The sequence below is a fragment of the Oncorhynchus gorbuscha genome, linkage group LG26 (genome assembly GCF_021184085.1).
Source record: "Oncorhynchus gorbuscha isolate QuinsamMale2020 ecotype Even-year linkage group LG26, OgorEven_v1.0, whole genome shotgun sequence".
Classification (NCBI taxonomy): Eukaryota; Metazoa; Chordata; class Actinopteri; order Salmoniformes; family Salmonidae; genus Oncorhynchus; species Oncorhynchus gorbuscha.
Window position 1 is genome coordinate 4,375,096 of NC_060198.1, and position 72,089 is coordinate 4,447,184.

Sequence of the window (72,089 nt, forward strand, 5' to 3'; positions counted from 1 at the left end):
TGATGGCCACTCCAATACCTTGACTTTGTTGTCTTTAAGCCATTTTGCCACAACTTTGGAAGTATGCTTGGGATCAATGTCTATTTGGAAGACCCATTTCCGACCGAGCTTTAACTTCCTGACTGATGTCTTCAGATGTTTCTTCAATATAGCCACATCATTTTCCATCCTCATGATGCCATCTATTTTGTGAAGTGCAACAGTCCCTCCTGCAGCAAAGCACCCCTACAACATGATGCTGCCACTCCCGTGCTTCACGGTTGGGATGGTGTTCTTCGGCTTGCAAGCATCCCTCTTTTCCTCCAAACATAACGACGGTCATTTTGGCCAAACAGTTCTATTTTTGTTTCATCAGACCAGAGGACATTTCTCCAAAAAGTACGATATTTGTCCCCATGTGCAGTTGCAAACCGTAGTCTGGCTTTTTTATGGCGGTTTTGGAGCAGTGGCTTCTTCCTTGCTGAGCGACCTTTCAGGTTATGTCGATTATAGGACTCGTTTTACTGTGGATATAGATACTGTTGTACCTGTTTCCTCCAGCATCTTCACAAGGTCCTTTGCTGTTGTTCTGGGATTGATTTGCACTTTTCGCACCAAAGTATGTTCATCTCTAGGAGACAGAACGCGTCTGCTTCCTGTGTGGTATGACGGCTGCGTGGTCCCATGGTGTTTATACTTGCGTACTATTGTTTGTACAGATGAACGTGGTACCTTCAGGAGTTTGGAAATTGCGCCAAAGGATGATCCAGACTTGTGGAGCTCTTTTTTTCTGAATTCTTGGCTGACTTCTTTTGATTTTCCCATGATGTCAAGCAAAGAGGCACTGAGTTTGAATGTCGACCTTGAAATACATCCACAGAAACACCTCAAATTGACTCAAATGATGTCAGAAGCTTCTAGAGCCATGACATAATTTTCTGGAATTTTCCAAGCTGTTTAAAGGCACAGTTAACTTAGTGTATATAAACTTCTGACTCACTGGACTTGTGATATAGTGAATTATAAGTGAAATAATCTGTAAACAATTGTTGGAAAAATGACTTGTGTCATGCACAAAGTAGATGTCCTAACCGACATGCCAAACTGCTGTTTGTTAATAACAAGAAATTTGTGGAGTGGTTGAAAGATGATTTTTAATGACTCCAACCTAAGTGTATGTAAACTTCTGACTTCAATTCTAGATTCAACCAGTTGGTGCCTAGTGGGATATACATCCTCTCCTCCCCCCCATCTTTCTCTCCCTTTCAGCTCTTAAGGTGTCTGTCCATCTCATGGGTGTCTTCCTCTTGCTCTTTACCCCAAATCTTTTCTGCTCCTCAGGGTGATTTCAGTGTGTATGTTGTGTCGCTACTGGTTTAAACATCTTGTTGACGTCTGTGTCGGCCATTGTTGGCTCTGGAGTCTGAGGGGCCTGTTGCCAAATCCTTTCTGCACTGTAGGACATGACAAAATGAATACTGCATTTCAGAAGGGTTTTGCATTCTGCCATCAAATGAAGATGTTTGCACAGTGTAACACACACAATCTGCCACATGTCGACACACATACTGTCACACTGCTAAATCATTCAGTATGTAATAAGTATGCAGGGGGTGACCACTGACAGACAGGCTCAGGTGGAGACATTAGGATGCACACGTATCTTCCTCTCACTGATCAGGGCTGAGCAAAATAATAACCAGCAGCTAGGTAGAGAAGTTGAATGGAGTTTCTGGCTGTTGTCATGTGAACCATAATCTGTTATCCATAAAAAGTGTTAATGGTTATATTTTGTGGAGTGTTAAGAAAAATTAAATGTTGGGAAGCTGCTTGAGACCTGGTCCTGGTTAGAAAATATTGGGGACACAGGTTTGGGATCCACTGTGTTAATGCTGATTAAAGAAGTCTAAGGTATCCTGTTTCCTCACTGATAGATGACATTGGACACCATGAGAGGGGGGGGGGGACCATATATTGGAAGGACAAGGGAGCCTGGACACCTATGCTGGTGGTCAGTCATGTGCACTGTTTGAAAAATACAATTCTATTTTGACTAGGCAAGTCGGTTAAGAACAAATTCTTATTCACAATGACAGCCTAGGAACAGTGGGTTAACTGCCTTGTTCAGAACGACAGATTTTTACCTTGTCAGCTCGTGATTCGATCCACCAACCTTTTTGTTACTGGCCAAACACTCTAACCCCTAGGCTACCTCCATTAGGGCACATCAGTTTGCAGGTGCATATTGAATTCAGGGAAATGTCCTAAAGAAACAGGGTGGTGGGGATTAATATGTGTGCGTGCCTGCTCGTGTGTATGTTGCACTTAGGTGTATTGAGAGTGCAAGAGAGATCATGCACGTGTTTTAGTCTAAGGTGGAGGGGGTGGGGATAGATCGCTGACTAACCACTTGCTAACCTACACAACAGAAACCTCAGTACACATTGAATTCACCATAAATCTGAAGTGGCTAAGATGGGGGAGCACCTGAGCCCAATGGATGCTTTACTTCGTGATAGTTACAGAATGAGTAACCTATAAAATGACTTTCACACGTCTCCTGTGTTTTTATATGGCTGACTCTTGACTAATGCCCCTGGCCTGGGGTCAGCTGGTCTAGTCTGTGGAGACCGGCTGTCCTTGGCGACGGGTCAGCAGAAAGAGAGACATAAGAGATAAAGGCAGGCGGGTCACACAAGATGAGAGGGTGTCACCGTGTCTGTTGTCAGTGTCTGTAGTGCAGTGAGTAACACAGCCAGCCTAATTAATAGTCGTTCCTTCAGCAGGTCAATTAACCACAGCTTTGGCAATCAGCTCAATGCCAGCCAGACTAATGCCAAAACACCACTTATTTGACTGGAGAAAATGTAAATATTTTCAAGGAAGTTTGACCATTAATGCCTCTAGGCAAATGTTAATTTATTACAAATCATGTGGACTTATACTTTAGATTCAAGCAGCACCAAAAAAATTGCTGAATCCAGAATTAAGCATAGTATGTTTGAATACAACTGATTTCTTGCACTAGTACGTGCATTGTAGTCATTCAAGATATTTGCATTGAGCTTATGGAAGCAATTATTTCATTCACTAGTGCGGCTTAACCAACCAGGGGCATTCTAGACATGCACTTCCTGAGAGGAATGCCCTGGGCAATCTCCATAGCGCCCAAGCTAATGGGCACAGCCTGGTCTGAGGGGGTGATCTGAACTCAGAGCCCCGCCTGAGATGGTGCTCTGTGGAGAGAGAGTCACACTGACCGATAAGACTGCAGGAATGGGAAAGGACAGAGCCAGGGAAATGTCCAAAGAAACCAGGTTGGTGGGGATTAGTGTGTGTAGCAGTTAGGTGTGTTGAGTGCACGAGAGATCATGTACATGTTTCAGTCAAGGAGGGAGGGGATAGACTGCTGACTGACCGCTTGCTGACCTGCAATGGTACAGAAACCAGACAAGTCATCCAAGATAGAGGGCTGTAGAGGTGACTACCAGAATTGACCCCCCCACTACCAAATGTGCAAGAGAATTTAGCCAGTCTAGAGGCAATAAACAGGTTTGTCACAGAGCAGAGTAACTAACCCTTATGCCCTAATCAGACCTAACCACAGTTTATATTTTGTCCTTAAACCACAATTCAGCTTTTAACTGTTAATGTGTACAATATCAAATCAACCTTACTATATAGAACAGGTATGAGAAGAAATATCTCATCACCCTTATAACTCATATCCTCCCCCTCAGAAAATACATCTGTCCATGTCACTGGGTGAATGTTTGAAATTAGGCAAAAAGATAAAGGCAGAATAAACACTAAACACTCATTTTCAGCTGATGGAACGTTTATTGGTTTAGTGCAAAGAGGAACAGTTTACATTCAGTAAGCAAACTACATTGAAAGGGCAGATTAAGGCAATATACTGTATAAAGAAATGTAGAATTTGCACAAATGCTTTGCCTCATACACCTCATGTACTTTTCCAATAAGTTTTTATGTAAGTCATAAGCAAATCAGCACTTAGAATGTACTATATAAACACTAGAAGCAACTCTGCTTCAAATGTAAGTTTCCAGTTGTCCTATCCCCGTGACCTCTCGAGAACTGTGAAGGGGGGGGGGTGTAGGTCATTGAGATAAACCCTTTAGCCAGCAAAGCCCAGCTCCTTGTAGGTGACGTCGATGTCAGCTATGATCACACCCATCACCTGCCTCAGAGCTTCCTGTCCAGCCCCGCCTCCTCACCCATCACTTTGCAGATCCCACCCTCACGTGTCTGAAGGAAGCACTGTGGTCCTCCCGTAACCTGCTGGTAGCAAAAAGCGTAGAGACCACCCCCCAGGCAGTGGCCATGGTAGCCACGGAAGCCCTGGGGTGGTACGAAAGGAAGGGGGCCTCAACCCCAGGCGAAGGGTCCCCCACAACACCCTAGGTCCCGGCGGCCACGGTCTGACAGCGCTGCGGCGCCTAGGGGAGGGATCTCCTCTGGGCCCCGAAGGACGGGACGATAGTCTATTCGGGAGAGCAGGATGAGGCGAGCTTGATAAGGACTCACCCCGCTCCTGTACAAGCGATTGAAGACAGCCTTTTAACAAAGTGACTTTTTAACATGTTTCTAACTTCTTAAAAATGTTTTATCTTTGTTAAATCATTCGTACACATTTTAAATGGCTTTTACAGATTTGATGTTTTTACAAAGAAAGTACTTTTATTCATAGTTGTCATTGGTCTTAACAACATGTACTTTTAACAAATTTAAATGTAAATTTCAAATGCTGTGTTTTATGCTTTGTTGCCGTTTTTATGTGTATAAATGATTAAATAAAATGAGCTGTTTTTAAAGGAATTGTGCAAATAAAACTTTTCCAAAAGAAAAAAAAAATCACTTTGCAGATGATCTCAGTGATGTTGATGTTTAACTTCATACTGAATAAAATCACTATAAAGGAAATTTCTCACTCAGTATTTTAGTAAACTAAGCATGACAGTGTCATGGTAAAACTGGAGTGAATGCAACAAATGTATGAATAAGGGGAAAAACAGTTTCAGATAAAGAGAGAAGGGAGGGAGACTGGAATCATTCATCCTCACCATGAAGTTGTTGAGGGCAATCCTATGCTTGGTGGCGTGGGTGGTTGCCAGGGGCTGGATGGCAGCGTGGTCACCTTTAGCTTTCAGCAGCTCACCCAACTTCATAAGCAGTGGCCCCGTGGGCAGCTACTGCTGCGTTCCCTGACAGGTCGCCCGATGCCTGCGAACTTAGGGAACAACGTCTGGGTGCTCTGCAAACAGACTAGAGGAAAGGCGAGAGAGGAAGAGAGATTTGTAAGGAGAGGAACAACGAACTCATTCTGATTGCTATATCTACACATTGGTGCATTCATTAGTCTGATATCAGTCAAAGCCAAAAAACGTATCGCATCTTGCTGATGTGTCGGGCCAGAACAAAGTACAGACCAATATTGTCCACTGACCGGCTCAGAACCAGTCCTCCGTGTTTGTTGTAGTCCGCCTCAACTGGCCCCCAGCACTTCAGAACCATGTCAAAGTTAGCCATGATCTGAGAGAGACTAAGGCGTGACATGACATACAGTACAAATCAGGGCTTGGGTCTTAACTAATAAAACGGCATCCATTTTCATACGTGTCACTCAAGTTTACTCGCGCTCGTTGTTGCCAGTTTATTCGTTATTACGCACACCTGCTGCTACCATCGTTACGTTCACCTGCGCCTCATGACTCACCTGGACTCCATCGCCTTCCTGATTACCTCCCCTATATCTGTCACTCCCGTCGGTTCTTTCCCCAGGTGTTTCGGTTTCATGTCTGTACGCTACTCATGTTTCGTTCATTTGTTAAATTCTCTGCCTGATTATTAACGTACACGTTACAAGCAGCTATTTAATCACAACGAGTTTCTTTTTTTTTTAAATTCACCTTCAAATTTGAGTTGACCCCCAGCCATGTTACAAACGCGTACAGTAGGAAAGCTAATGTTTTCTGTGCGGAGCAGTCAGTGGGTTAGGAATAGACAGACGGAAGCCGAGTGGAGGAATAAATGAATAATATCAGATTGAACAGGACCAATGAAGCAGCCAAAAAGACGGAATTATAGTTTAAATTTACATTATAACACTAATTCAGCAATGCATTAATCTAATCTAACATGGCAGGCCTACTCAGCAAAACGCTATAGAAACAGTCAGCCATAAATCATAGTGGAGGGGACAGGGTAGCTACGGATTGCATGCATTGTTAAGAGGTGGTAAGTGTTAGGTGGCTAATTAGTAGGGGAGAGTTGAAGTAACTGACTGAAGTCAGTGAGTCAGCAGCACCACCTCAGTGGATCCAAAGCACTCTAGAAACGAGGATGTTACATTAGTTTGGTTTGTTTACTGCGTTCTAACACATTGCATGCAAAGTTGATAGTTTAACTTGCCAATACTAATAAAATATTAAATCCAGATGTTCATCTATTAAATGTTCTCTTTTCAAAGGCAACAGTGTAGGGACTGTAGTAATTAAGCCAAAGGTAATTTCCCAATAGCTTTTCATTGGCCTTGTCCTCATAGGATTCTATACCCATAGGTCAAACATAGGCAGTCCACACAGACATCAGCCATAAAATACAGCCCCATCAGCTCCTCCACATGGTCTTTATAGCTAATTGTTAGATATTAATGCGCTGTTGGAGCTAGGAACACAAGCACTTCGCTACACCTGCAATAACATCTGCTAAATATGTGTATCTGACCAACAAAGTTGTATTTTATGCTCTGAACAATATAGCTGGATGTAGAGGCAGCAGACTTGTTCTGTCAGGACATATGTTCCAGCATCAGTGCACCATAAGTCCACCTGTTGCGTTGGCTTTGCATAGCCTCTAGACCAGGGGTATTCAACTCTTACCCTACAAGGTCCGGAGCCTGCTGGTTCCGTTCTACCGTATAATCAATTGCACCAACCTGGTGTTCCAGGTCTACATCAGTCCCTGATTAGAAGGGGAACAATGAACAAACACAGTTGAACTGGCGGTCGAGGTCCAGAGTGTAGGTTGAATGTTGTATGTTGGTTTCTCTTCGAAGACCATGACAGTCAAGCTGATGACAGGATTAGATGTCATACAGTTCAAATAGTTTACTGAAATTAATTTTGGGTTACAATATCAGCTCACCCAAACTATCACTCATGATTAATACTGCAATGTGCTTTTGCAGCCTCAACACTAATGCTAGGTAAAAACTAAACCTTCTGTTTATTAAAGTGAATAAATATTTGATCCAAAAACATATTTCTAAACTTTCTTCCTGGAGATCTACCATCCGTTGGGTTCAGTCCAACCCTAATTATACTAATTAGCTGCTCAACAAGACCTCAACTAGCTGTATCAGATATGCTAAATTAGGGTAGGACTGAAAACCTACAGGAAGAGGGTTGGGCAGCCCTGGTTTAAAGCGTGACATAGAAGCATTGATACTGTACCAGTAAAGCAGGTAAATGTCCCGTGTCAATATTTCAAACTCCAAAATACTTTATAGTCAAACCCATCCCCAAACCATACCTTTTATACCTCCCTCTCACGCACTCATCCCAGACCAACCATCAATCTCTCTCTCCAAGTTAACTCCACCTCTAAACCTTCTAGCCCACCCTCCCGTTAGGTTACCAAATGATGATACCACATCAGTTAGATTCCTTTCTGTCCCTCACTGCATTGTGAATTCTATTGTCTCATAGTTCATAAGAAAAGAAGGTTCCAAAATCATGATTTCCAAGTCTATCAAATTCTGATTAGAAATGATTTCCAAAGTTGGTATGGTAATGCTCTATTGCTACAGTTCTTCAGAACTCTAAACCGTTTGCAGGCTCGGCCTAGTATGCTAATTTAATAACATACATAAATCTCTCAATTGTTCATAATGTGTAAGAAATGCCATTTGACGCAATCCTATTAGCATACGACAATAGCAGTGGTGTGATGCCGACAGCATTGCTTTTTTTTACGACACACTCATTGTTTTGAACAGGGCGAAAGAACATCTGTCCTTTACAAACACATTATTGGCATGGTCAAAGGCAAATGCTGCCAAAAGTCAGCAAATGAGAAAAACAGTTGTTACACTGCAATGACAGAAACTTTTGAACCTAAGGCCAAACAGGACTGTGACTCTAATATATGTCCATGAATAGGCTATACATTGTCACAATCTATCTTCCTTCCTTCCTTCCTTCCTCTCTCTCTCTCTCTCCTTTATCTCACACCTCTCTGTCTCTTTTTGGCATTATCCCCATCTCTTTCTCCTCTCCTATCTTTCTCTCTCTTCAGTCACCATGTAGCTTTCTCCTCTCCTATCTTTCTCTCTCTTCAGTCACCACTCTCTTCAGGCACCATGTAGCTTTATAAATAACTGCTGGCAGCAGTCAGGACCACTAGACAGTTTTGCCAGAGCATTTAAGTATGGATATGTTTAGTCCCTAGCCCTTTTCCCTCCTTTACTGGGGTTCAATTTCAGGTCAAGTTTAAACCCAACCGACTGATGGTATACTCTATTTTGTTCTACTGAGCTATATGGAATTGTTTTAAGAAGGTCACACCAAGGAACATTTAGCTATTTGATTTGAAATTTTAAGACGCCTTGAATTATCCCAAAAATATATTTTTAAAATAATTTAATAAAACAATATTTTGAGCCTTACTGCTATTAGACTATACAAGCGCATTGAATAATAGATTCACTACATGGAACAACAGATAGTCCCTAAAAAATATCAAAAAGGAGGTTTGTTCTGAAGTGTCTCTCCTATATCTATTCTCAAACTATTGTAGGTTTAGGATTTTACCATTTCTGCCACCTGGTGACCTATTGCAGATACAACAGCGTCCACTCTGTTTGTTTAAAAGGCCTTGTCGTCCACCTCTAGAATGTTTCCAAGGCTGGAATTTCCTCACTAGTTTTTAAAATGACTTTTGTTTTTCATGCCGATAGGCTAAATGTCAGGAAATGTTTCAAAATTATTTTTGTTTTTCATGCCAATAAGGCTACATGTCACGAAATTGTTGAAACAGACAAATTCTGCAACAAACTCTAGGACAATGCCTTGAGCTATACTCAGATGGAAAAAATATATATTGGGGACAAAGACACGTTGTTCGTAGTCTTGACCACATGTTTGGTTTATTGCTAGAACGATATAATTCTGGATACTTTGTGACCGCACCTTCTCTTGTTAACGCCTCGTGTTAACCCGCCCTGTTCTACTGACAAATAATGTGATTGGATAATGTCTGAAATATAATTGGCGCGTGCACTTGTCAATCATTTAACCAGCCGCTAGCTGTCCAATGTTATTCGCTAAGGGGGAGACGCATTCACGTTTCATTGGTCAAAATAACAGGTATCACTTCACCCGGAAGTAATGGAGAAGCATTTCGTAGGTTACATAAGCATGAATAGTTGTTTCTATTTCATAGCTAACGTTTTATTATATATATTTAATATATCGATGTTGTGGACGTATAGTGCCTATGTTTAGTTAACAACCCTACTTTGACGTTGGTCTTTCAGAATAATGCAAACTTTGAAAGGTGTCAGACACCTGATGACATCAGCTACCATGAAACAAGCAGGTAAGAATGAATCCTTTTTTGATCGTCAGAACTTATGGGAGCTGTCTTGACATGAACTTAGTGAAGTCATTAGTGTGTTGTTTGTTTGTTGAGCTTCTTATAACACTTCCTCAAGCACTATTACTGAATGTTTTGTCATGTTAAATGCTTAGTAATGCGTTTTAACAGTAATTGCCCTTCAGTGTCAGAGTTCAATATGCCAGTGCCGTGGGGAGAGATAAGGGGCAAGGTCTGGGGTCCTGACCATGGTCGACCAATACTCTGCCTGCACGGCTGGGCAGACAACTGTGGCACTTTCAACACTCTCATTCCACTGCTGCCAAAAGGTGTGTAGGCTGCCTGCCCGCTAGATCAGCACAGAGAATTATACAATAGATTCATGAGAACTTGTCATTGGAATTGGAAGGACATTCAGTTGCATAGTTGTTCAGTACGAATTGAGTCAGGCTCTTACAGTCTCTCTCTCTCTGTCTCTGTCTCTCTCATATATATTTATTTACATACATACACAGAGTGGAAGTGTGTAGCTGTGGATATGGCTGGCCATGGCCTCTCCTCCCATAGACCTCCCGGAGTCTTCTACAGCTTTCCTGCTTATGTGGCTGACATACGGCGAGTCATTGGAGGTATTAATAATTATTGAAATTAATTTAGTGGATGCATATGTTTGTCCTATTTCACACAGGCACAAGTGTGTATTAATACAAATGTGTGTTTTGCATATCCCACTCTCTCTGAGACACCCTCTGAGAATGGGGTCACGGCCAGTGTCTGCCTGGAGGCGACCCTGGAGCAATTAGGGTTAAGCGCCGACCTTTCGGCTACTGGCCCAATGCTCAAACCACTCGGCTACTTGCTGGTTTGAGCTTATTCAGACCACTGTGACCTTTGCTCCAGTAAAAGCTAAAAAGCAATGTTTGAAAGTGAAGTTAGACACCGCTATATGAGCTTTCCTCATTCTTTCTCTCCTAGGTAGGTGTAATGTTAAAGTATGAAGCTACATTTAGCAGATCTATCTCTATCTATCTAATCCATTGAAATGTTTGCAGCTCTCCAGTGGAAGAGATTCTCTATTATCGGACACAGTATGGGTGAGTGACTGTTCAACTTCATGTTAATCTCTCTTCCACTCATTGTGTTCTGATCAGACATTGTTGTTTTCCTTTCTGTACATACATCTGATCATGTGCTCTCCATTGTACAGGTGGCAATGTAGCTGGAATAGTAAGCATCTTAAAAAAAGAAGCATGTTAATGCTGTTTCATATCTGTGTGTCTCTTCGCAATTAACAATATCCAGAGACTGTACCTGTGTATGGTGTGTGTGTGTAACCATGTCCTGTTGTCTTTGTCCAGTTCAGTGCATTGTATCCAGAGATGGTGGATTCAGTGGTTCTCCTGGACTCCTATGGATTCTTACCCACAGACGTGGTACTGAAATACTCAACTCTTATCATTTGCTCCTTGGAACTGTTCAGGACATCCGCATTTTATAATGTCTCTCTACCATTGTGTCTCTTACCCTAGAAGGAATTGCATACGGTGATAAGACAGGGATTTGAAGGAATGCTTGAGTTTGAGAAGAAGCAAGATGAGAAGAAAGAGAAGGTTTACACCTATGAGAACGCATTGATGAGGTAAGACCACACTTCCTTGTTTTACAATGACACTTCTGTTATGTTGGGCTGTCTGGCCATAGTTTCTCTGCTCTGATAATCATAGTCATTGCGTCACTCCGATGATGTGTTAATCACTTCCAGGCTTTTGGCAGCAAACCCCTCTCTCTCGGAGCAGTCAGCCCACATTCTTCTAGAACGAGGACTCGCTCAGGTTGAAGGAGGTAAAATGATCACCCCCCCCTCTCGCTCGCTCTATTTCACATTGTCTTTTTTTTTCTCTTTTCACTTTGTTTCTCCTTCTTGTCAACTTTCGTACTCATATCATTGATATATAGTAGTAATACTAACACTTTCTATTTTTATCTCATAGGGGTGGTGTTCACCCGAGACATTAGAATCAATCTGGTAAGAGTTGTGTTAATAGTCCTCATAAAAAAATACATACTTTAGTCGATTTGTATATTTGTAGCAATGCTAATGTGTTCTGTTTCAGAAAAACGTTGTGCGTGTCAGTCTGGAGCAGAGTCTGGAGTTGCAGTCCAGGATACAGGCCAGAGTTCTAGTAGTGCTGTAGGACACTCTCCCATCATTACACTATTTCACAATTATTACACAGTTTCTTTTGTAAACTACACTTTACCACACCGTCAAGCACAATTTTTTATTTTTTGTACTGCTAATATGTTTTACTTGAAGATCTCTCATTCTCCTGATAGGGCGGAGGAGGGGTTTGAGAAGATGTTTTCTGAACCACAACAGAAGACCTTTACCTCAACGCTACTTCAAGGGTATAAAGACCAAAGCGTGAGTATACTTATGTATACACCTTGTTTCTTTGTAAATATGTCCTACTCACATTCTAATGTCCCTTTTATGGTTGCGACTGAAACATTTTAGCTAATATTTGTATGTTGTTACTACAGTCATATTGTGCTCTGCTTCTTGCAGCTACAGTACTGTATAGATAACTAAGCAGAGAAGTTTTAGCTGCAAACACTGACCTAAATACTGGCACTCAGATTGGTCAAATGCAGGGTTTTTGGGAAAGAATTGTTTATATGTATTTGTTTTCAATCCCCCCCCCCCTCTTTGTGTCTCTGTCTGGTCTTGTATGTCTCTCAGGGCATGGTGGTTAACGTACCTGGTGATCATCATGTCCACCTGAACACCCCTGAGACTGTGGCTCAACTCATCACTGACTTCCTCCAGAAAGAAGCTCCTTCACACAGCACTGCAGAGAATACACAGGCAGCCAAGTTATAATCCCCCGCCCCTCCCCCACTGTGTTAGTTAGTGTTTACAACTCTCAGATACATGCAGTGTGCCTGTAGCCTTCCGGGTGCCATCCATCCATTCATAACACGAGCAGTATTAAAGGTAGAATCAGCGACATGGCGTAGATGCAGAAAGTAAATAGCATAGTGGGTACATTTCCGCAACAATTTCTGGTGAACCCGTGAGCTGGACTGTGTCAGAGCAAAGTCTTGTATCTCACTCATCTCAATATCTGCGTTGCTGCCCGTGGCAATGTCATTCTGCTGAATCTACGCATAATATGAGACTGGATCAGTTTACAAATCTGTAGACACAGAATAAATTGCTACTTGTGCAAATAGACAACTGTTGCATAAACAGACTTTAAAGACTTTGAGACCATAATATTTATTATATTATTATATTGTGCTGTATCTAAATCACACCAATACTTTTTTAACGGCAGTCTGTCGAGCTAGAATACTTGATGTTTATCAGTTTCTGTATGTCATGTATTTTTAGAACTGGGCTGTTTTCTCCCAACTGATGACCCGGTGGTGCCTTACGGTGCCTTGCTACTGGTCAGAACCTATTGAAATGCATTCATATTTTAATAAATCACACCATTTTTTATAAAAAATTGTATACGGTTCGGCTTCACACCAATCAGATGCAGACCTACATGTCCACTTCCTGGATGTGGCCCAATGAGAAGTGGATTAGAGGTTGATCTATCAAGCTTATCTTTCCTACATATATGGTCTTAGCTGAGTAACAATCATTCAACTAATTGGACAAAGGCTTCTTCCTGGTACAGTTTGACAATAAATAGGTCATCCTTCCTGCTCTTCAGTCTTATTTTAGTCATTGTCTCAGATAAAAGTAATTGTCTCGGACGTCAAGAGAAAAAAACATGACATGTTGTGCTTTGTAGATGAGCAGTCTCCTTATAAGGAAATCCTATTGCTTCTGCCTGAGTGACGGATATGAAGGAGAACATTATCCTCTTACTCTGTGATGGTTTGTGCGTTTAAATGAACTGGAATCGATTTCATGCAGATGATGGAGGCGACCGGAGACATCTGAAGGGTCCTGGCCCCCAAAAACACCACAATAACCGTTGCATAACATCCGCCTCCACCCATCACTAGGGCTGTTGTCATAGCAATGCCCCCCTCCTCCCCTCCCTTTGAATGTGACGTCAGAACCCAGAGCAGTATGATGAACCTCTCTGTCATCTGTACAGAGAGATCACCTTGGATTATATTATACCATCCAGCTGACGGTTGTGCTGCATTAGACCAATACATCATCTGATTAGTGACTCCATTGCTCCTCCATTTTACACTAACACCATATTCAGAGGAAGGCGGGCACAGCAGAGACCACAGGTATGTGCCGAAACCTGCTAGCTACCTTGGGGTGATATTTTTTTGTCATGATCATATACAGTTACTCTAGCAGCTAATGTGTGCAATCAGTTACAGTGGACATCATCTACTGACACAGTAAAAGGATGGCAAAGCATGTTAAGAGGAGTATTTGAATGGCAATAGCCTGCCACAAAACACAGAGGACCATTTTGTAGTACATTTTGATAGGGCAGTTACTTGCACATAATCGTTGAATTGAGATTGTGAATAAGGAGTACGTTTCCAGGTAAAGCTGCACCATTTGTACAATAGGTAGATTGTGTTTGGTATTTGATCATCAGCTCACAATCTAATATCCCCCGTCCTCCTCCTGTACCGCTCCGTAACAGTACCATGTCCTGGATGTTCCTGGACTGGTTCGTCCCCATCTACCTTCTGGTGTCGGTCCTGGTGCTGGCCGGCTTCGGCGCCTGTCTCTACTTCCTCGAGCCAGGGCTTCAGGACGCACACAAGTGGAGCAACAAGACTGTGAAGCACCATCCGCTGGTGGTCAGCTTGAACAGCAAAGACGAAGATGGCAATGCCCTCATATGATATGACCACACACACTACGGGAAGGACAGAAGCTGGTCAGCTTGGAGTGGAGCTGCGACTGGAGGACCACAGGATGGTAGATAGAGACAGACACCTCCTGAGAGGTTTGGGACGTGAGAGGCCTGACTGGGAAGAAACAGCATTGAGAGGAAGGCACTGTGGTCAGGTGGTGCCACCCTTTGAAATGTGAAATAACGTTTTCATCGAGAGGGGAAACAAAAAATGAGGTTATTTGAACAAAGTGTTAGTTACTGTTTTCATGTTCATATTTGTGCCATTTCATGATTGTGCCAATTTTTACATATCTTTTGTAACCAGACATTCACTGCATTTATCATGATGTTTATGTATCTTAGTGCATTTGAAGCTGACTAATAAAGTGCAATACATTTCTAAATGTTGAAACCACAAAATCAGTTTTCTGAAAATGTCTATCAAGTCTCTTGTTTGGAAGTATTTGTGAAGGTGTTTGAATGAAACTGTAAATTGCTTTCAGTAATGATATCAGTTATGTGCCAAATAGATTGATGATTAAATTGGTTCAAGATGCCAAAATAGTCCATTCCGAGGTCGATCCTATGAAAACATTTGTATTTTTATTCTCATCACACTGTCCTTTTTTCTTACTGAAGGATGGTGGGAAAAAAGTATGTATGTATGTATCATTTTGCACTTTGACCATGTTGCCATAACTATATATTCATAAGAAATAACAAAATAAATTGATTTATCACCACTTGAATACCCAGTGTTATGCACTAATTCTCAGCCCTGGAAAAAGTAAAACACAAAAAGAGGAACACTTTTCAAAGATGTGTTTCAAGATTCTCCACTGGGAAGCATTGTAGTCGTTTATCCACAGACACATTTATGTTTCCCATAGACAAACAAAATGAGGGGGGTGGGAGTGGGTGAGTGAAACAGTGCAGCTTTAGATGAGAGGAATGGGGAGAATGTAACTTTGGTACACACGACTTCCAGCTGTTCTCCCTGTCTCTCCCTCTCTCTCTCTCTCTCTCTCTCTCTCTCTCTCTCTCTCTCTCTCTCTCTCTCTCGCTCTCTCTGTCTCTCACTCATTTTCTCTCTCACTCCATGTCAACGACCCAGATAGAGCCTATCGCATACACTCAGGTCAGTGCTTGTTTAACTGTATACTCATCTTTATGTTTATTTTTAGTTGATCAGGCTTGCAGTCTTCTGTACTGCAATGTAATGCAGATGACTATTTGAGAATGCAAGTTTTCTGCTATGCCTTTTACATTAAAGTTATGTTTCTTACAGACCTACTGCCAAACGTACAATAAAATATATAAACATAACATTTTTTAAATTAACATAAAATGTCATTCTCTCCCATTAACCTTCTCTCACTCCCTACTCATCAAAACTGCCTGGCTTTGCAGGTATTCATAATTTCTCTTTGCAATGAGTTTTGATAACCAACTTGCAACTTGCACCTCCAAACAACCCCAGAAACACCTACTAGTGCCACCGCCCCCTCCTCTCCAGCTCTCACCTATTGTCACAAAGAAACCCATCCAGATCTCCTCCTTTAACAGCCAGGGACTCCATCTTCATACAGAGAGGACTCTTGGCAACAGGACAACACATCCTATTCTAAAGCTCAAACCTGGTGTGTCTCCGACACTTCCTACTCCTAAGGTCAGGCTAGGTCCATCCCCAACACTTCCTACTCCTAAGGTCAGGCTAGGCCCATCCCCATCACTTCCTACCCCAAAGCCTATTCGGAAAGTTCCTATTCCAAATCCTAGCATCTCTCCAAAAGTTCCTATTCCAAATCATAGTGTTTCGCCACCTCTTATCATTACAAACCCAGACCTCTGTCCAAGCCTTTCCATCCCAAAGATCCGGCTTGGCCAATCTCCAAAACTGTACTGTCAAACAATGCCATTGGAGAGCCAAGGCACAAAACAGACCTCCACAGTGGCCAAAGAAAGATGGGCCCGTTCAATCCCTATCTCTAGTACTAAAGGTCAGGCTGAGCATCGTAACCAGTGTTCCCCTAAACCAGCAACCCATGACATACTTGACGAAGAGGTTCTAATGGACTTTGTAACACGTTCTGGGTTGATGAAACCTGTACCAACATCTTATTCTAGAGGTGTAGGCACACCGCCTGATACGTACACCCATTCCTCTCCACAATCTCAACAGCCAGGGCCCTACAGGACAAGAGGCATGAAGTCTCAGGACCCTAACTTGTTGCAGGCCAGGCTCGGACTAAGGAAAACAGGAAGGATAACAAACTACAGTCCTGGATTCTTTCTAGGTAAGGATGGCATTGCCAAGCAAAAAGTTACTGACACAATATCTGAACCAAGACCAAATGACCTGCTAACCCCATCAGGTACTGCTCTGTCAGGAGGTGTGTCAGCCAGACAAAATGTTGTCTCAAGGAGGAAAGTTCCAATTATTGTTGAGAATGATTCTCAATCAATTCATTTTCAGTTTAAGTCAAAGAGGGGTGGACAGGGGTCCCAATGTGGCCTTGCTTCACCAAAAACATTAAAACACATTGGACATCTTCAGAAGGGACTTCAGTCTCAGGCTGCCAGCGTATATGCTGGTCGACTACCTTTCAGTCAAAAGGAATACTGTCAAAGTGTTTCTCCTCCTATGCCTCCCAAGACGCCATCTTGGAAAGAACACCTAAGTCGATCAACATCTGCAGCAGTTACAGAAGTCAAAAGAAGCAGCTATGACCTCAACCCTCGGGCAAAGAAGGGAGCAACATTCATAAAGGACTTTACCACCAAAGAGTCTCATCTGGAAGAGTCTACAAAGACAATCTTAGATGCTGCATTTCAACCTTTAGCACAAGCCAGCCCTAGTAGAAAATACAAGAACCTCCAAAGACCCAAATTCTGGACTAGACCTCAGTGTCAAAGTCTACCGACCGATACACAAACCATTGAGAGGAAACTGAATCAATCTAACCAGTCAAATAGCAGCATTTTGATGGATAGGTGTCTTTTAGAAGTCAGTCAGAAACAGGAAGCCCTTCAGGCTGGGGTTAAAAGGTCAAACAGCGACAACTCCCAGACATGTCTGGTGGTACCTCTGACACAGGGGGCCTCCCTCACACCCTCTACCCTGTCAGAGGCCCCTGAGAGATCAACTATTAAACATGGACAGGGCTTGGATTTGGACCATTGCCAAAATATCAATAGTGGTCAAGTTACAGAATCCACCAAACCCAATCTAGATGAATGTGTGCTGCACAGTGGAAACGTTCCCAAAATGTTCAGCCAATCACAGAAACCTATTTTACATCCTGTCCAATCGGCTTTACGAATGGTGAAGAACAACGATGGCAATCACAAAGGAGTCCAAGGACTAAGGCCAGTTCATCTAGAACCCACCCAAACAGGTCCACCTCCACCACCTGACCATGAGAGGCCCAACATAAACCCATCAGAATATTCCTCAGAAGAATGGACTGTGCACTGGCTCCTGTCCATGGAGGGCAACCAGCAACACAAAACATCACAGGTTGGCCCAGATTCAGCAGAGGTCGCTGAGCAACCATCCCAACCACAGAGCCAGGGTATAGACTGCTACATACCAGGAGAGATGGATATCTCACCATCACATGAATTGGATCACCCTCTTTCAAGCATGACGTTTGTTGATGAAGAGGCAGAGAAATTACATGACGACATCACCACACCTCCTCGAGTGTATTTGTCAATGGGTGAGTAATGAGGAAAACGTTTCAAAGAAGGCCATGCACATGATAGTGTAAACAAAATCGGATTTGTTGGTTAAAATGTCTCTTTATTCAGATTTAACATATTACTCTGAAAGTCAGGATGGGAGAGAGAAAGAGAGAGAGAGAGAGAGAGAGAGAGAGAGAGAGAGAGAGAGAGAGAGAGAGAGAGAGAGAGAGAGAGAGAGAGAGAGAGAGAGAGAGAGAGAGAAGAAGGCACTGGAGGGAATTTGAGACATGGCTCCTTATCAGAAGAGTAACATGCAAAAACTGTGTGATAAAACCAAGTTTGGGGGAACAGTGGGTTAAAGTGAGTGACACATGACACAACACAAAAAGTCTGCACAACATGTAGACTAGAGAGAACAAACAAACTTAGACAACATGAACACAAAAGACATCAGTGCGAGAACCTAAGAGCTAACAACAAAACGCCATATATGTGAGTATGGTACTATTTGATCATTGGATGCCAATGCTTCTTCTTTCAATTTTGTGGTGTGCTGTGACTGATTCAATGCATTTTGAAATATGGAATGTTGTAGTTAGGCCCAGGGTTGGGGAGTAACTGATTACATGTAATCTGAAGGGGAAAAACTGTAACTGTAATCAGTTACTTTACCAGTAAAAATATTGTAATCAAATTCCAGATACTTAAAAAAAATACATGATTACTTCTTGGATTACTTTTAAATTCAGAAAGGATGTTTGCGGAAAAAAATACATTATGATACCTTTCAGCATTTAAAAAAGGCGCAAGTTTAGGTTTGTTCCACCTGAGAGAGACAGACCACAAGTCACAGACCACTAAGATGACACACCAAGTGTGTTTGATGGATCCTTTTTCTTAAGGGGAAAGTAGGCTAATCCAAAAGTAATTGAAAGTAATCAGATTACGCTTTGGGTAATCCAACAGTTACTTTACTGATTACAATTTTGGACAGGTAACTAGTAACGGATTACATTTAGAAAGTAACCTAACAAACCCTGGTTTGGCCTACAGTGAATTATACAATACCAATTAAATTGTGTTTGGTTGTTGCTTTTCAGTTTACACACAACAATTTTTTTTTAATCATTCATGTATACAGACTTGCTATTAAGGATTTCATGAGAATAGTCTCTCATGACTTTAAGTTACCAAAATGTAAATGAAAGAAATTTTGAAACATGAGACATGACTAATCTCGATAAATAGGCTACATGGATCAATATATTTTTCATACAGATGTTTTATAGATTTTTGTCAATTACAATTTGGTCTAATCAAATACTGATTGGTTGTGCAAAATGACCAAAAATACTCAGGTGATGCCAAAAAGGTTGCCTATTGGCAAAGTTCTGTTTGAGCATGCGTTCTGCATCACCTCTCTCTCATCTTGTCGCCTTGGTAACGAAAAGGGGGGCTCTCGACTAGAGAGAGAGAGAGAGAGAGACGGAGGGAAAGAGGTACTCAGACAAATCACATGACCCGTTTCCTACATCTTTGCTTCTCTATGTTGGACATCCATCGTTTATTCTTGAGCATTGGGTCACTAGCGCGGAACAAAACTATTTGGGAAATTGAATCTATAAACAGGAATCGGTAAGTCGCGCAGCAATCAACATCACAGCAGACGAATGCGGACAGCTAGCATACCTAACGTTAGCAAGCTAACTTAGCATCATTTATCCAGCATGGATGGAGCCGGGACAATGGGTTGGTTAAACAGGTTTTGGGATGTAGGTAATCAGCTGTTATCGTGTAGCTTGTGAGGTTAAACATGATCGGGGTTATTGTTCAGGATATTTATGATCAAGCTAGCGAAATGTGGATTGATCGGGCTAGCCTTCAGTTAGACCATAGAAACAACGTTAAAACGTGAATTAACCCCTCTCAGCTTGCGGAGCACAGTGGGAAATATGACCCTAATTGTCGCCATCAGAAATCACACAAAGATACAACGTGGACGCTCTAACATCATCATTGTAGTCTATCTTTGATGGGATGACAGACCACACATTCAGTCAGAGAATTTAGATTTAAATTTGAGATATGATTTATGACAAAAAGAGAGGTTATACCAGGTGAAATGACATAGGGGGAGCTTAGTAGGGAGGCCAAATATGTATTTTTGCATTATTTTGTGCAGATCTAGCTATCATTTGTGATACCACTCCAAATTTCGAGCAGGCTTTGCATACTCTGTCAGAAGCCTTTTTGATGTTGTGTATGCCTGTATGATGTGTAGACTATGTGTGTGTGTGTGTGTGTGTGTGTGTGTGTGTGTGTGTGTGTGTGTGTGTGTGTGTGTGTGTGTGTGTGTGTGTGTATGTGTGTGTGTGTGAGCAAGAGAGAGACAGCAAGCGACATAATATGGTTATTCATTGATGCTCTAAATTCAGCTGACAGACTCTGCTTTTCTGACCTGTGATCTACAGTACCAGTCAAAAGTTTGTACACACCTACTCATTCCAGGGTTTTTTCTTTATTTTTACCATTTTCTACATTGTAGAATAGTGAAGACACCAAAACTATGAAATAACACATATGGAATCATGTAGTAACCAAAAAAGTGTTAAACAATAGATTATATATTTGAGATTCTTCAAAGTAACCACCCTTTGACTTGATGAAAGCTTTGCACACTCTTGGCATTCTCTCAACCAGCTTCATGAGGTAGTCACCTGGAACACATTTCAATTAACAGGTGTGCCTTGTTAAAAGTTCATTTGTGGAATTTCTTTCCATCTTAATGCGTTTGAGCCAATCAGTTGTGAGGGTAGTATACAGAAGATGGTAGAAGATGGTAGAGGTCGACCAATTAATTAGGGCCGATTTCAAGTTTTCATAACAATCAGTAATCAGCATTTTTGGACGCCGATTATGGCTGATTACATTGCACTCCACGAGGAGACAGCGTGGCAGGCTGATTACCTGTTATGTGAGTGCAGCAAGGAGCCAAGGTAAGTTGCTAGCTAGCATTAAACTTATCTTATAAAAAACAATAAATCTTAACATAATCACAAGTTAACTGCACACGGTTGATGATATTACTAGTTTAACTAGCTTGTCCTGCGTTGCAAATAATCAATGCGGTGCCTGTTAATTTATCATCGAATCACAGCCTACTTCGCCAAACGGGTGATGATAAAAGCGCATTCGCGAGCACTGCCGTTGCAACATTGTACCCAACCATAAACATCAATGCCTTTCTTAAAATCAATACACAAGTATATTTTTTTAAACCTGCATATTCAGTTAAAAGAAAGTCATGTTAGCAGGCAATATTAACTAGGGAAATTGTGTCACTTCTCTGGCATTCTGTGCAAGCAGAGTCAGGGTATGTGCAGTAGTTTGGGCCGCCTGGCTCGTTGTGAACTGTGTGAATACAATTTCTTCCTAACAAAGACCGTAATTAATTTGCCAGAATTTTACATAATTATGACATAACATTAAAGGTTGTGAAATGTAAACAGCAATATTTAGACTTATGGATGCCACCTGTTCGATAAAATATGTAAAGGTTCCGTATTTCACTGAAAGAATAAACGTTTTGTATTCAAAATGATAGTTTCCGGATTTGACCATATTAATGACCTTAGGCTCGTATTTCTGTGTGTTTATTATAAGTCTATGATTTCATATTTGATAGAGCAGTCTGACTGAGCGGTGGTAGGCAGCAGGCTCGTTCATTCAAACAGCACATTCCTGCGTTTGCCAGCAGCTCTTCGCAATGCTTGCTTCACAGTGCTGTTTATGACTTCAAGCCTATCAACTCCCGAGATTAGGCTGGCAATACTATAGTGCCTATAAGAACATCCAATAGTCAAAGGTATATGAAATACAAATGATATAGAGAGAAATAGTCCTTTAATTCCTATAATAACTACAATTTAAAACTTCTTAACTGGGAATATTGAAGACTCATGTTAAAACGAACCACCAGCTTTCATATTCTCATGTTCTGAGCAAGGAACTTAAACGTTATCTTTTTTACTTGGCACATATTGCACTTTTACTTTCTTCTCCAACACTGTATTTTTGCATTATTTTGTTTAATTACTTATTTGAGACTAAATGTATTTTTAAAATTGAAGTGTTCATTCAGTATTGTTGTAAAGGTCATTAATACAAATATATAGATACAAATCGACCGATTAATCGGTATCGTTTTTTTTGGGTCCTCCAATAATCAATATCGGTATCGGCGTTGAAAAATCATAATCGGTCGACCTCTATTTGGTAGAAGACCAAGTCCATGTTATGGCAATAACAGCTCAAGTAAGCAAAGCGAAATGACAGTTCATCATTACTTTAAAACATGAAGGTCAGTCAATCCGGAAAATCTCAAGAACTTTTAAAGTTTCTTCAAGTTCAGTCGCAAAAACCATCAAACGCTATGATTAAACTGGCTCTCACGAGGACCTTCATGGTGGAATTGCTGCAAAGAAATAACTACTGAAGGACACCAATAATAAGAAGAGACTTGCTTAGGCCAAGAAACAAGAGCAATGGGCATTAGACTGATGGAAATCTGTCCTTTAGTCTGATGAGTCCAAATTTGAGACTTTTTGTTCCAACTACCGTGTCTTTGTGAGACGCAGAGTGGGTGAACGGATGATCTCTGCATGTGTGGTTCTCACCGTGAAGCATAGAGGAGGAGGTGTGATGGTGTGGGGGTGCTTTGCTGGTGACACTGAGATTTGTTTAGAATTCATGGCACACTTAACCAACATGGCTACGACATCATTCTGCAGCAATACGCCATCCCATCTGGTTTGCGCTTAGTGGGACTATCATTGTTCTTTTAAAGAACAATGGCCCAACACAACTCCAGGCTGTTTAAGTGCTATTTGACCAAGAAGGAGAGTGATGGAGTGTTGCATCAGATGACATGGCCTCCACAATCATCGACCTCAACCCAATTGAGATGGTTTGGGATGAGTTGGACCGCAGAGTGAAGGAAAAGCAGCCAACAAGTGCTCAGCATATGTGGGAACTTCTTCAAGACTGTTGGAAAAGCATTCCAGGTGAATCTGGTTGAGAGAATGCCAAAAGTGTGCAAAGCTGTCATCAAGGAAAAGGGTGGCTACATTGAAGAATATAAAATATATTTTAATTTGTTGAACACTTTTTTGGTTACTATAGTGAAAAAAAGTATTTTATCCCGTGCTGATTTTGTACGTTTGCCCACGGACAAAGAAATGATCAGTCTATAATTGTAATGGTAGGTTTATTTGAACAGTGAGAGACAGAATAACAACACAAAAATCCAGAAAAACGCATGTCAAAAATGCTATAAATTGATTTGCATTTTAATGAGGGAAATAAGTATTTGACCCCCTCTCAATCAGAAAGACTTCTGGTTCCCAGGTGTCTTTTATACAGGTAACAAGCTGGGATTAGGGGCACACTCTTAAAAAGGGAGTGCTCCTAATCTCAGTTTGTTACCTGTATAAAATACACCTGTCTACAGAAGCAATCAATCAATCAGATTCCAAACTCTCCACCATGGCCAAGACCAAAGACCTCTCCAAGGATGTCAGGGACAAGATTGTAGACCTACACAAGGCTGGAATGGGCTACAAGACCATCGCCAAGCAGCTTGGTGAGAAGGTGACAGAAGTTGGTGCGATTATTCGGAAATGGAAGAAACACAAAATAACTGTCAATCGGCCTGGGGGCTCCATGCAAGATCTCACCTCGTGGAGTTGCAATGATCATGAGAATGGTGAGGAATCAGCCCAGAACTACACGAGAGGATCTTGTCAATAATCTCAAGGCAGCTGGGACCATAGTCACCAAGAAAACAATAACACACTACGCCGTGAAGGATTGAAATCCTGCAGCACCCGCAAAGTCTCCCTGCTCAAGAAAGCGCATATACATACCCGTCTGAAGTTTGCCAATGAACATCTGAATGATTCAGAGGACAACTGGGTAAAAGTGTTGTGGTCAGATTGAGACCAAAATGGAGCTCTTTGGCATCAACTCAACCCGCTGTGTTTGGAGGAGGAGGAATGCTGCCTATGACCCCAAGAACACCATCCCCACCGTCAAACATGGAGATGGAAACATTATGCTTTGGGGGTGTTTTTTTTTTGCTAAGTTGACAGGACAACTTCACCGCATCAAAGGGACGATGGACGGGGCAATGTGCCGTCAAATCTTGGTGAGAACCTCTTTCCCTCAGCCAGGGCATTGAAAATGGGTTGTGGATGGGTATTCCAGCATAACAATCATCCAAAACACACGGCCAAGGCAACAAAGGAGTGGCTCAAGAAGAAGCACAAACCTTTTATGGCTGCAACCCTTTGTTCTCAATTTCCGCCTGAAGACATACCCAAATCTAACTGCCTGTAGCTCAGCCCCAGAGGCAAGGATATGCATATTCTTGGTATAATTTGAATGGAAACATTCAGAAGTTTGTGGAAATGTTAATTGAGTGTAGGAGAATATAACACAGTAGATCTGGTGGAAGAAAAGAGAAAGAAAGAGCATACGTTTTCTGTTTTTTATTGCTGTAGTATCATCTTTCACATGTACTAGAATAGCCACACAGTCAGATAGGATGCTGGAGATAAATTTGATGGATAACACAAGAGGGCATCTGTAGGTGTGCAAAGTTTCAGACTGATAACTTCAGGAATGGGTGAGCTACATGACATTTAGCATGAAGTCACCCAGGTGTCCCACACAAGTTGCCCAAATGTACCCAAGTGGCCGAATTGGTGAAATGACCTATAACTATATACAGCAGTGCAAATAACTATATACAACATATCAAAAAGCAATTCTAACACACACAAAAAAAATGTTAAAAAAATATTAGAAAATAAATATATAAAAAAACAGTACACACCCCTTAGAAGTCCTCGTCGTAATATTTTTCTGCCTGTGCCATGTCCCATAGCGGTCTCTTTCTGATGTAATGCAGAGGCAAACTGAACAAGTGGTGCATTTCATGCGACACAGAACACAACGACACCCCCATGCTGTGCCCTTTTGGCTCTGAGGCACAGTCATGCCTGCAGTAATGAACTGTGGCATATGAGCGGGCAGCTTGGCACCGGGGCCTCCCAGTCGGAGTCGCTATCACTGTGAAAGAAAATATAAAAAAAATATTTGTATTGTATGAGCCTTTTATCATCACATAAAATAAACAGATATGTATTGATTGTATAGAGCAGAGGGAACAGTCACTAAGGTGTTCCATTCAACTCCGGCCATTGTTGTGTATACATATATATATATATATATATATATATATATATATATATATATATATATATATATATATATATATATATATACATACACACACACACACACACACAAACAAACCAACACACACACACACACACAAAAACAAACTACACATTTCATTGCAAATTTTTTATATTTTTTATATTTTTTATATATAATATATATATATACAGTGCCTTGCGAAAGTATTCGGCCCCCTTGAACTTTGCGACCTTTTGCCACATTTCAGGCTTCAAGAATGTTTAATGTTACGAAATTGTAATTTTAGTTGTCACTCTGAAATTTCCCCTGATGTTGGTCCCTGTACGGGGACAGCAGCCATAACATTATTAAGGTTCTGGAGTGGCCTAGCCAGTCTCCAGATCTTAATCCTATAGAAAATATGTGGAGAGAGTTGCCAAACATCAGCCTCGAAACCTTAATGACTTGGAGAAGATCTGCAAAGAGGAGTGGGACAAAATCCCTCCTGAGATGTGTGCAAACCTGGTGGCCAACTACAAGAAACGTCTGACCTCTGTGATTGCCAACAAGGGTTTTGCCACCAAGTACTAAGTCATGTTTTGCAGAGGGGTCAAATACTTGTTTCTCTCATTAAAATGCAAATAAATTTATAACATTTTTGACATGCGTTTTTCTGGATTGTTTTGTTGTTATTCTGTCTCTCACTGTTCAAATAAACCTACCATTCTTTGTCAGTGGGCAAACGTACAAAATTAGCAGGGGATCAAATACTTTTTTCCCTCACTGTACATGATTCCATATGTGTTATTTCATAGTTTTGATGTCTTCACAATTTTTCTACAGTGTCGAAAATAGTATAAAAAAATAGAGAAAAACCCTTGAATGAGTAGGTGTGTCCAAGCTTTTGACTGGTACTGTATGTCAAGGCTTATGGATGATCTCATACTCATACACAGAAGCAGCTACGTTTGTATGCCCTGGAGTGTCCTAGGCTCAAATTGCGCATGCATAGCCATATGTCTGTTTTCATCACCATCTGTTGTACAGTAGTGCACTATTTACTGTGGTAAACCAGTCTGCCACAGGTATCATTCTCTTTACAGTGTCTTCAGAAATGTGCCATACCTGTTCATTTAGTCCACATTTTGTTGTGTTACAGTCTAAATTCACAATTGATTAAATATTTTAAAAATCTCACTCATCTACACACAATAGCCCATATTGACAAAGTAAAAATGTGTCTTTGAAAATGTTTGCAAATGTATTGAAAATGAAATAAATATCTAATTTACGTAAGTATTCACACCCCTGGGTGTTAGAATCACCTTTGGGAGCGATTACAGCTGTGAGTCTTTCTGGGTAAGTCTCTTAAGAGCTTTGCACACCTGGATTTCACAATATTTGCACTAGAGGTCGGCCGATTAATCGGCATGGCCAAATTAATTAGGGCCGATCTCAAGGTTTCAAAACAATCGGTAATCTGCATTTTTGGATGCCGATTATGGCCGATTACATTGCAATCCACGAGGAAGCTGTTACGCTAGTGAAGCAAGGAGCCAAGGTAAGTTGCTAGCTAGCATTAAGCTTATCTTATAAAAAACAATCAATCTTCACATAATCACTAGTTAACTACACATGGTTGATGATATTACTAGGCTAACTAGCTAGTCCTGCGTTGCATATAATCAATGCGGTGGCTTTTAATTTGTCATCGAATCACAGCCTACTTCGCCAAACGGGTGATGCTTTAACAACCGCATTCGCAAATAAAGCACTGTCGTTGCACCAATGTACCTAACTATAAACATAAATGCCTTTCTTAAAATCAATACACAGAAGTATATTTTTTTAAACCTGCATATTTAGTTTAGAAATAATTTAGAAATTCATGTTAGCAGGCAATATTCACTAGGAAAATTGTGTCACTACTCTTGAGTTCAATGCAAGCAGAGTCAGGGTATATGCAACAGTTTGGGCTGCCTGGCTCGTTGCAAACTAATTTGCCAGAATTTTACATAATTATGACATAACATTGAAGGCTGTGCAATGTAACAGCAATATTTAGACTTAATTATTTCACTGAAATTATAAACATTTTGTTTTCGAAATGATAGTTTTCGAATTTGACCAAATTATGACATTGGGCTCATATTTCTGTGTTTATTATATTATAATTAAGTCTATGATTTGATATTTGAAAGCACAGTCTGACTGAGTGGTGGTAGGCAGCAGCAGGCTTGTAAGCATTCATTCAAACTTTACTGCGTTTGCCAGCAGCTCTTCGCAATGCTTGAAACACAGCGCTGTTTATGACTTCAAGCCTATCAACTCCTGAGATTAGGCTGGCAATACTAAAGTGCCTATAAGAACATCCAATAGTCAAAGGTATATGTATATACATATGGTATAGAGAGAAATAGTCGTCACGTCATAATTCCTATAATAACTACAACCTAAAACTTCTTAACTGGGAATATAGAACCACCAGCTTTCATATGTTCTGAGAAAGGATCTTAAACGTTAGCTTTTTACATGGCACATATTGCACTTTTACTTTCTTCTTCAACACTGTGTTTTTGCATTATTTAAACCAAATTGAGCATGTTTCATTATTGATTTGAGACTAAGTAGATTTTATTTATGTATTTTAAGTTCAAATAAAAGTGTTCATTGTTCATTCAGTTTTGTTGTAATTGTCATTATTACAAATATATATATATAAAAATCAGCCGATTAATCAGTATCAGCTTTTTTGGTCCTCCAATAATCAGTATCGGTATCGGCGTTGAAAAATCATAATCGGTCGACCTCTAATTTGTACATTATCCTTTAAAAAAATTATTCAAGCCATTTTCAAGTCTTGGCATAGATTTTCAAGCCGCTTTAAGTCAAAACTGCCACTCAGGAACATTTAATGTCGTCTTGGTCAGCAAGTCCAGTGTATATTTATGTTTTAGGTTATTGTCCTGCTGAAAGGTGAATTTGTCTCCCAGTGTTTGTTGGAAAGCAGACTGAACCTGGTTTTCCTCTAGGATTTTGCCTGTGCGTAGCTCTATTCCATTTCTTTATATCGGTAAACCAGGGTAGTGGGACAAAGGTATGGGACGGTAGGCAGGCTTAGAGTCAGGGCAGGCAGAAAGCAAAGGACCGAAGCAAAGGGAAAAGCAGGAGACAAAGGGCTGTGAGACATGTGTTTATCTCTGGACACTTGAAAGGTAGGATGTATATGAAGGGTCCGGGGCAACAGAAAACGAACAGCAGGGGGGCTAATGATTTTGGAGATGGGAAACGGGCCGATAAACTGGGGGAAGAGTTTGCAAGATTCCACCCAGAGGGGCAGATCCCAGTTGGACAGCCATATCTTCTGCCCGAGATGATACCGGGGAGCCGGGGTCCGGTGGCGATCCGCTTGTCTTCGATACCTGGAGGTGGTCTTGAGGATGGCCGACCGGCCTCTCCAAACATTTGGGCATAAGGTATGCCGACCTCCTTCAGCTGGGAACTATGCACCTCCCGGACCTGTTTCCCTATTCTCCAGCAGTGTGCCGTTACCAGGCACGAGGTGGGAAGGGTAGTCTCAGGCTCCGGGGTAATAGCCGTGGGGCTATAACGGCGAGACAGTGCATCTGGCTTGACATTCTTGGATCCTGGCCGATATGAGAGGGAGAAGTTGAACCGTGTGAACAGCAGGGCCCATTTAGCTTGCCTGGAGTTGAGGCATTTGGCGGTGCGGAGATACTCCAGATTTTGTGGTCGGTCCATACGATGAATGGGTGTTCCGCTCCTTACAGCCAGTGCTTCCATTCCTCCAATGCTATCCTCACTGCGAGAAGATCACAATGTCCTACACTGTAGTTTTTCTTCGTGGTGTTGAGGCGATGGGAGAAGGCGCAGGGATGTAGCTTCATTTCCAGGGCAGAATGCTGGGACAGGACCGCCCCCACCTCTACATCAGACACATCGGCCTCCACCACAAACTGACGGGAAGGGTCAGGATGATCCAGGATGGGAGCAGCTGTATTTGATGTTCCGGAGCGCCCGGTCAGCAGGAGTGGACCACGTGAATGGAACCTTGGGAGAGGTGATTGCTGACAGGGGGAAACCAGGGTGCTGTATCCCCGGATGAAGCGGCGATAGAAGTTGACGAACCCCAGGAAATGTTGTAGCTGCATCCTGGACAAAGGCTGGGACCAATCTACCACCTCCCTCACCTTCCTGGGATCCATCTGAACACTCCCAGCACAGATGATGTACCCCAGAAAGGGGATGGTGGAGTGATGGAACTCACATTTCTCTGCCTTAACAAACAACTGGTTCTCCAGGAGGCATTGAAGAACCTATCGGACGTGAAGCACATGTTCTTGGGGGGAGCGGGAGAAGATGAGGATGTCATCAATGTAGACGAAGACGAACTGGTTCAACATGTCGCGGAGAACATCATTTACCAGAGTCTGGAACACAGCAGGGGCGTTGGTGAGGCCAAATGGCATGACCAAATACTTGTAGTGGCCGCTGGCCGTGTTGAAGGTGGTCTTCCACTCATCCCCCTCCCATATCAGCACCAGGTGGTAGACGTTCCGTAGATCCAGCTTAGAAAACACGGTGGGCCCCTGGAGCGGCTCGAAGGCCGAGGAGATGAGTGGTAGCGGGTAGTGGTTCTTCACCGTTATGTCATTGAGTCCCCGGTAGTCGATGCACAAGCGCAGGCTATTGTCTCTCTACTCCACAAAGAAGAACCCTGTGCCGGCGGGAGAGGACGAAGACTGTATAATTCATGCAGTTAGGGAGTCTCCAATGTAGGTGTCCATAGCCTTGGTCTCCGGATCTGACAGCGAGTACAGTCATCCCCGGGGAGCAGTGGTGTTAGTGAGATGGTCAATCCCGCAGTCATATGGTCGGTGCGGAGGAAGCGAAGTGTCTCGAGCCTTGTTGAACACCTCCCGAAGGTCCTTGTACTCCGCGGGAATGGCAGAGATGTCCGGGGCACCTTCCAAGCTCACAGGAAGACGTCCCAGGGCATGTTGCGCTGACTTCACACAGTGGGCGTGGTAGAACAGACTCCAGCCCATGATGGCACCAGTAGACCAGTTGATGAGGGGATTGTGTCGCCAGGTGAATCCCAAAACGATGGGAATCTGAGGAGACTTGATGAGCAGGAATTGAATAGTCTCGCTGTGATTCCCTGACACCCGTAGGTTGATGGGAGTGGTAATATGAGTGACGTGGCCTATAGAGTGCCCGTCTGAGTGGGGATGTTCAGCTCGGTGTTATGCAGGTGAATGAGGACCCAAAAGCGACTTGGCGAAAACAGAGTCTTTAATCCAGTAAAGCAAAAATACAATCATAAAGCACAATTTCCACTCGTAATGACGAGAACAGACTGGAGACTCGATCTTGAACTGCAGGTTGCCTCGGGAAGGCACTTGAACGTAGCAGACTCAGACACCTGCTCACCATGCAGCATCTGAGGGAAACACGACACGACAGGGCGATACACAGACACAGCACGGTGAACAATAGACAAGGATCCGACAGGACAGGAACGGAAAACAAGGGAAGAAATAGGGACTCTAATCAGGGGAAAAGATAAGGAACAGGTGTGGGAAGACTAAATGATTGATTAGGGGAATAGGAACAGCTGGGAGCAGGAACGGAGCGATAGAGAGAAGAGAGAGAGGGAGGAAGAGAGAAAGAGGGGAACGAACCTAAAAAGACCAGCAGGGGGAAAACGAACAGAGGGAAAAGCAAAATGACAAGACAAAATAAGACAAAACATGACAGTACCCCCCCACTCACCGAGCGCCTCCTGGCGCTCTCGAGGAGGAACACTGGCGGCAACGGAGGAAATCATAGAACAAAAACGGTCCAGCACGTCCCGAGAAAGAACCCAACTCCTCTCCTCAGGACCGTAACGGAAAAACGAAAAAAAAGGAAACTAGGGTACTACTCTAAAAAAAAAATGAGACACGGGTAGAGAACTGAAAGCTTTAGAGCAAACAGGACCAAACAGGCCAGGAGAGTAACAACTAGGGACAGACTGAGACACAGCAAGGGCAGGAACAAGTACAGGAGAGATGCGATGGCAGGGAACAGACTGAGACCCAGCAAGACCAGGAGCAGAAGCAGAAAAAAAATTACCAGACTTCTTCTGCGCGCAGTCCGAACACGCAGCCACGAAACGGCGCGTGTCACGCTCCTGAGTAGGCCACCAAAACCGCTGGCGAATAGAAGCAAGCGTACCCCGAACGCCGGGATGGCCAGCTAACTTGGCAGAGTGAGCCCACTGAAGAACAGCCAGACGAGCAGAAACAGGAACGAAAAGAAGGCCACTAGGGCAAGCGCGCGGCGACGCAGTGTGCGCGAGTGCTTGCTTAACCTGTCTCTCAATTCCCCAGACAGTCAACCCGACAACACGCCCAACAGGAAGGATCCCCTCGGGATCGGTAGAAGCCACAGAAGAACTAAAGAGACGGGATAAAGCATGAGGCTTGGTGTTCTTAGTACCCGGGCAATAAGAAATAACGAATTCGAAATGAGCGAAAAACAACGCCCAACGAGCATGACGCGCATTCAGTCGTTTGGCAGAACGGATGTACTCAAGGTTCTTTTGGTCAGTCCAAACGACAAAAGGAACGGTCGCCCCCTCCAACCACTGTCGCCATTTGCCTAGGGCTAAACGGATGGCGAGCAGTTCGCGGTTAGCCACATCATAGTTACGTTCCGACGGTGACAGGCGATGAGAAAAATACGCACAAGGGTGGACCCCATCGTCAGTATCGGAGCGCTGGGACAGAATGGCTCCCACGCCCACCCCGACGCGTCAACCTCAACAATAAACGGTTTAGTGACGTCAGGTGCAACAAGGATAGGAGCGGATGCAAAACGCTTCTTGAAGAGATCAGGACAACAATCATACGACCGGTGAGGAGGAAGGGAGTTGGTTCTGGACCGACTGAAGACCGTGCGCAGACCATGATACTCCTCCGGCACTCCTGTCAAATCACCAGGTTCCTCCTGAGAAGAGGGGACAGAACAAACAGGAGAAATAGCAGACATTAAACACTTCACATGACAAGAAACGTTCCAGGAAAGGATAGAATTACTAGACCAATCAAAAGAAGGATTATGACACACTAGCCAGGGATGACCCAAAACAACAGGTGTAAAAGGTGAACAAAAAATCAAAAAAGAAATGGTCTCACTATGGTTACCAGATACAGTGAGGGTTAAAGGTAGTGTTTCATATAATATACTGGGGAGAGGACTACCATCCAAGGCAAACATGACCGTGGGCTCCCCTAACTGTCTGAGAGGAATGTCATGTTCCCGCGCCCAGGCTTCGTCCATAAAACAGCCCTCTGCCCCAGAGTCTATTAATGCACTGCAGGAAGCTGCCGATCCGGTCCAGCGTAGATGGACCGACATGGTAGTACAGGTACTTGACGGAGAGGACCGTCTAGTAGCGCTTATCAGTCGCCCTCCGCTTACTGATGAGCTCTGGCCTTTAACTGGACATGAAATGACAAAATGACCAGCGGAACCGCAATAGAGACAGAGGCGGTTGGTGATTCTCCGTTCCCTCTCCTTAGTCGAGATGCGAATACCCCCCAGCTGCATGGGCTCAACACCTGAGTCAGTGGGGAAAGACGGTAGTGTCGGAGAGAGGGGAGACACAGTTAACGCGAGCTCTCTTCTATGAGCTCGGTGACGAAGATCTACCCGTCGTTCAATGCGAATAGCGAGTTCAATCAAAGAATCCACGCTGGATGGAACCTCCCGAGAGAGAATCTCATCCTTAACCTTAGCGTGGAGTCCCTCCAGAAAACGAGCGAGCAACGCCTGCTCGTTCCAGTTACTGGAGGCAGCAAGAGTGCGAAACTCTATAGAGTAATCCGTTATGGATCGATTACCTTGACATAGGGAAGACAGGGACCAGGAAGCTTCTTTCCCAAAAACTGAGCGATCAAAAACCCTTATCATCTCCTCTTTAAAGTTCAGATAATTGTTAGTACACTCAGCGCTTGCCTCCCAGATAGCTGTGCCCCACTGCCGAGCCCGACCAGTAAGGAGTGATATGACGTAGGCAATCCGAGCTCTCTCTCTTGAGTATGTGTTGGGTTGGAGAGAGAACACTATATCACACTGGGTGAGAAAGGAGCGGCACTCAGTGGGCTGCCCAGAATAACATGGTGGGTTATTAACCCTAAGTTCCGGAGGCTCGGAAGAACCGGAAGTAGCTGGTGACACGAGACGAAGACTCTGATACTGTCCTGAGAGGTCGGAGACCTGAGCGGCCAGGGTCTCAACGGCATGCCGAGCAGCAGACAATTCCTGCTCGTATCTGCCGAGCATCGCTCCCTGGAACTCGAGAGTAGAGTAGAGAGAATCCATAGTCGCTGGGTCCATTCTTGGTCGGATCCTTCTGTTATGCAGGTGAATGAGGACCCAAAAGCGACTTGGCGAAAACAGAGTCTTTAATCCAGTAAAGCAAAAATACAATCATAAAGCACAATTTCCACTCGTAATGACGAGAACAGACTGGAGACTCGATCTTGAACTGCAGGTTGCCTCGGGAAGGCACTTGAACGTAGCAGACTCAGACACCTGCTCACCACGCAGCATCTGAGGGAAACACGACACGACAGGGCGATACACAGACACAGCACGGTGAACAATAGACAAGGATCCGACAGGACAGGAACGGAAAACAAGGGAAGAAATAGGGACTCTAATCAGGGGAAAAGATAAGGAACAGGTGTGGGAAGACTAAATGATTGATTAGGGGAATAGGAACAGCTGGGAGCAGGAACGGAGCGATAGAGAGAAGAGAGAGAGGGAGGAAGAGAGAAAGAGGGGAACGAACCTAAAAAGACCAGCAGGGGGAAAACGAACAGAGGGAAAAGCAAAATGACAAGACAAAATAAGACAAAACATGACACTCGGAAGCCAGGGTAGCGTCCAAAAAGCTTTCATCGGTCCCAGAGTTAATGAGGACCCATAGAGATTTAGACTGGTTTCTCCACAAGAGTATGGCATGAAAAGGGGTGTGAGCAAGAGAGGCAGGAAAGTTCTCCATATATCCCACCAGACTACTCACTCCTACCAGTGAGCCTATATTCTTTTAAAGGACTAGAGGATACAAAATGACCAAGAGTCCCGCAATACAGACAACTCTTCGTGTTGATCCTGTATTGCCGTTCCGCTGGCGATAGCCAAGCTCTACCTAGTTGCATAGTATTGGGAAGCGGTGACTCAGCCGTCTTTGGCGACTCTCGGGGAAGGCCGGGAAGCCTCTGGTTCCCTCTGCAATGGGATCGTTGGGGACCTCCGGGTGACTCGGAGGCAAGTTGGAATCCCTGGACGTGCAAGCAAAGTCGAATTTCCTCTGCCTCCGTCGTTCCAGTAGTCGTCCATTGATTCGGATGGTCAAAGCATTGAGGGAATCGAGATCCATAGGTAACTCCCGAGTTGCAAGCTTGTCCTTGACCTCCTCAGAGACACCGTGCAGGAACATATCGAACAGTGCTTTTTGGTTCCAAGCACTCTCCACTGCCAACGTGCAGAACTCCACCACATAGTCTGCCATACTGCGGGAGTCCTGCCGAAGCTGGATCAGCTTCCAGTCAGCTTCTTTCCCAGAGAACGGGGCGTAAAAAACCTTTATCTCTCCCACAAACCCCTCTAGACTAACGCATAGGGCCGGCTGCTGTTCCCATACAGCACAAACTCAGATGAGAGCCCTCCTGGCCCTCCAGCGTGATGAGATGGGCTATCTTGGAGCGGTCCAAGGGGAAGGAGGAGGGCTGAAGCTAGAAAACGAGGGCACACGGAGGTAGAAATGTCCGACAGGTGCTCGGCTCTCCATTGAAGCATTCCGGGGGAGGTAAGTGGGGCTCCCGAGAAGGTGGAGTGACCGATGAGACGGCGCTGCTAGCAGCTGGGCTACTGAGGGGCTGTGGGGTTAGACCACCTGCGTAATTGCTCCAGCAAAATGTCTGATGTCCAGTCATGGAGTTCAGCCAGCAGTTTGAGGAACTGCTTCGTTCAGCCACGAAGCAGTTCCTCATGCCTCCCAATGGTGGCTCCTTGGGAGGAGATGGTGTCGCAGGCAGAAAACTAGGAAACATGCACTATAGACAGGACAAGAGCAAGGGTAAAAACGCTGGCATGTCTGAATGAACAAAACGAACTGGCAACAGACAAATAGAGAACTTAGGTATAAATTCACAGGGGATAATGGGGAAGATGGGCGGCACATGGAGGGGGTTGGAGACAATCACAAAGACAGGTGAAACAGATCAGGGTGTGACAGATGACAAGCATACCGATAACATGATGCAGCCACCATCATGCTTAAAAATATGAAGAGAGGTACTCAGTGATGTGTTGTGTTGGATGTGCCCCAAACATAAAGCTTTGTATTCAGGAGATAAAGTTAATTTCTTCCTTCTTTTCACTCTCATTTAAGTTAGTATTGTGGAGTAACTACAATGTTGTTCATCCATCCTCAGTTTTCTCATATCACAGCCATTAAACTCTGTAACTGTTTTAAAGTCACCATTGGCCTCATGGTGAAATCAGTGAGAAGTTTCCTTCCTTTCTGGCAACTGAGTTAGAAAGAATGCCTGTGTCTTTGTTGTGCCTGGGTGTATTAATTCACCATCACTACCTGACTGAGGCACCTTACAGATAATTGTATGTGTAGAGTACAGAGATGAGGTAGTCATTCAAATGTTAAACACTATTTAATGTTAAACACTATTATTGCAGACAGAGTGAGTCCATGCAACTTATTATATGACTAGTTAAGTATATTTTTTCTACAGAACTTATTTAAGCTTGCCGCAACAAAGGGGTTGGCTACTTATTGACTCAAGACATTTCAGTTTTTCATTTTTAATAAATGTATAAACATGTCTAAAAACATAATTCCACTTTGACATAATGGGATATTAGGTGTAGGCCAGTGACACAACTTCTCAATTGAATCCCTTTTAAATTCAGGCTGTAACACAACGATATGTGGAAAAAGTCAAGGTGTATGAATAATTTCTGAAGGTACTGTACAGTATATAGCCCAATGAAATAGGCCTAATAAAAGCCTGTTTTACCCTCCAGACATGTCAGAGTCCATTGTTCCCCCTGAAGTGAGACCCAAACCTGCTGTCCCTGCCAAGCCCCCTCATGTGGCAGCACCATCCCCCACAGCACCCCATGGACCATCAGGGCTAGGTGGCGGGGTCGGGGTTGATCGAGTTCCCGGGTTGGGACACTCTGGCGGTGGATCCACGTTGCTGGGATACATTGGGATTGACACCATCATCGAGCAGATGAGGAAGAAGACCATGAAGGCTGGTTTCGACTTCAATATTATGATAGTGGGTAAGTAAGGAAGGACAACCTCTTCTGTTTGTGTCTGGTATGATTGATGTATTTAGTGTCTTTCTGAAGAGTAAGTGAACCCATGGTGTGAGCAAACACAGAGACATGAAACATGAAATGAAGTCGTGCCTCTCCCTTGTTCTGTCTCTCCCTTGTTCTGTCTCTCTTCCTCAACAACATCATGCCTCAAACCATGCTCTCCCTCCACCCTCTCTCTCAGGTCACAGCGGGCTGGGGAAGTCAACGCTGGTGAACACGCTGTTCAAGTCCCAGGTCAGCAGGTGGAGCTCAGGATGGGGCAGCGAGCATAAGATCCCCAAGACAGTGGAGATCAAGGCTGTGTCCCACGGTGAGAGAGACATTTATGTGTGTGTGTGAGCAAGAGAGAGAGGGATAGAGTGTGTGTGTGTGTGTGTGTGTGTGTGTGTGTGTGTGTGTGTGTGTGTGTGTGTGTGTGTGTGTGTGTGTGTGTGTGTGTGTGTGTGCGTGCGTGCGTGCGTGCGTGCGTGCGTGCGTGCGTGCGTGCGTGTGTGCAAGAGAGAGAGGGATAGAGTGTGTGCGTGGGAGTGTTTGTGTGAGTATGTGTGTATCTTCTACTGTTGATATTTGATTAGAGCTATCATTTGCTTGGTTCGGTTGTTTGGTTAGCTTTCAGAGGCCAATTCATGTTATAATGTTGTAGTGATGGCATTTATAATTGTCATGTTTGTCATTTATTATCATGTCTTGTCCCTGTGCTCCCCATTCTATTCGTTTCCCTCTGCTGGTCTTATTAGGTTCTTTCCCTCTTTCTATCCCTCTCTCTCCCCCTCCCTCTCTCACTCTCTCGCTCTCTCTTCTCTCTATCGTTCCGTTCCTGCTCCCAGCTGTTCCTATTCCCCTAATCATCATTTAGTCTTCCCACACCTGTTCCCGATCCTTTCCCCTGATTAGAGTCCCTATTTCTTCCTTTGTGTTCCGTTCCTGTCCTGTCGGTTCCTTGTTTAGAATTCACCGTGCTGTGATTGTGTATCGCCCTGTCCTGTCGTGTTTTTGCCTTCATCAGATGCTGCGTGTGAGCAGGTGTCTCTGTCAGCTACGGCCTGCGCCTACCCGAAGCGACCTGCAGTCTGTGGCCGCTTCTCCTGTTATTCCCCTCTACAGACTAGAGGATTTCTGTTATTCCCTGTTTGGACATTTCCTGTTAAGGATTCAGGATTTGTCGTTTTCTGTTTGGACTTGAATAAACTCTGTTTCTGTTAAGTCGCTTTTGGGTCCTCTTTCACCTGCATGACAGAAGGAACCGACCAAGGAATGGACCCAGCGACTTCAGACGCTCGTTACACTGCCGTCGAGATCCAAGGAGCCATGCTCGGCAGACACGAGCAGGAATTGTCTGCTGCTCGCCATGCCGTGGAGAACCTGGCCGCTCAGGTTTCCGACCTCTCTGGACAGTTCCAGAGTCTACGTCTCGTGCCACCTGTTACTTCCTGGCCTGCCGAGCCTCCAGAACCTAGGGTTAATAACCCACCTTGCTACTCCGGGCAGCCCACTGAGTGCCGCTCCTTTCTCACGCAGTGTGAGATTGTGTTCTCTCTCCAACCCAACACATACTCTAGAGAGAGAGCTCGGGTTGCTTACGTCATTTCACTCCTTACTGGCCGGGCTCGAGAATGGGGCACAGCTATCTGGGAGGCAAGGGCTGATTGCTCTAACAAGTTCCAGAACTTTAAAGAGGAGATGATTCGGGTTTTTGACCGTTCAGTTTTTGGTAGGGAGGCTTCTAGGGCCCTGGCTTCCTTATGCCAAGGTGAACGGTCCATAACGGATTATTCTATTGAATTTCGCACTCTTGCTGCCTCTAGTGAGTGGAACGAGCCGGCGCTGCTCGCTCGTTTTCTGGAGGGACTCCACGCAGTGGTTAAGGATGAGATTCTCTCCCGGGAGGTTCCTTCAGATGTGGACTCTTTGATTGCTCTCGCCATCCGCATAGAACGACGGGTAGATCTTCGTCACCGGGCTCGTGGAAGAGAGCTCGCATCAACGGTGTTTCCCTGCTCCGCATCGCAACCATCTCCCTCCTCTGGCTTTGAGACTGAGCCCATGCAGCTGGGAGGGATTCGCATCTCGACTAAGGAGAGGGAACGGAGGATCACCAACCGCCTGTGCCTCTATTGCGGAGTTGCTGGACATTTTGTTAATTCATGTCCAGTAAAGCCAGAGCTCATCTGTAAGCGGAGGGCTACAGGTGAGCGCAACTACTCAAGTCTCTCCATCAAAATCCTGTACTACTTTGTCGGTCCATCTACGCTGGACCGGTTCGGGTGCTACATGTAGTGCCTTGATAGACTCTGGGGCTGAGGGTTGTTTCATGGACGAAGCATGGGTTCGGAAACATGACATTCCTTTCAGAGAGTTAGAGAAGCCTACGCCCATGTTCGCCTTAGATGGTAGTCATCTTCCCAGTATCAGATTTGAGACACTACCTTTAACCCTCACAGTATCTGGTAACCACAGTGAGACTATTTCTTTTTTGATTTTCCGTTCACCGTTTACACCTGTTGTTTTGGGTCATCCCTGGCTAGTATGTCATAATCCTTCTATTAATTGGTCTAGTAATTCTATCCTATCCTGGAACGTTTCTTGTCATGTGAAGTGTTTAATGTCTGCCATCCCTCCCGTTTCTTCTGTCCCTACTTCTCAGGAGGAACCTGGCGATTTGACAGGAGTGCCGGAGGAATATCATGATCTGCGCACGGTCTTCAGTCGGTCCCGAGCCAACTCCCTTCCTCCTCACCGGTCGTATGATTGCAGTATTGATCTCCTTCCGGGGACCACTCCTCCTCGAGGTAGACTATACTCTCTGTCGGCTCCCGAACGTAAGGCTCTCGAGGATTATTTGTCTGTGTCTCTTGACGCCGGTACCATAGTGCCTTCTTCCTCTCCGGCCGGGGCGGGGTTCTTTTTTGTTAAGAAGAAGGATGGTACTCTGCGCCCCTGCGTGGATTATCGAGGGCTGAATGACATAACGGTTAAGAATCGTTATCCGCTTCCCCTTATGTCATCAGCCTTCGAGATTCTGCAGGGAGCCAGGTGCTTTACTAAGTTGGACCTTCGTAACGCTTACCATCTCGTGCGCATCAGAGAGGGGGACGAGTGGAAAACGGCGTTTAACACTCCGTTAGGGCATTTTGAGTACCGGGTTCTGCCGTTCGGCCTCGCCAATGCGCCAGCTGTTTTTCAGGCATTAGTTAATGATGTTCTGAGAGACATGCTGAACATCTTTGTTTTTGTCTATCTTGACGATATCCTGATTTTTTCTCCGTCACTCGAGATTCATGTTCAGCACGTTCGACGTGTTCTACAGCGCCTTTTAGAGAATTGTCTCTACGTAAAGGCTGAGAAGTGCTCTTTTCATGTCTCCTCCGTTACTTTTCTCGGTTCCGTTATTTCCGCTGAAGGCATTCAGATGGATTCCGCTAAGGTCCAAGCTGTCAGTGATTGGCCCGTTCCAAGGTCACGTGTCGAGTTGCAGCGCTTTTTAGGTTTCGCTAATTTCTATCGGCGTTTCATTCGTAATTTCGGTCAAGTTGCTGCCCCTCTCACAGCTCTTACTTCTGTCAAGACGTGTTTTAAGTGGTCCGGTTCCGCCCAGGGAGCTTTTGATCTTCTAAAAGAACGTTTTACGTCCGCTCCTATCCTCGTTACTCCTGACGTCACTAGACAATTCATTGTCGAGGTTGACGCTTCAGAGGTAGGCGTGGGAGCCATTCTTTCCCAGCGCTTCCAGTCTGACGATAAGGTTCATCCTTGCGCTTATTTTTCTCATCGCCTGTCGCCATCTGAGCGCAACTATGATGTGGGTAACCGTGAACTGCTCGCCATCCGCTTAGCCCTAGGCGAATGGCGACAGTGGTTGGAGGGGGCGACCGTTCCTTTTGTCGTTTGGACAGACCATAAGAACCTTGAGTACATCCGTTCTGCCAAACGACTTAATGCCCGTCAAGCTCGTTGGGCGTTGTTTTTCGCTCGTTTCGAGTTTGTGATTTCTTACCGTCCGGGTAGCAAGAACACCAAGCCTGATGCCTTATCCCGTCTGTTTAGTTCTTCTGTGGCTTCTACTGATCCCGAGGGGATTCTTCCTTATGGGCGTGTTGTCGGGTTAACAGTCTGGGGAATTGAAAGACAGGTTAAGCAAGCACTCACGCACACTGCGTCGCCGCCGCGCTTGTCCTAGTAACCTCCTTTTCGTTCCTGTTTCCACTCGTCTGGCTGTTCTTCAGTGGGCTCACTCTGCCAAGTTAGCTGGTCATCCCGGTGTTCGAGGCACTCTTGCGTCTATTCGCCAGCGCTTTTGGTGGCCGACTCAGGAGCGTGACACGCGCCGTTTCGTGGCTGCTTGTTCGGACTGCGCGCAGACTAAGTCGGGTAACTCTCCTCCTGCCGGTCGTCTCAGACCGCTCCCCATTCCTTCTCGACCATGGTCTCACATCGCCTTAGACTTCATTACCGGTCTGCCTTTGTCTGCGGGGAAGACTGTGATTCTTACGGTTGTCGATAGGTTCTCTAAGGCGGCACATTTCATTCCCCTCGCTAAACTTCCTTCCGCTAAGGAGACGGCACAAATCATTATTGAGAATGTATTCAGAATTCATGGCCTCCCGTTAGACGCCGTTTCAGACAGAGGCCCGCAATTCACGTCACAGTTTTGGAGGGAGTTCTGTCGTTTGATTGGTGCGTCCGTCAGTCTCTCTTCCGGGTTTCATCCCCAGTCTAACGGTCAAGCAGAGAGGGCCAATCAGACGATTGGTCGCATACTACGCAGCCTTTCTTTCAGAAACCCTGCGTCTTGGGCAGAACAGCTCCCTGGGCAGAATACGCTCACAATTCGCTTCCTTCGTCTGCTACCGGGTTATCTCCGTTTCAGAGTAGTCTGGGTTACCAGCCTCCTCTGTTCTCATCCCAGCTTGCCGAGTCCAGCGTTCCCTCCGCTCAAGCGTTTGTCCAACGTTGTGAGCGCACCTGGAGGAGGGTGAGGTCTGCACTTTGCCGTTACAGGGCACAGACGGTGAGAGCCGCCAATAAACGCAGGATTAAGAGTCCAAGGTATTGTTGCGGCCAGAGAGTGTGGCTTTCCACTCGCAACCTTCCTCTTACGACAGCTTCTCGTAAGTTGACTCCGCGGTTCATTGGTCCGTTCCGTGTCTCCCAGGTCGTCAATCCTGTCGCTGTGCGACTGCTTCTTCCGTGACATCTTCGTCGCGTCCATCCTGTCTTCCATGTCTCCTGTGTTAAGCCCTTTCTTCGCACCCCCGTTCGTCTTCCCTCCCCCTCCCGTCCTTGTCGAGAGCGCACCTATTTACAAGGTACATAAGATCATGGACATGCGTTCTCGGGACGGGGTCACCAATACTTAGTGGATTGGGAGGGTTACGGTCCTGAGGAGAGGAGTTGGGTTCCGTCTCGGGACGTGCTGGACCGTTCACTCATCGATGATTTCCTCCGTTGCCGCCAGGATTCCTCCTCGAGTGCGCCAGGAGGCGCTCGGTGAGTGGGGGGTACTGTCATGTTTGTCATTTATTATCATGTCTTGTCCCTGTGCTCCCCATTCTATTCGTTTCCCTCTGCTGGTCTTATTAGGTTCTTTCCCTCTTTCTATCCCTCTCTCTCCCCTCCCTCTCTCACTCTCTCGCTCTCTCTTCTCTCTATCGTTCCGTTCCTGCTCCCAGCTGTTCCTATTCCCCTAATCATCATTTAGTCTTCCCACACCTGTTCCCGATCCTTTCCCCTGATTAGAGTCCCTATTTCTTCCTTTGTGTTCCGTTCCTGTCCTGTCGGTTCCTTGTTTAGAATTCACCGTGCTGTGATTGTGTATCGCCCTGTCCTGTCGTGTTTTTGCCTTCATCAGATGCTGCGTGTGAGCAGGTGTCTCTGTCAGCTACGGCCTGCGCCTACCCGAAGCGACCTGCAGTCTGTGGCCGCTTCTCCTGTTATTCCCCTCTACAGACTAGAGGATTTCTGTTATTCCCTGTTTGGACATTTCCTGTTAAGGATTCAGGATTTGTCGTTTTCTGTTTGGACTTGAATAAACTCTGTTTCTGTTAAGTCGCTTTTGGGTCCTCTTTCACCTGCATGACAATAACCAATGTTGTAGTGATGGCATGGTGTTGCACTGCCATGCGCAGAGCAGCGGGCTTCGGAAGACTTGACAGAATATGCCCTGAGGTGTCTTAGACTGGCACAACTGGCATGTGCCGCCCACCTGGCATCCCAGAAAGACACAGAGGCAGAGAAGAGCTTCCGTCTTTTTCTGTCTGGCCAAAAACACTGTAGTGCTAGCTTTATTTCTGCATCGTTGCACATTTGTCATCCTCACTGACATCAAAGAAAACCCCCATCTACGAGACAAGGACAAAACGCACATATTTATTGACTGGTTGCATGTTTAACTTTTTGTCACTTGATTTTGGCAAAAGTACTTACAGTCTGAATGTTGTATTGAATGTGGTAATTGAACGTTGCAGTGATCGAGGAGGGCGGAGTGAAGATGAAGTTGACAGTAATCGACACACCGGGTTTTGGTGATCAGATCAACAATGAAAACTGGTGAGTATGTGGGAAGAATGTTCATTATTGTGCGCTTACACACAGTCTATGTTTTGTTTGGGGTCACTACATTTTTCAATTAGTTAAGCACAATGGCATGCGTAGGATTTAGAGTCAACCGTGCATATGATTCAGATAGAAATAGAACTGCCAAACTATACAACTGCCAAACTATGTACATACTGTACATTCTCCTTATCCTGACCGTACCCAACTACCCACCACGGCTATAACACTTTTGTGTGTATTTATACTGTATATTCCTAACACCCACCATGTTCCATTCATCTTCAGCTGGGATCCCATCTCCAAGTACATCAACGAACAGTATGAGAAGTTCCTGAAGGAAGAGGTCAATATTGCTCGAAAGAAGCGGATCCCTGACACCAGAGTTCACTGCTGCCTCTACTTTATCTCCCCAACGGGACACTCGTGAGTTAAAAATACATCATGTGATTCAGAAATAGAAATGTCCTAATTTAGAACATGCTCATATGGATGCACGAGTTACAGCCACTTCCTAGTATCCCTCATTGACATCTGATTGGCGTTCACGTGCGCACGCATGCATGGAAGCTCACGCACACACACAGACTCCCTCTCAGTTCTCTCTCTCATTTCTAATGAGTTTACTTCCAGCTGTACTGACATTTACTTTGAGATCTAAACACATTCTTGAGCTACATCACAACACAACCAGGCAACATGGTTCGCTCCAACAGATGAAGCCAACTCATCTGAACTGTGAAATTTCTCTTTACATAAACAGTTAGTCTTCTGTGTACCATGTTCTTTTTCTTGCGTTGATCATTGCGACTAATGGGATGTTTTCTGTTAACGGGATGTTTTCTGTGCTGTCACCTACACCCAAGGACCTCGATCAGGGACACAACTGTTGTTCAATGAGCCTGTGTCTGTCCTAAAGTCGGGAGACAGACATAGAACTGTTCTGAAAAGACTGGGTTTTGGGTTGAAATTGGGAAGCTTTTGTAAAGATTTGTTCACTGCATGCAATCCTGTTTGTAGAATCACGAATGCATGCCAGCCTTGCTGTAAGATTGCTAATTGTTTCTATCCCAGCTGACAAGGTAATGTCTCTCTCTCTCTCTCTCTCTCTCTCTCTCTCTCTCTCTCTCTCTCTCTCTCTCTCTCTCTCTCTCTCTCTCTCTCTCTCTCTCTCTCTCTCTCTCAGTCTTCGACAGCTAGACATTGAGTTCATGAAGCACCTAAGTCGTGTGGTGAACATCATCCCCGTCATCGCCAAGTCTGACACCATGACCCCTGACGAGAAGAATGAGTTCAAACACAGGGTGAGGGATGAGATACCTTGACCCTTGACCTCGATGAACCCTAATACATGGCTGTTGACTTCTATGGCATCAAAGGAGACAACAGCCATGTATCAGGGAGAGACCTTTATGGATGATACTGTTTATGTGAAACTACAGTCTAGATCAGGGGTCTTCAACCAGGGACCCCAGCCAAGGCAAACCAGCAACCCAGGGACCCCCATCATAGCAAAAAAAATATGTATCATCAGGTGAATGATAATGGCAAGAAGTAATCAACATTTAAAAATGAATAGATTTGGTTGATAGTTCTTTCCCCACATTATAATTGGAAGAGTGTAAAACAGAGGTCCCCAATCGTACAGCCCACCAATGAGTAGCTCGCCAAACAATTCTGAAAGTACGTGCAATTTTCAGGTGTTCCACCCCAAACTGTCATAAACAAATCTCATAATTATCAGACATCGCAAGCGCTCGCAGCTACTATCTAATCAACATGGACATTATCCCGCCCCTGAATTAGCCACTATTGGGTTAAAAAGCCAAATCTGACACAATATCTGCCAATTCATTTCCAGCAATATTGCCCGTCTGTCTATGTGGTGCTCATGTTTGTTTATCACAGGGTTTAGCCAGTTATTGTGATAACCGTCTTGTTGGTTGACAGAAATACATGTCCCAAAACCTTCTCAATTAAATGTTATTTGCAAAGTAGGCTTACCTGGCAGAAGTACTGTATATCATGAGTAAGTACAGTACCAGTCAAAAGTTTGGACACACCTACTCATTCCAGGGTTTCATTTTATTTCAGGGTACTATTTTCTACATTGTAGAATAACAGTGAAGACATCAAAACTATGAAATAACACATATGGAATCATGTAATAACCAAAAAAGTGTTAAATAGTAGATGTTGTATTTTAGAATCTTCAAAGTAGCAACCCTTTGCCTTGATGACAGCTTTGCACACTCTTGGCATTCTCTCAACCAGCTTCACCTGGAATGCTTTTCCAACAGTCTTGAAGGAGTTCCCACATATGCTGAGCACTTGTTGGCTGCTTTTCCTTCACTCTGCGATACAACTCATCCCAAACCATCTCAATTGGGTTGAGGTCGGTGATTGTGGTGGCCAGATCTGATGCAGCAGGTCTGATGCAGCACTCCATCACTCTCCTTCTTGGTCAAATAGCCCTTGCACAGCCTGGAGGTGTTTTGGGTCATTGTTCTGTTGTGGAAAAAAATCATAGTCCCCCTAAGCGCAAACTAGTTGGGATGGCGTATCGCTGCAGAATGCTGTGGTAGCAATGCTGGTTAAGTGTGCCTTGAATTCTAAACAAATCACAGACAGTGTCACCAGGAAAGCACCCCCACACCATCACACCTCCTCCTCAATGATTCATGTTGGGAACCACACATGCGGAGATCATCCGTTCACCTACTCGGCGTCTCACAAAGACACGGCGGTTGGAACAAAAAATCTCGAATGTGGACTCATTAGACCAAATGACAGATTTCCACCGGTCTAATTCCCATTACTCGTGTTTCTTGGCCCAAGCAAGTCTCTTCTTCTTATTGGTGTCCTTTAGTAGTGGTTTCTTTGCAGCAATTTGACTATGAAGGCCTGATTCACGCAGTCTCCTCTGAATAGTTGATGTTGAGATGTCTGTTACTTGAACTCTGTGAGGTGCAATCTGAGGTGCAGTTAGTTGCTGATTTCTGAGGCTGGTAACTCTAATGAACTTATCTTCTGCAGCAGAGGTAACTCTTGGTCTTCCTTTCCTGTGGCGGCCCTCATGAGAGCCAGTTTCAAGGCGCTTGATGGTTTTTGCGACTGCACTTGAAGAAACTTTCGAAGTTCTTGAAATTTTCCGGATTGACTGACCTTCATGGCTTAAATGGGGCGGCAGGTAGCCTAGTGGTTAGAGTGGTGGGTCAGTAACCTAAAGGTTGCTGGACTGAATCCCAGAGCTGACACGGTAAAGATCTATCGTTCTGCCCCTGAACAAGGCAGTTAACCCACTGTTTCCTGGTAGGCTGTCATTGTAAATAAGAATTTGTTCTTAACTTGTCATGCAGGTGAAAGAGGACCCAAAAGCGACTTGGCGAAAACAGAGTCTTTAATCCAGTAAAGTAAATACAAACAAAAAACACAACTTTCACTCGAAATGACGAGGACAAACTGGAGACTCGATCTTGAACAGCAGGTGAACAGCAGGTTGCCTCGGGAAGGCACTTGAACCAGACAGACTCAGACACCTGCTCACCACGCAGCATCTGAGGAAAACACGACACGACAGGGCGATACACAAACACAGCACGGTGAATTCTAGACAAGGAACCGACAGGACAGGAACGGAACACAAAGGAAGAAATAGGGACTCTAATCAGGGGAAAGGATCGGGAACAGGTGTGGGAAGACTAAATGATTGATTAGGGGAATAGGAACAGCTGGGAGCAGGAACGGAACGATAGAGAGAAGAGAGAGCGAGAGAGTGAGAGAGGGAGGGGGAGAGAGAGGGATAGAAAGAGGGAAAGAACCTAATAAGACCAGCAGAGGGAAACGAATAGAATGGGAAGCACAGGGACAAGACAAGATAATAAATGACAAAACATGACAGTACCCCCACTCACCGAGCGCCTCCTGGCGCACTCGAGGAGGAATCCTGGCGGCAACGGAGGAAATCATCAATGAGTGAACGGTCCAGCACGTCCCGAGACGGAACCCAACTCCTCTCCTCAGGACCGTAACCCTCCCAATCCACTAAGTATTGGTGACCCCGTCCCCGAGAACGCATGTCCATGATCTTATGTACCTTGTAAATAGGTGCGCTCTCGACAAGGACGGGAGGGGGAGGGAAGACGAACGGGGGTGCGAAGAAAGGGCTTAACACAGGAGACATGGAAGACAGGATGGACGCGACGAAGATGTCGCGGAAGAAGCAGTCGCACAGCGACAGGATTGACGACCTGGGAGACACGGAACGGACCAATGAACCGCGGAGTCAACTTACGAGAAGCTGTCGTAAGAGGAAGGTTGCGAGTGGAAAGCCACACTCTCTGGCCGCAACAATACCTTGGACTCTTAATCCTGCGTTTATTGGCGGCTCTCACAGTCTGTGCCCTGTAACGGCAAAGTGCAGACCTCACCCTCCTCCAGGTGCGCTCACAACGTTGGACAAACGCTTGAGCGGAGGGAACGCTGGACTCGGCAAGCTGGGATGAGAACAGAGGAGGCTGGTAACCCAGACTACTCTGAAACGGAGATAACCCGGTAGCAGACGAAGGAAGCGAATTGTGAGCGTATTCTGCCCAGGGGAGCTGTTCTGCCCAAGACGCAGGGTTTCTGAAAGAAAGGCTGCGTAGTATGCGACCAATCGTCTGATTGGCCCTCTCTGCTTGACCGTTAGACTGGGGATGAAACCCGGAAGAGAGACTGACGGACGCACCAATCAAACGACAGAACTCCCTCCAAAACTGTGACGTGAATTGCGGGTCTCTGTCTGAAACGGCGTCTAACGGGAGGCCATGAATTCTGAATACATTCTCGATAATGATTTGTGCCGTCTCCTTAGCGGAAGGAAGTTTAGCGAGGGGAATGAAATGTGCCGCCTTAGAGAACCTATCGACAACCGTAAGAATCACAGTCTTCCCCGCAGACAAAGGCAGACCGGTAATGAAGTCTAGGGCGATGTGAGACCATGGTCGAGAAGGAATGGGGAGCGGTCTGAGACGACCGGCAGGAGGAGAGTTACCCGACTTAGTCTGCGCGCAGTCCGAACAAGCAGCCACGAAACGGCGCGTGTCACGCTCCTGAGTCGGCCACCAAAAGCGCTGGCGAATAGACGCAAGAGTGCCTCGAACACCGGGATGACCAGCTAACTTGGCAGAGTGAGCCCACTGAAGAACAGCCAGACGAGTGGAAACAGGAACGAAAAGGAGGTTACTAGGACAAGCGCGGCGACGCAGTGTGCGTGAGTGCTTGCTTAACCTGTCTTTCAATTCCCCAGACTGTTAACCCGACAACACGCCCATAAGGAAGAATCCCCTCGGGATCAGTAGAAGCCACAGAAGAACTAAACAGACGGGATAAGGCATCAGGCTTGGTGTTCTTGCTACCCGGACGGTAAGAAATCACAAACTCGAAACGAGCGAAAAACAACGCCCAACGAGCTTGACGGGCATTAAGTCGTTTGGCAGAACGGATGTACTCAAGGTTCTTATGGTCTGTCCAAACGACAAAAGGAACGGTCGCCCCCTCCAACCACTGTCGCCATTCGCCTAGGGCTAAGCGGATGGCGAGCAGTTCACGGTTACCCACATCATAGTTGCGCTCAGATGGCGACAGGCGATGAGAAAAATAAGCGCAAGGATGAACCTTATCGTCAGACTGGAAGCGCTGGGATAGAATGGCTCCCACGCCTACCTCTGAAGCGTCAACCTCGACAATGAATTGTCTAGTGACGTCAGGAGTAACGAGGATAGGAGCGGACGTAAAACGTTCTTTTAGAAGATCAAAAGCTCCCTGGGCGGAACCGGACCACTTAAAACACGTCTTGACAGAAGTAAGAGCTGTGAGAGGGGCAGCAACTTGACCGAAATTACGAATGAAACGCCGATAGAAATTAGCGAAACCTAAAAAGCGCTGCAACTCGACACGTGACCTTGGAACGGGCCAATCACTGACAGCTTGGACCTTAGCGGAATCCATCTGAATGCCTTCAGCGGAAATAACGGAACCGAGAAAAGTAACGGAGGAGACATGAAAAGAGCACTTCTCAGACTTTACGTAGAGACAATTCTCTAAAAGGCGCTGTAGAACACGTCGAACGTGCTGAACATGAATCTCGAGTGACGGAGAAAAAATCAGGATATCGTCAAGATAGACAAAAACAAAGATGTTCAGCATGTCTCTCAGAACATCATTAACTAATGCCTGAAAAACAGCTGGCGCATTGGCGAGACCAAACGGCAGAACCCGGTACTCAAAATGCCCTAACGGAGTGTTAAACGCCGTTTTCCACTCGTCGTCCCCCTCTCTGATGCGCACGAGATGGTAAGCGTTACGAAGGTCCAATTTAGTAAAGCACCTGGCTCCCTGCAGAATCTCGAAGGCTGATGACATAAGGGGAAGCGGATAACGATTCTTAACCGTTATGTCATTCAGCCCTCGATAATCCACGCAGGGGCGCAGAGTACCGTCCTTCTTCTTAACAAAAAGAACCCCGCCCCGGCCGGAGAGGAAGAAGGCACTATGGTACCGGCGTCAAGAGACACAGACAAATAATCCTCGAGAGCCTTACGTTCGGGGGCCGACAGAGAGTATAGTCTACCCCGAGGAGGAGTGGTCCCCGGAAGGAGATCAATACTACAATCATACGACCGGTGAGGAGGAAGGGAGTTGGCTCGGGACCGACTGAAGACCGTGCGCAGATCATGATATTCCTCCGGCACTCCTGTCAAATCGCCAGGTTCCTCCTGAGAAGTAGGGACAGAAGAAACGGGAGGGATGGCAGACATTAAACACTTCACATGACAAGAAACGTTCCAGGATAGGATAGAATTACTAGACCAATTAATAGAAGGATTATGACATACTAGCCAGGGATGACCCAAAACAACAGGTGTAAACGGTGAACGAAAAATCAAAAAAGAAATAGTCTCACTGTGGTTACCAGATACTGTGAGGGTTAAAGGTAGTGTCTCAAATCTGATACTGGGAAGATGACTACCATCTAAGGCGAACATGGGCGTAGGCTTCTCTAACTCTCTGAAAGGAATGTCATGTTTCCGAACCCATGCTTCGTCCATGAAACAACCCTCAGCCCCAGAGTCTATCAAGGCACTACATGTAGCACCCGAACCGGTCCAGCGTAGATGGACCGACAAAGTAGTACAGGATCTTGATGGAGAGACTTGAGTAGTTGCGCTCACCTGTAGCCCTCCGCTTACAGATGAGCTCTGGCTTTTACTGGACAAGAATTAACAAAATGTCCAGCAACTCCGCAATAGAGGCACAGGCGGTTGGTGATCCTCCGTTCCCTCTCCTTAGTCGAGATGCGAATCCCTCCCAGCTGCATGGGCTCAGACTCTGAGCCAGAGGAGGGAGATGGTTGCGATGCGGAGCAGGGAAACACCGTTGATGCGAGCTCTCTTCCACGAGCCCGGTGACGAAGATCTACCCGTCGTTCTATGCGGATGGCGAGAGCAATCAAAGAGTCCACATCTGAAGGAACCTCCCGGGAGAGAATCTCATCCTTAACCACTGCGTGGAGTCCCTCCAGAAAACGAGCGAGCAGCGCCGGCTCGTTCCACTCACTAGAGGCAGCAAGAGTGCGAAACTCAATAGAATAATCCGTTATGGACCGTTCACCTTGGCATAAGGAAGCCAGGGCCCTAGAAGCCTCCCTACCAAAAACTGAACGGTCAAAAACCCGAATCATCTCCTCTTTAAAGTTCTGGAACTTGTTAGAGCAATCAGCCCTTGCCTCCCAGATAGCTGTGCCCCATTCTCGAGCCCGGCCAGTAAGGAGTGAAATGACGTAAGCAACCCGAGCTCTCTCTCTAGAGTATGTGTTGGGTTGGAGAGAGAACACAATCTCACACTGCGTGAGAAAGGAGCGGCACTCAGTGGGCTGCCCGGAGTAGCAAGGTGGGTTATTAACCCTAGGTTCTGGAGGCTCGGCAGGCCAGGAAGTAACAGGTGGCACGAGACGTAGACTCTGGAACTGTCCAGAGAGGTCGGAAACCTGAGCGGCCAGGTTCTCCACGGCATGGCGAGCAGCAGACAATTCCTGCTCGTGTCTGCCGAGCATGGCTCCTTGGATCTCGACGGCAGTGTAACGAGCGTCTGAAGTCGCTGGGTCCATTCCTTGGTCGGTTCCTTCTGTCATGCAGGTGAAAGAGGACCCAAAAGCGACTTGGCGAAAACAGAGTCTTTAATCCAGTAAAGTAAATACAAACAAAAAACACAACTTTCACTCGAAATGACGAGGACAAACTGGAGACTCGATCTTGAACAGCAGGTGAACAGCAGGTTGCCTCGGGAAGGCACTTGAACCAGACAGACTCAGACACCTGCTCACCACGCAGCATCTGAGGAAAACACGACACGACAGGGCGATACACAAACACAGCACGGTGAATTCTAGACAAGGAACCGACAGGACAGGAACGGAACACAAAGGAAGAAATAGGGACTCTAATCAGGGGAAAGGATCGGGAACAGGTGTGGGAAGACTAAATGATTGATTAGGGGAATAGGAACAGCTGGGAGCAGGAACGGAACGATAGAGAGAAGAGAGAGCGAGAGAGTGAGAGAGGGAGGGGGAGAGAGAGGGATAGAAAGAGGGAAAGAACCTAATAAGACCAGCAGAGGGAAACGAATAGAATGGGAAGCACAGGGACAAGACAAGATAATAAATGACAAAACATGACATAACTGACTTGCCTAGTTAAATAAAATAAAAATATAAAAAATAAAAAATAAGGAAAAAAAGTAATGATGGACTGTCGTCTCTCTTTGCTTATTTGAGCTGTTCTTACCATAATATGGACTTTTATTTTACTAAAAAGGGCTATCTTCAGTATACCAACCTGACCGTGTCACAACACAACTGATTGGCCCAAACGCATTAAGAAGGAAAGAAATTCCACAAATGAACTTTTAACAATGCATACCTGTTAATTGAAATGTATTCCAGGTGACCTCATGAAGCTGGTTGAGAGAATGCCAAGAGTGTGCAAAACTTTCATCAAGTCAAAGGGTGGTTACTTTGAAGAATCTCAAATATAAAATAAATATTTTTTTGTTACTACATGATACCATATGTGTTATTTCATAGTTTTGATGTCTTCACTATTATTCTACAATGTAGAAAATAGTAAAAATAAAGAAAAACCCTGGAATGAGTAGGTGTGTCCAAACTTTTGACTTCTACTGTATATTGACAGAAAACATAGAGCACTACTTTCTCTTGTACACTAAGGACCTGGGTAAGAGTTGCAGGGGAGAAGAGAAGAATGTGCCTATTTGAAAGGTAGAAATAAATGAGTAGCTCGTGACTTTTCATTTTTTTTAATGCTAGAAAAGGTTGGAGAACCCTGGTGTAAAATCATAGTATATTAGCTAAAAATTTAACTCCAAACACATTTTTTGATAGTAGTAGCTGTTTAGCTGGTTAAACAAAGGTTTGCCATTTGTGTCCATGTCAAGAAAGCTTAAGAACAGCCAGCAGCACTTGCTGCAACTGGTACTTGCGGGTGCTTTTTCAAAGCCTATGTCAGATCAAGTGAGTGTAATTAGCTCCAATGAGTGTAATTAGCTCAATATTAGGAGTTGAGAAATAATGTTGGCAAAGAAGATATTTTCATCTTTTCTACTGTAGATATGTATTTAAAAATATTTACAAGTTTTGCTAATGATATTCATAAAAACATTGAAATAAAAGGGTTAGAAAATCACATTGTAGGATTTTTTAAATGAATTTATTTGCAAAAATAAGTATTTGGTCACCTACAAACAAGCAAGATTTCTGGCTCTCACAGACCTGTAACTTCTTCTTTAAGAGGCTCCTCTGTCCTCCACTCATTACCTGTATTAATGGCACCTGTTTGAACTTGTTATCAGTATAAAAGACACCTGTCCACAACTTCGAACAGTCACACTCCAAACTCCACTATGGCCAAGACCAAAGAGATGTCAAAGGACACCAGAAACAAAATTGTAGACCTGCACCAGGCTGGGAAGACTGAATCTGCAATAGGTAAGCAGCTTGGTTTGAAGAAATCAACTGTGGGAGAAATTATTAGGAAATGGAAGACATACAAGACCACTGATAATCTCCCTCGATCTGGGGATCCACGCAAGATCTCACCCCGTGGGGTCAAAATGATCACAAGAACGGTGAGCAAAAATCCCAGAACCACACGGGGGGACCTAGTGAATGACCTGCAGAGAGCTGGGACCAAAGTAACCAAGCCTAGCATCAGCAAGGGCATTGAAGATGAAACGTGGCTGGGTCTTTCAGCATGACAATGATCCCAAACACACCGCCCGGGCAACGAAGGAGTGGCTTCGTAAGAAGCATTTCAAGGTCCTGGAGTGGCCTAGCCAGTTTCCAGATCTCAACCCCATAGAAAATCTTTGGAGGAAGTTGAAAGTCCATGTTGCCCAGCAACAGCCCCAAAACATCACTGCTCTAGGGGAGATCTGCATGGAGGAATGGGCCAAAATACCAGCAACAGTGTGTGAAAACCTTGTGAGGACTTACAGAAAACATTTGACCTCTGTCATTGCCAACAATGGGTATATAACAAAGTATTGAGACATTTTTGTTATTGACCAAATACTTATTTTCAACCATACTTTGCAAATAAATAAATTAAAAATCCTACAATGTGATTTTCTGGATTTTTTTCTCTCATTTTGTCTGTCATAGTTGAAGTGTACCTATGATGAAAATTACAGGCCTCATCTTTTTAAGTGGGAGAACTTACACAATTGGTGGCTGACTAAATACTTTTTTGCCCCACTGTGTATATATATATATATATATATATATATATATATATATATATATATATATATATATATATATATATATATACATACAGTGGGGTCTGAAATTATTTATACCCTTGTTAAAGATTAGCAAAAATTAGAAAGTAATACTTTTTTTCTTTAAAAAGGTAGTGGTCAAAATGATTGACTCCCCTGTTTTCAATACTTTTTAATACCTCACCTTGTGAGGGTAATGGCACTGAGCCTTTTTCTAAAATGTTTTATAAGTTGGAGAACACATTGGAAGGGATCTTAGACCATTCCTCTATATAGAATCCTCCCGAATCCTTGATTTCCTTTGTCTGCACTTATGGACGGCCCTCTTCAATTCAAACCACAGGTTTTGAATGGGTTTCAAGTCCAGAGACTGAGGTTGCCATTGCAAAATTATGATTTTGTGGCCAATTAACCATTTCTTTGTGGATTTTGATGTTTTTGGCAAAAATGTCCTGGAACTGGGTAAAGTTAATGATGCTGTTGACCTTAACAAGGGCCCCAGGACCAGTGGAAGCAAAATAGCCCCATAACATCAAATATCTTCCACCATATTTTACAGTGGGTATGGGGTTCTTTTCTGCTTATGCATTATTTTTTTAGACACCAAATCCAGCACTGGTGTGGGTGGCCAAAGAGCACTATTTTCATGTCATCTGTCCAAAGCACCAGTTCCAATCCAAGTACCAATGCCAGTGAGTAAACTCCAGGTGTTTAGATTTGTTGGATGACATGAAAATAGAGCTCTTTGGAGCTCTTTGGTATCTATATTTTCACAGACCCCCAGCTGTACTAGGGGCCGCGGACCCCAGGTTGAATATCCCTGGTCTAGATAGAAGTCATGGTAGAACTTGTTATGGATAACCAGGTCATGAGGGAACACATTACTCTAGTGCACATTAGGATATGTAACCTCTGCCTCCTCTTCATCTCTTAGGTGAGGAAGGAGCTGGAGACGCATGGGATTGAGTACTACCCGCAGAATGAGTTTGATGATGACATGGAGGATAAGAATGAAAATGACAAGATTAGGGTAAGGGGCTCTGTTCCAATTTTTGAAATCCACAACCTTACATTCTACTGTAAAGGACTCAATCACTTCAATTGATTATGTCTCCCTAATACTCTTCCTCTCAAGTGGAATACATTTGTACTTCTCCCTCTTTTTCTCCCATGCCTCAAAGGTATGAGCATGCAAAATAGCGATTGCCAAAATGATTAGGCAATTCAAATATTGAAATTAATTTCATATGAATATCAGACTATTTCTCTTATTCTATCTTTCTGCTTCTTTGTCATTTTCGCTGTCTTTCTGACATCCCTCCTCAGAAGAATAATATCTCATGACTCTGTCTATTGCAAGGGATTTGTACATTTCTTATGTTTTCCTCGTCCAATTGAACCCTGTTTAAACGAGTCTGTTCACAGGAGACCATGCCCTTTGCAGTGGTGGGCAGCGACAAGGAGTTCCAAGTGAATGGCAAAAGGGTTCTGGGGAGGAAGACAGCCTGGGGTGTGGTAGAAGGTAGGTTTATTTATAACCTCAATATAATTAATTAGGTCCAATATTAACCTCTCTAGGGTACGTGGGACGGTAGCGTCGAACCTTGCCAACAGCCAGTAAAACTGCAGGGCGCCAAATAAATAAAAAAAACAGAAATCCCATAATTAAAATTCCTCAAATATACATGTATTTTACACCATTTTAAAGATAAATTTGTTGTAAATCCATCTACAGTGTCCGATTTCAAAAAGGCTTTACGACGAAAGCAAGCCAAACGATTATGTAAGGTCAGAGCCAAGTCACAGAAAAACACAGCCATTTTTCCAGCCAAAGAGAGGAGTCACTACGGGCCTCCCAGGTGGCGCAGTGGTTAAGGGTGGTTAAGAGAGGAGTCACAAAAAGCAGAAATATAGATACAATTAATCACTAACCTTTGATGATCTTCATCAGATGACACTCATAGGACTTCATGTTACACAATACATGTATGTTTTGTTCGGTAAAGTTCATATTTATATCCAAAAATCTGAGTTTACATTGGTGCGTTACGTTGAGTAGTTCCAAAACATCTGGTGATTTTGCAGAGAGCCACATCAATTTACAGAAATACTCATAACAAACATTGCTAAAAGATACAACTGTTATGCATGGAATTTTAGATCCACTTCTCCTTAATGCAACCGCTGTGTCAGATTTTTTAAAAACTTTACAGAAAAAGCACACCGTGCTATAATCTGAGTACAGTGCTCAGAGACAAAAACAACCCAAACAGATATTCACTATGTTGTGTAGTCAACAGAAGTCAGAAATAGCATTATAAATATTCACTCACCTTTGATGATCTTCATCAGAATGCACTCCCAGGAATCCCAGTTCCACAATAAATGTTTGTTTTGTTTGACAATGTCCATTAATTTTTGTCCAAATACCTCATTTTTGTTCGCGCCTTCAGTACACAATCCAAACTCACGACACACGATCACTAGGAGCAGACGAAAAGTCAAACAGTTCCATTACAGTCCGTAGAAACATGTCAAACGATGTATAGAATCAATCTTTAGGATGTTTTTAACATAAATCTTCATTAATGTTCCAACCGGAGAATTCCTTTGTCTGTAGAATTGCAATGGAACAGAGCTCGCTCTCACGTGAACGCGCAAGACTGAGCTCGTGGCTCTCTGGCAGACCTGACTCATTCCCCTCTCATTCACCCCCACTCACAGTAGAAGCATCAAACAAGGTTCTAAAGACTGTTGACATCTAGTGGAAGCCTTAGGAAGTACAATATGACCCCATAGACACTGTGTATTCGATAGTCTAAGAGTTGAAAAACTACAAACCTCAGATTTCCCACTTCCTGGTTGGATTTTTTCTCAGGTTTTTGCCTGCCATATGAGTTCTGTTATACTCACAGACATCATTCAAACAGTTTTTAGAAACTTCAGAGTGTTTTCTATGCAAATATAGTATGCATATTCTAGCTTTTATGGCTGAGTAGCAGGCAGTTTAATTTGGGCACGCTTTTCATCCAAAATTCCCAATGCTGCCCCCTACCCTAGAGAAGTTAATGCCAAGCGTATTATGTTGACCTTTCTCCTCAGAGAGGCAGGGGGAATGGATTTATGGAGGTTGTCATACTGTAGTTGGTCCCAGGCTCAGACATGTGAAGCAAATGTCATTTAGATTTTTTTATGCCAAATGGGTTCTTTCTTGTATTTTGTTGCAGTTGAAAATCCCAATCACTGCGAATTTGCTCTGCTACGAGATTTCCTCATCAGGTAAAGCAATCAATCGTACATTGATCTATCTTTTACTAATGCTTCATAGCTTTCCTATTCTTACAATACAATTACAGATGAGTCTCTTATGGCTTTGAAGTTGACTTTAGTGACCAAATCCAACTGTATGTAGCTATCAGCTAATGCCCGCCCTCTCTCCACTCTCCCTCCCAGGTCTCACCTCCAGGACCTGAAGGAAGTCACCCACAACATCCACTATGAAACCTACCGCGCCAGGAGACTCAACGACAACGGAGGTCTGCACCCCATCTCGGTCAACAACACTCAGGAGAGCAACCTTTAAATTTAGGACTAGGGATTAAGGAAAGAGAGAGATAAACAGAGAGATCAAAATATATTGATCGACAAATCTATGTTGTGATATGAGCATCACTGCATGCTTTGGAGAACATTATAGATGTGGAATTCATTGTCACTCAAAATATCATGTTAGGAGAGCTTTCATTCCAAAACACGTCCTACCTCTCCCTTTCCTCCGCCCATCGTCCTAAACCACCCACATTCACATCCCAGTTACACCTGGGATTAACCTTTGATCCTGCAATCCAAAACAAGGCCAACCCCAGTGTTTCCCCTATATGCATTTAGCATCGGCGTAATAAATAGTGGCCGCCACTGCAAATTTATTTTGTTATTTTTGTTATAATGTAGATGTGTAGATGTATGCCCCAGGAAGAACCCATCCGCCGCCCCCCGCAGGAAGACCCAAGGAAGACCCCATCTACCACCCCCAGCTAAATCTGCAACCCAAAGAATTTTGGGATTGAAGAGAATGAACCAAATGAAGTACTTCAAATTCGAGGGAATTCCCTTTATTCATAAAAAATGGATTTCCTATTTCCGCTCACCTTGTGCTCTACTCATCCTTGCCCTGTAAGTATACAGTATGTTATGTAGCTGCCACCATAAGAATTGATTTTGTGCTGAAATACTTTATGATGGGGCTGGTAAATGAGCACCTCAACTTCCACGGAAGCATTGTGACGTAAATATGAATTGACAAAGGGCTTTATTTATTTACAATATAGGTATTTTGTCACGTTATCTTTAAATTGCACAGAATATAGAAATCACAGTCTGAAATGTTCTTTGCCATGCACAACTTTTGTGGGCTTTTTTGAAAGCTCTGATGTCAAAGTGACGTGCCAATTCCCTTTAACTCTTTAATGCCGGCTTTCCTTCTCTCTGCCACACGAGGGCAGCGCTTTCCCTGCGCATACTCACCCTGTGACAGGAAATGGTTTATTCATAGACCTAGATAGATGTCTCTTTTTAGTCCGGTATCTATCTCTATAGTTTACTTCCCTCCCTCCTATTCACTCCCTCCACTTCATCTGGTGACCCATGCCCAGTGCATGTTTACAACAAGTCCTCCATTACCAGAGTAATCAGTCCAAATATAACCAATCAGTTATGACATGGTAATGTTTACCAAGGTTTCTTATGGAAATCACCCTTCGATAGAGCACAGCTATTCTAGAAGTATCCTACAAGCAATTAAGTTTCACTATATTTATCAAAGAATTCACTTTTGATCTAAACTGGGTTTCCCCGCAAATTTTTTATACAATCATACAGCGTGTGTGTGTTTGTATGTGTGTGTGAGTGAGAAGTGACTCAATTTGGTGTCTAACGTTTGGAAATGTGTAGTTGTATATCATTAGTGTGGTATTAGTGAAGACGTTTTTTCAAGGAACAATTTAAATAATACAAAAAAAACAACTTGTTTCTATACAATGTTTTTATGTGTGCATGTCAGGAAACGTCTCTCCTAGTCCTGTCATTTTCATTTAAGGATATCCCCAGCTCGCATATCAATGCATAGTCATTTCAATACATTAACCATTTTTGAACGTGGTGTGTACATCAACCAACCTCTAATAACAATGCATCACTAAAACTCCAGTAACTCAAATCATTCCACATCTCTTAAAAACAGCAGTGAAACTTTTGGCTGTGAATTTCCTGTTATTGTTTAATTTAAAACCCATTTTTCTTAAAAGTTGTTCTGATATGCTGAGATGTCAATTCAGTATTGCATTAATTATTTATATATTATTTATTGTAATTTATTGTTTATTTAATAAAAATACTTTTGCCATCTCTTGAGTAGTGTATTGACTCATTTTCTTATCTTAATTCATTCTTTATTATCTCTGTATTGCCTCTACTTGACAATAGTTCACATTTGGAAATACCGTACATTTTGTATTTACATACAGAGAGGGAAGGGTGCTCCCTACTGGTCCTCCTGTTTCAATACAATATCAATGTATGAATCACAAATGGGTACATTTCCCCCTCCCAGGAACTATGGAGACAATTATGCTTGTAAATTAATCAGTGGTGTAGAGTACTGAAGTAAAACTACTTTAAAGTACTTCTTAAGTACTAAGAATGATTTATATTTTTTACAACTTTTACTTTTACTCTACTACATTCCTAAAGAAAATAATGTACTTTTTACTCCATTCAGTGCATTCGGAAAGTATTCAGACCCCTTTACTTTTTTCACATTTTGTTACTTTACAGCCTTATTCTAAAATGGATTATATTTGTTTTTTCCCCCTCAAATGTACACACAATACCCCATAATGACAAAGGAAAAACAGGTTTTCAGGTTTTCAGTATTAAAAATACAAAACTGAAATAATACATTTACATAAGTATTCAGACCCTATACTCAGTACTTTGTTGAGCACCTTTGGCAGTGATTACAGCCTCGAGTCTTGGGTAGCACACTACAAGTTTGGCACACCTGTATTTGGTGCGTTTCTCCCATTCTCTGCAGATCCTCTCAAGCTTTGTCAGGTTGGACTGGGAGCGTCGCTGCACAGCTATTTTCAGGTGTCTCCAGAGATGTTAGATCGGGTTCAAATCCGGGCTCTGGATGGGCTACTCAAGGCTTGTCCAGAAGCTACTGCTGCATAGTCTTGGCTGTGTGCTTAGGGCCGTTGTCCTGTTGAAAGATGAACCTTTGACCCAGTCTGAGGTTCTGAGCGCTATGGAGCAGGTTTTCATCGAGGATCTCTACTTTGCTCCATTCATCTTTCCTTCAATCCTGACTCACAGTCTCTGCTGATGAAAAACATCCCCACAGCATGATGCTGCCACCACCATGCTTCACTGTAGGGATGGTGCCAGGTTTCCTCCAGATGTAACACTTGGTATTCAGGCCAAAGAGTTCAATTTTGGTTTCATCAGGCCAGAGAATCTTGCTTCTCATTGTCTGAGAGTCCTTTAGGTGTCTCCAACTGAGCTGTCATGTGCCTTTTACTGAGGAGTGGCTTCTATCTGGCCACTCTACCATAAAGGCCTGATTGGTGGAGTGCTGCAGAGATGGTTGTCCTTCTAGCAGGTTCTCCCATCTCCACTTAGGTACTCTGGAGCTCTGTCAGAGTGACCATCAGGTTCTTGGTCACCTCCCTGACCAAGGCCCTTCTCCCCCGATTTGCTCAGTTTGGCCGGGCAGCCAGCTCTAGAAAGAGCCTTGGTGGTTTCAAACTTCTTCCATTTAATAATTATGTAGGTCACTGTGTTCTTGGAGACCTTCAATGCTTCAGAAGTATTTTGGTACCCTTCCCCAGCTCTGTGCCTCAACACAATCCTGTCTCGTATTCCTTCGACCTCATGGCTTGGTTTTTGCTCTGACATGCACTGTCAACTGTGGGACCTCATATGGACAAGTGTGTGCCTTTCCAAATTTACCACAGGTGGACTCCAATCAAGTTGAAGAAAAATTTAAATGGAAACAGGATGCACCTGAGCTCAATTTCGAGTCTCATAGCAAAGGGTCTGAATATATGTAAATAAGATATTTCTGTTTCTTATTTTTAATACATTTGCAAACACTTCGTAAAACCTATTTTCACATTGTCATTATGGGGTATTGCATGTAGATTGATGAGGATTAATAAAAATAAAAAATTAGAATAAGGCTGTAACGTAACAGCCTTACGACTGAACACACGACTGCACAGTAGTCCAGGTGCGACAAAAGTAGGTTCTGTAGGACATGCCTTGTTGATAGTGCTGTTAAGAAGGCAGAGCTGCACTTTATTATGGACAGACTTTTCCTCACCTCATCTTAGTTTTACAATCCTGGGTTACTCCAAGCAGTTTAGTCACCCCAACTTGCTCAATTTGCACATTATTCAATACAATATTTAGTTGAGGTTTAGAGTTTAGTGAATGATTTGTCCCAAATATAATGGTTTAAGTTTTTTAAATATTTAGGACTAACCTATTCTTTGCCACCCATTCTGAAACTAACTGCAACTCTTTGTTAAGTGTTGCAGTAAATTCAGTCGCTGTAGTAGTTGAAGTGTATAGTGTTGAGTTTTCAGCATACATAGACACATTGACTTTACTCATTAGTAAAGATTGAAAAAGGTAAAGGGGCTTAGACAGCTGCCCTGGGGAATTTCTGATTCTACCTGGATTATGTTGGGGAGGCTTCCATTAACAGGCTCTGTTAGACAGGTAACTCTTTCTCCACAATATAGCAGGGGGTGTAAAGCCATAACACATACATTTTTCCAGCAGCAGGCTATGATCTATAATGTCAAAATCCGCACTGATCATCAATTTCTCTCAGCCAATCAAGTGCTGTGCTTGTTGAAAGTTCTTCCATATAAGCGTGATGAAAGTCTGTTGTCAATTTGTTTACTGTAAAATAACATTGTATCTGGTTGGAATTCCACAGGGATTTAACAGTTTTTACAGTCATTTTCTAAATGGGTGCATGTTTATTAGTAACTGGGATAAGCAATTTCATAAATGTGTCAAGTACAGCGTCTGGTTGCTCCTCATTATACACACCATGGACCAACAATTATTATTTATCAACAACATGGAATCACTACAAAACTTATTGTATGACCTTTTTTATACTACAGTGACTTGCGAAAGTATTCGGCCCCCTTGAACTTTGCAACCTTTTGCCACATTTCAGGCTTCAAACATAAAGATATAAAACTGTATTTTTTTGTGAAGAATCAACAACAAGTGGGACACAATCATGAAGTGGAACGACATTTATTGGATATTTCAAACTTTTTTAACAAATCAAAAACGGAAAAATTGGGCGTGCAAAATTATTCAGCCCCTTTACTTTCAGTGCAGCAAACTCTCTCCGGAAGTTCAGTGAGGATCTCTGAATGATCCAATGTTGACCTAAATTACTAATGATGATAAATACAATCCACCTGTGTGTAATCAAGTCTCCGTATAAATGCACCTGCACTGTGATAGTCTCAGAGGTCTGTTAAAAGCGCAGAGAGCATCATGGAGAACAAGGAACACACCAGGCAGGTCCGAGATACTGTTGTGAAGAAGTTTAAAGCCGGATTTGGATACAAAAAGATTACCCAAGCTTTAAACATCCCAAGGAGCACTGTGCAAGCGATAATATTGAAATGGAAGGAGTATCAGACCACTGCAAATCTACCAAGACCTGGCCGTTCCTCTAAACTTTCAGCTCATACAAGGAGAAGACTGATCAGAGATGCAGCCAAGAGGCCCATGATCACTCTGGATGAACTGCAGAGATCTACAGCTGAGGTGGGAGACTCTGTCCATAGGACAACAATCAGTCATATATTGCACAAATCTGGCCTTTATGGAAGAGTGGCAAGAAGAAAGCCATTTCTTAAAGATATCCATAAAAAGTGTTGTTTAAACTTTGCCACAAGCCACCTGGGAGACACACCAAACATGTGGAAGAAGGTGCTCTGGTCAGATGAAACCAAAATTGAACTTTTTGGCAACAATGCAAAACGTTATGTTTGGCGTAAAAGCAACACAGCTCATCACCCTGAACGCACCATCCCCACTGTCAAACATGGTGGTGGCAGCATCATGGTTTGGGCCTGCTTTTCTTCAGCAGGGACAGGGAAGATGGTTAAAATTGATGGGAAGATGGATGGAGCCAAATACAGGACCATTCTGGAAGAAAACCTGATGGAGTCTGCAAAAGACCTGAGACTGGGACGGAGATTTGTCTTCCAACAAGACAATGATCCAAAACATAAAGCAAAATCTACAATGGAATGGTTAAAAAATAAACATATCCAGGTGTTAGAATGGCCAAGTCAAAGTCCAGACCTGAATCCAATCGAGAATCTGTGGAAAGAACTGAAAACTGCTGTTCACAAATGCTCTCCATCCAACCTCACTAAGCTCGAGCTGTTTTGCAAGGAGGAATGGGAAAAATTTCAGTCTCTCGATGTGCAAAACTGATAGAGACATACCCCAAGCGACTTACAGCTGTAATCGCAGCAAAAGGTGGCGCTACAAAGTATTAACTTAAGGGGGCTGAATAATTTTGCACGCCCAATTTTTCCGTTTTTGATTTGTTAAAAAAGTTAGAAATATCCAATAAATGTCGTTCCACTTCATGATTGTGTCCCACTTGTTGTTGATTCTTCACAACAAAATACAGTTTTATATCTTTATGTTTGAAGCCTGAAATATGGCAAAAGGTCGCAAAGTTCAAGGGGGCCAAATACTTTCGCAAGGCACTGTATATTAGCCCCAGCCTTTTGAACTCTGGTTTTCCTAGATATGACTACTATATTGTGATCGCTACTATATTGTGATCAGTACATCCAATGGATTTGGATACTGCTTTAAAGCACATTTCTGCAGCATTACTAAAGATGTGATCAATACATGTTGATGATTTCATTCCTGTGTAGGTTGACTGATAACCTGAACCAGGTTGCAGGCACTAATTACAGTTTGAAACGTTCTCTTGAGTGGGCAGCCTGAATGAAAGCCATGCAATACTTAAATCACCCAGAAAATAAACATACAGTGGCTTGCGAATGTATTCACCCCTTTTGGCATTTTTCCTATTTTGTTGCCTTACAACCTGGAATTACAATAGATTTTTTGGGGGGTTGTATCATTTGATTTACACAACATGGCTACCACTTTGAAGATGCAAAATATTTTTTCTTGTGAGACAAACAAGAAATAAGACAAAAAACTGAAAACCTGAGCGTGCATAACTATTCACCCCCCAAATACAATAGATTGTAGAGTCACCTTTTGCAGCAATTACAGCTGCAATTATCTTGGGGTATGTCTCTATAAGTTTGCCACATCTAGCCACTGAGCTTTTTGCCCATTCTTCAAGGCAAAATCACTCCAGCTCCTTCAAGTTGGATGGGTTCTGCTGGTGTACAGCAATCTTTACTTCATACCACATATTCTCAATTGGATTGAGGTCTGGGCTTTAACTGGGCCATTCCTAGACATTTAAATGTTTCCCCTTAAACCACTTGAGTGTTGCATTAGCAGTATGCTTAGGTTCATTGTCCTGCTGGAAGGTGAACCTCCGTCCCAGTCTCACATCTCTAGACGACTGAAACAGGTTTCCCTCAAGAATTTCCCTGTATTTAGCGCCATCCATCATTCCTTCAATTCTGACCAGTTTCCCAGTCCATGCCGATGAAAAACATCCCCACAGCATGCTGCCACCACCATGCTTCACTGTGGGGATGGTGTTCTCAGGGTGATGAGAGGTGTTGAGTTTGCACCAGACATAGCATTTTCCTTGATGGCCAAAAAAACTCAATTTTAGTTTCATCTGGCCTTAGTACATTCTTCCATATGTTTGGGGGGTCTCCCACATGCCTTTTGGCGAACACCAAACATGTTTGCTTATTTTTTTTCTTCTTTAAGCAATGTCTTTTTTTTGGCCACTCTTCCGTAAAGCCCAGCTCTGTGGAGTGCACAGCTTAAAGTGGTCCTATGGACAGATACTCCAATCTCCACTGTGGAGCTTTGCAGCTCCTTCAGGGTTAGGTTGGCGGCCCTCTCTTGGCACATTTGTTGTGATGCCATATTCTTTAGATTTTTTAATAACGGATTTAAGGGTGCTCCGTGTGATGTTCAAAGTTTCAGATATTTTTTTATAACCCAACCCTGATCTGTACTTCTCCACAACTTTGTCCCTGACCTGTTTGGCGAGCTCCTTGTTCTTCATAGTGCCGCTTGCTTGGTTGTGCCCCTTGCTTAGTGGTGTTGCAGATTCTGGGGCCTTTCAGAACAGGTGTACATATATAGAGACCATGAGACAGATCATGTGACACTTAGATTGCACACAGGTGGAATTTATTGAACTAATTATGTGACTTCTGAAGGTAATTGGTTGCACCAGATATTATTTAGGGGCTTCATAGCAAAGGGAGTCAATACATATGCAAGCACCACAACCGTTTTTTAAAAAGTATTATTTTTTTGAAACAAGTTATTTTTTTCCTTTCACAAATTTGAATTCTTTTGTGTATGTCAATTACATGAAATCCAAATAAAAATCCATTTAAATTGCAGGTTGTAATGCAACAAAATAGTAAAAACACCAAGGGGGTGAATACTTTTGCAAGGCACTGTATATTATCGAGCATTTCAAAAATGTTATCCTGATACTGACTATTAGCACTGTAACGCAGACGCAGGGAGTCAGGAAGCAGGTGCAGTTAGTGAATTTAATGATAATTAATATGAAACGATACAAAACAAGAGAAACATCTGACGTGGAAACAAACAATACTACCCGATGACTGACAAAACAGAGTCCTAGATAAATAAACTCAGCAAAAAAGAAATGTCCTCTCACTGTCAACTGCATTTATTTCCAGCAAACTTAACATGTGTACATATTTGTATGACAAGATTCAACAACTGAGGCAGGCATGTGACTCACAGAAATTGAATAATGTGTCCCTGAACAAAGGGAGGGTCAAAATCAAAAGTAACAGTCAATATCTGGTGTGGCCACCAGCTGCATTAAGTACTGCAGTGCATCTCCTCCTCATGGACTGCACCAGATTTGCCAGTTCTTGCTGTAAGATGTTACCCTACTCTTCCACCAAGGCACCTGCAAGTTCCCGGACATTTCTGAGGGTAATGGCCCTAGTCCTCACCCTCTGATCCAACAGGTCCCAGATGTGCTCAATGGGCTTGAGATCCGGGTTCTTCACTGGCCATGGCAGAACACTGACATTCCTGTCTTGCAGGAAATCACGCACAGAACGAGCAGTATGGCTGGTGGCATTATCATGCTGAAGGGTCATGTCAGGATGAGCCTGCAGGCCTCGGTGTAATGCTCATTCCTTCGATGATAAACACGAATCTGACCATAAACCCCTGGTGAGACAAAACCGCGACTCGTCAGTGAAGAGCACTTTTTGCCAGTCCTGTCTGGTCCAGCGACGGTGGGTTTGTACCCATAGGCGACGTTGTTGCCGGTGATGTCTGGTGAGGACCTGCCTTACAACAGGCCTACAAGCCCTCAGTCCAGCCTCTCTCAGCCTATTGCGGACAGTCTGAGAACTGATGGAGGGATTGTGTGTTCCTGGTGTAACTCGGGCAGTTGTTGTTGCCATCCTGTACCTGTCCCGCAAGTGTGATGTTTGGATGTACCGATCCTGTGCAGGTGTTGTTACACGTGGTCTGCCACTGCAATGACAATCAGCTGTCCATCCTGTCTCCCTGTAGCACTGTCTTAGGCGTCTCACAGTACGGACATTGCAATTTATTGCCCTGGCCACATCTGCAGTCCTCATGCCTCCTTGCAGACTCATCTTTCTTTTAGTAGAAAGGCCTCTTTTGTGTCCTAAGTTTTCATAACTGTGACCTTAATTGCTTACCGTCTGTAAGCTGTTAGTGTCTTAACAACCGTTCCACAGGTGCATGTTCATTAATTGTATATGGAGCATGGGAAACAGTGTTTAAACCCTTTACAATGAAGATCTGTGTTTGGATTTTTACGAATTATCTTTGAAAGACAGGGTCCTGAAATAGGGACATTTTTTGTTGTTGCTGTGTTTAGTAAGTAATGAAGGTAGTAATGAAGTTCAGGTGTGACTGATGATGGGGCGCAGGTTGCCAGGTTCGGTGGTTAGTAGACCAGAGACTTCGAGCGCCGGAGCGGGAGTAGATGTAACAGTACCTCCCCACACTCCCGAAGGACTCCACCGGCCAGGGGAACGGCCCCGAGGGCGAGTAGCGGGCTGGTCCGGACAATGAAGGTGGAAATCACAGATGATGTTGGGATTTAGCATTTTGCTACTGGAACACAATGCAGCTCCTCTAGACCATACCTCTCCCAGTCCTGATGGCACAGGAGGGGCTCCCCTCGATGTCCAAGGGAGGCGGTGGGGTGTCATGTGGGATGGCATCAGCAAGGGAACCAGGAACCACCAGCCTGAGGAGGGAAACATGAAAAGATGGTGAGATCTGGTAGTTAGTATGGAGTTGTAATCAGTAAGTTACCTCGTTGACCCCCCGGAACTTAAACGGCCCCACAAACGAGGGACTCAGCTTCTTACAGGGCAGGCGGAATGGATGGTTCCTGGTGGAGAGCCAGACACGATCACCAGGATGGAACATGGGAGCCTCACTGCGGTGGCGATCCGCCTGCTCTTTCTGACACTGGACGACATGCTAGAGTCTCACGTGGGCATCGTTCCATACCTCTTCTGCATGCCTGAACCACTTGTCCATCGCAAGAACTTCGGTCTGGCTCAAAGATCACACAGCCAGGGGCTGGCAGATAACCCAGAACACACTGGAAGGGAGTCAGCCTGATGGTGGAGTGTCGCAATGAATTCTCGGCGTATTCATCCCTTGCCGGTCCTGGAAATGGCTCCTTAGAAAACTCCCCAGCTCCTGGGTCATCCTCTCCACCTACCCATTAGACTGAGGCCGAGACCTGGAAGTGAGGCTGACCTTGACCCCCAGCTTTTCCATGAAGGCCTTCCATACACGTGATGTGAATTGGGGGCCACGATCGGAGATGATATCCTCCGGAAGGCCATAGTGCTGGAAGACCTGCTGGAACAGTGCCTCAGCAACCTGAATAGCAGTAGGGAGACCAGAGAGAGGGATGAAACAGCATGATTTTGAGAATATGAACACTATTACAAAAATTCTGGTAAACCCATCAGAAGAGGGGAGATCAGTGCACCCAGGTCAACAACTGATCCCTTATCCCCGTGGAAACGTAGGTGCACTCAGGAGGACAGGCTAGCAGGTGCGGGTTCCCTCTCCAGGGCCTGGTGAATGTCCACATCAGCATCCCAGAGCACAGGGGCTACGACTTGAGAGGGTGAAATTATGGGTGCACTCAAGATAGGAACCTCTCCTGAATCATAGAGATGGGACAGGGCATCGGCTTTAATGTTTTTTGACCCTGGGCAACATGTCAGCGGAAAATAGGATGTGGTGAAGAAAAAAACCCACCTGGCTTGGTGCGGGTTCAATCGCCTCACTGTCCGTATGTACTCCAGGTTCCGATGGTAGGTGAGGATGATAAATTGGTCCTGGGCACCCTCCAGCCAGTGTCTCCACACTTCTAATGTCAACTTCGATGACAGGAGCTCCCGATAGCCAACATCGTAGTCCTCTCTGCAGGAGACAACGTTTTGAAGTAATATGCACATGGATACCATTTCTGTGGATTACTTTGATGTTGGGACAGCCCCCACATCTACTTCTGAAGCATCCACCTCCACCATAAAGGGCAGTGTGGGATCTGGATGTTTGAGCAACTGGGCGGAGGTGAAATGTCCCTTCAGTAGGAAGAAGGCTTTGTCTGCTGCAGGATTCCACGCCAACTTCCCGAGGACTACCCTTAAGGAGAGAAGTGAGAGGACAGGTGATCGAGCCAAAGTTCTTAATGAATCGGCAGTAGAAGTTGACAAATCTCAAAAACTGCTGTAACCCCTTTATGGTGGTTGGACTCACCATGACATGACAGCCAGCATCCACCTCCTTCTCATCCATCATGACTCCTTGTGGGCTGATCTGGTAACCCAAAAAGGAGACATCCTCCTGATGTAATTGACACTTCTCCGCTTTGATGTAGAGGTGGTTGGCCAGGAGGCATTCCAGGACTTCTCGGACTTGGGCGATGTAATCCTGCAAAGTAGACCAGGATGTTATCGATATACACGACCACCACCTGGTGTCCAAACATGTCCCAGAACACCTCGTTGACAAATTCCTGGAACACTGACAGAGCATTGGCTAATCCAAAAAGCATCAACAAGTTCTCGTAATGACCAGACATCGTGCTGAAGGCAGTCTTCCATTCATCCCCCTCTCGGATGCGGATCAAATTGTTGGCACACAACAGTTCCAACTTGGTAAAAAAAACAGGCCCTGCGGTGTTGTTCGATCATGGCCGGCACCAACGGGAGAGGGTAGCGGTACTTTGTGGTGATGGAATTCAAATTTCTGTAATCGATGTACAGGTGCAACCAACGCAGAGGAGGTGGACGTGCAAATGAAACCCTGCTGGAGCGCCTCCTGGATGTACTCCTCCATGGCCTTGGTTTCAGCCCTCGACAGAGAGTAGATGCAGCCGCATGGAGGCGCAGAGCCTGCAAGCAGGTCGATGGCACAGTCCTGGGGGTGATGAGGAGGGAGACAGGTGGCACAGGTCTTGGAGAAAAACTCCCAAAGTTTCTGGGCTTAAGGGCAACTACAGGACTATCAACCTACGTGGAACCACAGGGAAAGGAAAAGCAGGTCTTCCGGCATCCTGGTCCCCAGTCTGCGATTTTTATCCTGGCCATGAGATGGGGGGGTTATGAAGTTGAAGCCATGGGAGGCCAAGGATGATCTTGGGTATGGGTGCACTGATGTTGAGGGAGGGAAGGCTTTCTTGATGTATTGATTCCACGGTGAGGGTGAGTGGTGCTGTGATGTGTGGTATTGTCCCGGATCCTAGTTGTTGACTAACCAGTGCTTAAACAGGACAACGAGAGAAGTGCGGGTATGTGGTGATGTTGCGGAAGGAGGCGAGAGCCTGGTCAATAAAATTCCCTGTGGCACCGGAGTTCACTAGAGCTGTAGAGACAAAACATGAAGGACAGCCAGCCAGTGAAATTGATACTAGGAAAGGTTTGGCGGAAAATTATGATGATGGAATCCTAACACAGGAGACGGATGATAATGTGGCTGTCCCTGAGGAGGGAGAGAGGCGATGGGGGTACCGACGCTCCCGAAGCAGGTTATCTAGACGGATGGCCATTGCGATGAGGGCGTCCAATGATAGGTTATCGTCTTGGCAAGCCAACTACGTCTGGACACCTCACATAATCCTCTTCTGAATAGGCTGCTGAGTGCCGGTTCATTCCATCCGCTGGATGCTGCCACTGTCCGAAAGGTGAGCAGGTACTCCGACACGGTCTGGCCATCCTGCTGTAGTTGGAGTAGTTGCTCACCCCCCTCTTTGCCCTCCGGTGGATGTGTCAGGACCCGGTTACGAACCCGGGTCTCCGGAGTGAGAAACAGTCACTTAACCAACTGAGCCACGAATAGTCGGCAGAACCCAGAAGATGAGGCAGACACAGCAGTACTTGAGACGGTGTATTTAATGAAGTAAAAAGTGAAGTTCTTCAGGAAAACATGTAACTCCACAACCTCAAAAGGAATCCTACAAGAACAAAGGTAATCCTCCAAGACAAAAAAGGTAAATCCACAAGGTGGAAGGTAAAGCACAAAAAGCCTCAAAAGATACTCAAAAAACAAACAAACAAGAACAAAAAAACAGAATTCCACAAGAGAGTCCACCGGGATCAACAAGAGTTCTCAGAGTACTAGGGCTGGGTGCTAACATACAAACACAGAGCAAAGAACAGAGGAAAACAAAGGGTTTAAATACAATCAGGGGAAACGAGGCACAGGTGCAAATAATAATGGGGATCAAGGGAAAACAAAAGGTCAAAAGGCACAATGGGGGCATCTAGTGACCAAAAACCGGAACAACCCTGGCCAAATCCTGACAGGATGGTCGAAAAAACCCCTGAATAGAGCCATGAACCCCACATAGGAACCCAGATCCTCCTCTCTTCTCTCCCAAACGGCCGTGGCCAATTCCAACACCTGTCTGGTCAGCAGAGAAATAACAGTGGAAACCTTTCGGTGGTGGGGGCTACCATCTGATGAGTGAAAATAGAGGGAGCACTGGAGTAGGAAGCCACAGCATTACGATTGAGTTCCGTCATATTTATCCGGGAGGGACAATCGGGCATCGCTGACCAGGACAGACTGGATGGGCTGGGGTACTGGCTCGATGGGTCGACTTGTGGTAGAGAATCCTCCGCTGTTTGGAGATGATGCCCCTAGTTGAAGAACGTGTAGGAACTCATCCATTCCCAAATGAGCCAGCTGGTCATGGTGTTGATGACGTAGGTGTCCCTGTTCATGTTCACCGACCATCTGGGAGATATCTTGATTAACTGCTGCTTCCATTTGTTGAGGGACAGCGGAGTCAATCACCACCTTCCGGAGACACCTGAAACCCCACCTCTTTAAGGAATAACTAGGATAGGATAAGTAATCCCTCTCACCCCCCCCTTTAAGATTTAGATGCACTATTGTAAAGTGACTGTTCCACTGGATGTCATAAGGTGAATGCACCAATTTGTAAGTCGCTCTGGATAAGAGCGTCTGCTAAATGACTTAAATGTAAAATGTAAATGTTGAGGGAGTATTCTGTAACACGGACGCAGGGAGTCAGGGAGCAGTTAGCGAGTTTAATGATAATGAACATGTAATGATACAAAACAAGAGAAGCGT

The 72,089-nt window shown here is 44.3% G+C and overlaps 2 protein-coding genes and 1 pseudogene across 7 annotated transcripts; 2 read left to right on the plus strand and 1 right to left on the minus strand.

Moving 5' to 3' along the window:
• Positions 1-3,799: 3,799 nt before the first annotated feature.
• LOC124016291 lies at positions 3,800-7,581 on the minus strand (annotated as a pseudogene).
• Positions 7,582-9,355: 1,774 nt separating this feature from the next.
• LOC124016325 (serine hydrolase-like protein) lies at positions 9,356-12,889 on the plus strand. Of its 4 annotated transcripts, none has more exons than XM_046331879.1 (13): positions 9,356-9,404; positions 9,539-9,600; positions 9,783-9,926; positions 10,113-10,226; positions 10,650-10,691; positions 10,805-10,824; positions 10,956-11,030; positions 11,127-11,236; positions 11,360-11,439; positions 11,589-11,623; positions 11,712-11,788; positions 11,935-12,022; positions 12,341-12,889. In XM_046331879.1, exons 2-13 carry the CDS (start codon positions 9,543-9,545, stop codon positions 12,479-12,481), a joined length of 984 nt encoding a protein of 327 aa, XP_046187835.1. In that variant the 5' UTR covers positions 9,356-9,404; positions 9,539-9,542; the 3' UTR covers positions 12,482-12,889. The 4 variants fall into 4 exon arrangements, with proteins under 4 accessions (XP_046187835.1, XP_046187832.1, XP_046187833.1 ...); XM_046331876.1 differs by having other exon boundaries at positions 9,387-9,404; positions 9,769-9,926; XM_046331877.1 differs by having other exon boundaries at positions 9,387-9,404; positions 9,769-9,926; positions 11,130-11,236.
• A 5,615-nt stretch (positions 12,890-18,504) lies between these two features.
• LOC124015736 (neuronal-specific septin-3-like) lies at positions 18,505-59,600 on the plus strand. 3 transcript variants are annotated; one of them, XM_046331174.1, is made up of 11 exons: positions 19,584-19,754; positions 36,498-36,761; positions 36,982-37,110; positions 43,265-43,346; positions 43,641-43,778; positions 44,539-44,656; positions 55,126-55,221; positions 55,617-55,713; positions 57,419-57,470; positions 57,645-57,727; positions 58,143-59,600. In XM_046331174.1, the coding sequence occupies exons 2-11, from the start codon at positions 36,500-36,502 to the stop codon at positions 58,148-58,150; spliced, it is 1,065 nt and encodes a 354-aa protein (XP_046187130.1). In that variant the 5' UTR covers positions 19,584-19,754; positions 36,498-36,499; the 3' UTR covers positions 58,151-59,600. The 3 variants fall into 3 exon arrangements, with proteins under 3 accessions (XP_046187129.1, XP_046187130.1, XP_046187127.1); XM_046331173.1 differs by lacking the exon at positions 19,584-19,754 and adding an exon at positions 18,505-18,611 and having other exon boundaries at positions 57,645-59,600; XM_046331171.1 differs by having other exon boundaries at positions 57,645-59,600.
• Positions 59,601-72,089: the final 12,489 nt, after the last annotated feature.

Coding starts and splice junctions, on each gene's coding strand:
- LOC124016325 (XM_046331876.1), top strand. Junction 10,692..10,804: donor TATTATCGGACACAGTATGG/GTGAGTGACTGT, acceptor TCCATTGTACAG/GTGGCAATGTAGCTGGAATA. Junction 11,789..11,934: donor GCCAGAGTTCTAGTAGTGCT/GTAGGACACTCT, acceptor TTCTCCTGATAG/GGCGGAGGAGGGGTTTGAGA.
- LOC124015736 (XM_046331173.1), top strand. CDS start 36,500: ATGTCAGAGTCCATTGTTCCCCCTGAAGTGAGACCCAAACCTGCTGTC. Junction 36,762..36,981: donor CTTCAATATTATGATAGTGG/GTAAGTAAGGAA, acceptor CCTCTCTCTCAG/GTCACAGCGGGCTGGGGAAG. Junction 44,657..55,125: donor AGAATGAGTTCAAACACAGG/GTGAGGGATGAG, acceptor TTCATCTCTTAG/GTGAGGAAGGAGCTGGAGAC.